Source organism: Phyllobates terribilis, unplaced genomic scaffold (genome assembly GCF_046119375.1).
Source record: "Phyllobates terribilis strain yellow unplaced genomic scaffold, ASM4611937v1 Scaffold_11__3_contigs__length_659146591, whole genome shotgun sequence".
NCBI classification, from domain to species: domain Eukaryota; kingdom Metazoa; phylum Chordata; class Amphibia; order Anura; family Dendrobatidae; genus Phyllobates; species Phyllobates terribilis.
Genome location: NW_027362771.1, coordinates 349,368,406 through 349,440,494, shown reverse-complemented (window position 1 = coordinate 349,440,494; position 72,089 = coordinate 349,368,406). Strand labels below are relative to the sequence as shown.

The 72,089-nt window shown below is 41.8% G+C and overlaps 1 protein-coding gene across 1 annotated transcript; it reads left to right on the top strand.

Annotated features, from left to right (window-relative positions):
- The first annotated feature begins 21,415 nt into the window (after positions 1–21,415).
- Positions 21,416–66,882, top strand: LOC141166313 (proto-oncogene Mas-like). Its single transcript, XM_073652879.1, has 2 exons — positions 21,416–21,632; positions 59,918–66,882. Exon 2 carries the CDS (start codon positions 59,984–59,986, stop codon positions 60,935–60,937), a length of 954 nt encoding a protein of 317 aa, XP_073508980.1. The 5' UTR covers positions 21,416–21,632; positions 59,918–59,983; the 3' UTR covers positions 60,938–66,882.
- The last annotated feature ends 5,207 nt before the right edge of the window (positions 66,883–72,089 follow it).

The window sequence follows — 72,089 nt, the reverse complement described above, 5'->3', positions numbered from 1 at the left end:
AGCTGTCAGCATTTTCAGTTGACAGGTGGATGCGCTTATCAATTAGAATTCCACCAGCGGCACTAAAAACCCGCTCTGATAAAACGCTAGCGGCAGGGCAGGCCAGGAACTCCAAGGCGTAGAGAGCCAGTTCATTCCACATGTCCAGCTTGGATACCCAATAATTATAAGGCACAGAGGAATCAAGGAGGACATTGGTACAGTCGGCAAAGTACTCCCTCAGCATCTTCCCAAACTTTGCACTCCTTGTGAGAGTACTCCGCAACTCAGGGCCTGTGTGATGGGAGGGGCTGAGAAAACTCTCCCAGAACTTTGACAGTGTTCCCCTGCCTCTGCTGGATTGGAGTTGTGTTTCTCCTTGGTTGTACAACGAACTGTGACCTCTGCCGCCAGCGTTTTTAGATGGGAATTTTTTTAATAGTTCCACAACAAGGGCCTTCTGGTACTGCCCCATTTTGTAGACCTGTCCGCATCTGGAATAAGAGATAGAAAGTTCTCCTTGTAGCGTGGGTCTAGAAGTGTCCACCAACCAGTAATGACTGTCACCCAAAATTTTGAGAACGCGAGGGTCATGGGAAAGGCAGCGTAACATAAACTCAGCCTTGCGTGCCAGACTGCTAACAGGCAAGACTTCCGTGTCCTCACCAACAGGACGACTGACCATGGTCTCCTCTTCCTCCTTCTCCTCCTCTCTTTCCTCTGGCCATCCACGCTGATCAGACGGTATGACAGTTGTGCAGGTAGTACTGTCTATAGCACATGAAACTAGCTCCTGTTCTTACTCCTCCTCCTCCACCTCCTCTTCCTCATTGTGACCCAATCCACGTTGAGATGAGATGAGGCTGGGCTGTGTGTAATCACCCTGTATGCTTCCTTGCTCCATCTCATCATGCTCCGCCTGCAATCCATCTTCTCTGATTGTGAGCAGAGAGCATTTCAGAAGACAGAGAAGCGGGATGGTGACGCTAATTATGGCATCATCACCGCTCACCATCTTGGTGGAGTCCTCAAAGTTTTGGAGGATGGTACATATGTCTGACATTCATGTCCACTCCTGAGGTCTTATGTGTGGAGTCTAAACTGAATACCGACGGCCATGTTGATGCTGGTAGTCAACAACTGACCTCTTCTGCTCACAAATCCTTCCCAACATCTGCAGTGTAGAGTTCCAACGCGTGGGGACATCACACACCGGTCGATGAGCCGGAAGCTGCAAATGCTGCTGAAGCACGGCAAGGGCGGCAGAAGCTGAAGCTGACTTTCTAAAATGGGCACACAGGCAGCGTACTTTGACAAGCAAATCGGGCAGGTCCGGGTAGGTTTTGAGAAACTGCTGAACTACAAGGTTAAGCACATGGGCCAGGCATGGTACATGTGTGAGCTCGCCTCAGAGCCGCCACCAGGTTCCAACGACCATGCCTGGCTGTAGGTTCAGCGGTGTCAGCCACAGATCTGCCTGCTCTTTCAGAGCTGTCCACAACTCTTCAGCATTGTGTGGTGTGTCACCTAAATGACATGGGAACAGCATGGGGAAGACCCCTGGAAGCATTTCAGACTCCCAGGTCACTGCTGTCAACAACATTGTCAGCGGTATTATGCCACTTTTACAGACTCACAATAAAACATACAAAAACGAATCCAAAATGGATTTTCCTCGGAAATATGTTAAGGAACATCTTTTCCAGGGTAATAACTTGTATACAAGGCAAAATAACCAACTAAAAATACTCCTCCACACCTTGGGCTATGTTCACATGTAACGTTTTTGATGCGTTTTTGCACTTTTGCATTGCTTTCAACCAAGACAAATGCATTCACTGGGAAATGTCATTTTAACATTTTACAACCTTATCTGGCCATGTGGTGTGTGAAACATCATCAGACACATGCATACAATGCTGAAAAGACATGGGGACAGCATGGGGAAGACCCCTGGAAGCATCTCTGACTCCCAGGACACTGCCTAAAAGTGTGTCCATCATAAGTGATCCTTGGCGCATGCGAAGATGCCTCCCGCCATGCACCTCTCGTTGCAGACTTGCAACATTCACCGTCCACGTCCTTGTCCCAGTGCAGCGTTCAGTTGTCCCTACCCTATTCCTTGGAATGCAAGCGCAAGTATGTAGCCAACCACCCACCCACCCACAGGCTGCAATACTATACTGCCAAATTTTTGACAGCTGCTTGCACTTGAAATGTGACCTTTTAGGTTCGTGGAGGCGGAAACTGTCCACAATCTTATGGCGGTGGCAACCGGGTATCCATACTCGGTCCCCAGCCGCCACTATTTGTCCCGGTGTCGTCTCCGCCTTCCACAAGCACGGGTCCCACAACATTACCCGTGCCCTCCCCAATAAACTTACTGGGAAGGACCGCCTACCCACAAACACATGGTCAAGTGAATGTGGCCAGGGACAGTACAGAGCCAGTCCACAGCTTTTTTTGTTGAGTTGTATTTCACCACAGCCATATTCTTTAGCTTGGTGAAAGGACTTGGGAAACCATATCTACTCCAGCTTTCATTTCTCCCGGGAAGTCCTCTAAAGCTGCTTTCACTTGAAATGTGGCCTTTTAGGCTCGTGGAGGCGGAAGCTTTTCACACCCTCATGCTGGAGGCGGCCGGGTGTCCATACTCGGTCCCCTGCCGCCACAATTTCTTCCGGCATTGTCTCTGCCTTCCAGAAGCACGGGTCCCACAACATTACCCGTGCCCTCTCCAGTGCACTTACTGGGAAGGACCGCCTAACCACAAACACGTGGTCAAGAGAATGTGGCCAGGGACGGTGCGAAGCCAGTCCACAGCTTTTTTTGCTGAGTTGTATTTCACCACAGCGATATTCTTTAGCTTGGTGAAAGGACTTGGGAAACCATATCTACTCCAGCTGTCTTTTCTCCCAGGAAGTCCTCTAAAGCAGTTTCCACTTGAAATGTGGCCTTTTAGGCTCGTGGAGGCGGAAGTTTTTCACAACCTCATGCCGGCGGCGGCCGGGTGTCGATACTCGGTCCCCAGCCACCACTATTTCTCCCTGTATTGTCTCTGCCTTCCAGAAGCACGGGTCCCACAACATTACCCGTGCCCTCCCCAGTGCACTTACTGGGAAGGACCACCTAACCACAAACAAGTGGTCAAGTGAATGTGGCCAGGGACGTTACGGAGCCAGTCCACAGCTTTTTTTGCTGAGTTGTATTTCACTACAGCCATATTCTTTAGGTTGGTGAAAGGACCGGCATAGAGGGAAACCGTATCTACTCTGGGTGTCATTTCTCCCAGGAAGTCCTCTAATGCAGCTTGTTGCAGATGCAATGGCAGCCAGTCCAACATCAGCTCGCATTTGTCGGTGGTGCTTTGACACACAAACATCTTTCTTTGTGCATTTAATTTCATGACTACAGAGTTGGGCAATGGCCTGATCTGTAATGCGGTTTGAGAAATAACATGCATAAGCAAGTCCAATCCACATTAAAAGAGCAGCCATAGAGTGTCCGGGAACCTTCCCCCACACTTTTCTTAGCCAGGGATGCTTCTCGGCAGAGTTGGACGGGCCCACCAGAGAACCGGACACTCCTCCGGTGGTCCCTGGCTTCTCCAGGAGAGTTCATAGTGCCGAGGTGAGGCCATGATGATAATAGAGGCCACCATCTGCTTAGTTTTCTGTTACTTGGAATGCAAGCGCAAGTATGAAGCCACCACCCACCCAACTCCAGGCCGCAATACTAAACTGCCAGATTTCTGGGCAGCTGCTTGCACTTGAAATGTGGCCTTTTAGGCTCATGGAGGCGGAAGCTTTTCACAGCCTCATTTCGGCGGCGGCCGGGTGTCCATACTCGGTCCCCAGCTGCCACTATTTCTCCCGATATCGTCTCCGCCTTCCTCATGCACGGGTCCCACATTACCCATGCCCTGCCCAGTGCACTTACTGGGAAGGACCGCCTAACCACAAACACATGGTCAAGTGAATGTGGCCAGGGACTGTGCGAAGCCAGTCCACAGCTTTTTTTGTTGAGTTGTATTTCACCACAGACATATTCTTTAGCTTGGTGAAAGGACTTGGGAAACCATATCTACTCCAGCTGTCATTTCTCCCAGGAAGTCCTCTAAAGCTTCTTTCACTTGAAATGTGGCATTATAGGCTCGTGGAGGCGGAAGCTTTTCACATCCTCATGCCGGCGGCAGCCGGGTGTCCATACTCGGTCCCCAGCCGCCTCTATTTCTCCCGGTGTTGTCTCCACCTTCTACAAGCGCGGGTCCCTGAACATTACTGCTGGTACTTTTCTGTGGGAATCTGCTTGCCTCCTACCAGCCTGGAATATTTCCAGTAAACTATGGTACGACGCCATGGTATTAGCACTGCCCCCAGTACCAGTAGCAAAGCCATCCCCAATTTCCTTTTCAGGAATTTTATTTGGTAGACTGAGTGGCTGCCCAAATACTTTAGTTTCTCACAAAGGAGCTGAAGATAGAGTGGCAGTAGGTGCAAGTTTCTCCAGCCTGTTAGATATCAGAGGGTGAATGGCAGCACATTGGATCAGTGGTTAGCACTGAAGCCTTGCAGCGCTGGGATCCTGGGCTCAAATCCCAGCAAGGATAACATCTGCAAGGATTTTGTATGTTCTCCCCATGTTTGCGTGGGTTTCCACCTCAGTAAAAAGGCAGCCATAGAATGTCTGGGAACCTTCCCACACACTTTCCTTAGCCAGGACTGCTTCTCGGCAGGGTTGGACGGTCCCACCAGAGAATCCTCTAGTGTGCCCTGGCTTCTACATCAGGAGAGTTCATGATAGTGCTAACTTTGCAGTGACCCGCTCCGTGACCCAGGGCAGGGCAGTCCCACGTCGTGCTGCGTTCACCAGGCAGGGGTTCAGCAATCCCTCAGGTATTTCAAGAGTGCCTGACAGGACCCCGTTCTATATGCCCTTCTCAGCCGTCTTCCTGCGCTGGCTCTCACCCTTCTTGCCCTGTGCCTCGCAAACAGTGTCCCAAGCCGGTATCCTCGTATCTTTCTGGGCAACCTGGAGTTCCCTGGATCCCATGTGGTTACCTTTTTGGCGGTTTGAGTGTGGATGTGGCAACTGCACCCTGAAAGTACAGAAGCCTCCGGTTTCTAGTTGAACTTTGTAATTCTCACTAGTTAGGGGTCGGTCCCCTCTGCGGCTCGATCCCTCCACCGCCTGGTAGATTCGGGCATACGGGTGGCCTCCAGCACTGCCCATATCCCTGGGATCCCTTCTTCACTCCTGGAGCCTTCCCTCTGCTCCCGTTCCTTCCTCTTCTCCTTCTCCTGGGCCTCCTCACTCAGGCTCATGCTTCCCTGAGCAGTGCTCCTGCAGAACTCCTGCTCCCAACTCTTCCTCTGACTCAATCTCCTCAGAGACTCAGACTCTAGAATGTTCCACCCTCTCTTTTATATCGCTTCTTACTGAGCTCCCCTGAACTACTTCCTCCACCCACACCCACTACATGGTTTCCCCTACTTTGGTTCATCTTGCCCCTCCCGCCGGTCTGGAGTAGTGTAATGTTTAATGCAGGTGTTAGGGTCCCGGGCAGCACTCTATCCTTACCTGAGAGTGAGATACCACACCTCTGGGTGAGATGCAGCACCTCTGTGGAGACTGAACCAGCAGGGGCATCACACAATGACAGGTGCAGGGCAGGAGGCATCTTCGTATGCACCATGGACAGGGGATTGGCTTGCATGCACAACAGCAGAAAAAGCATTTTTACCACCCGCAGACACTGTTCCTGGACCCTGGGGTTCGGCCCACAAAGTCGGGTGCTTTGTTGCCATGTGTCTGATCATGCTGGTGGTGGTCAGGATGGTCATTTTGCCACCCCTGGTGATGCTGGCCTGGCAGGTGGTGCAAATGGGATTTTTGGGGTTATCGGCAGAGTCTTTAAAAAACAACCAGACTCGGGAAGACCTAACAGTTGTACTGGCAACTTCCTTCGTGTTGGTGTTATGGGGAACGGTTGCCTGCCTTCTTTCTGCGGCCACCACACTGCTTCTTCCTGCCTGTTGGGGTGCTCTGCCCCCCCCCCCTGCATGCTGCTCTCCTCGCTCTGCGTGTACTCCTGCCAGGTTGGGTCAGTTACTATATCATTCACCACCTCGTCTTACACTTCTGCACTCTGGTCCTCCTCCTGACTTTCTGGCAATTGTGTCTCATCATCGTCCACCTATTGTGACACTTTCCTACCGTCGCCTTCATGTGACTGTGGCTGCTCAAATATTTGGGCATCGCTACATGCGATCTCCTCTTGCCCCGCTTCAAGTGGACTGGGTGAGAGGCCGAATCTATATATGGAAAAGTGAACAGCTCTTCGGAGTGTCCAAGTGTGGGATCAATTGTCTCCGGGCACTTGGCATGGTGGGAGGAAGGAGGTTCAGGGTGAGGAATATGCGGTCCAGACTCACAGCTACTGTGACTTGACCGTGTGGAAGAAAGGGTGGTGGTGGTGGCTAAGTGACTGGAAGCATTATCTGCTATCCAACCAATAACCTTTTCACACTGCTCTGTGTTCAATAGTGGTGTTCTGCGGTCCTCTATTAATTGGGACAGGAAGGTCGAGCGAGAAGATGAGGGTGTTTGTTGTGGCACAATTTCAGCTTGCCCACGGCCTCGGCATCCACCATCATCATCAAAATCACGTCCAGTTCCCCGTCCCTTGCCACCCTCCTTGCCCACTTTAATTGGAGGACAATATCTTCCACGCTCACTACAAATGGCTGAATTTGGAGCGAACTTATATGTGATCAGTGTGACGGACAAACCACAGTTTTAAATAGCTGGCCTGTAGGTAACTATTTTTAACAGCAAACTGGTGTCAATAACTTTGCTGACACACTGAAACAAAATTTCAATGGAGGCCAGAAGTGGCAATATTTTCAGCGCAATTATATGTGATCCATATGACGGACAATCCACAGTTTTAAATAGTTGGATTTTTAGCGCTGTAATATGGAAAGGATCTGGCTGTATTCTGCAGTGCCAACAAGCAAATAGCACAGGAAAAACGGTGTTCTCTGGATTGCTTTTTAAGCAAATAATCAGGATTATTTCTACAAATATATGTAAAAGCACCAGTAGACACACCTAGAATGGACCCTCTTGCTATGTGCACTGCAGTCTGCTATATACCCTGCCTGCCTAGCACTGATATATCTGCAGCTGGATTAGTCCTCAGAAGGACTGTTAGTTGAGATGGATATGTAGAGAATCTTGTAGAATACCTACACTAACTAATAAACAACCAACTCTCTCCCTAGCTCAGCAGCACCTCTCCCTACACTGCCTGATTCCGGAGTAGACTGTGATGAGCATGGCGGCGCCAGGTCTGATATAGACCTGATGACGCTGTGCGGCCAACCAATCACTGTAATGCCACAACCAACAAGGCTGCGGCATTACAGTGTGTGGCAGACAATCCCTGCATGTTGATTGGCACTCTAAAGAGCGCCAAACATGCAAGGAGGGGGCCCAAGCTCCCGCCGAGCAACCCGGAAATACTCGCCGAGCATCTCGAGCAGTGAGATGCTCGGGCGAGCACCGAGCAGTAGCGAGCATGCTCGCTCCTCACTAGTGGTAGAGTGATGGTGTCTCTTCCATCAATGGTTAGGGCCGAAGATCCTGGATATGATTATTGTTTGGTATAGACCGACTTGATACAGAGAGACATAAAGAACGAGATGCAAGTAAATGCTCTTAAAAAGTTTTTACTGGAAAAAAATTTGTTGAAATACACTACATAAAAGGAGATACAAGGTTTAGTCCTCCCATTTTGATACATTGAATGGTACTGTGAAGAAAGCAAGGGGGTCTTTGGGTATGTTTATGCTGGAGACCTAAACAGGACTATGAAAAAGGAATGTCATTTACGATCCCTGGTGGAAGGCAAAAAAGGGGAAAATTGTCCTTGAAATGTGTCACAAATTACTGTTGCTGAAAACCATTCCACACATCTGAATAAGCTGTCTTTGCAATATAAAAATGGGATTTTCACAAACCATATTTTGGTGTATAAAGCCGCTTTTTGCAAAAGATAGGTATCTTCTATGTGTGAGAATACTGTATATCTGTATATGTAATTTGTTTCTCTATTTTTAAAAAGATTTCTATTAAACTTTTCCTCAGATTGTTCCATAAATACTGATGTAAAATACTGACCCAATACTGAACATGTGAACATGGCCTTAGGATAAGTTCCCACGATGAGTATTTGGCGAGTTATTGATGTTGCAGATTTCTGCAGCTATAAGGTAAATTACATTATTTTGTTTCCTTGTAAATTACATTACTTACATTTTTTCCATTACATTTGTGGCTGTTGTTTTTTTGAGTTTTTATTGAGTTTTTACGCTGCGATTTTTGTCCCTTTTTACGATGTCATTAAATAAAGCTGCTTTGATTAAATGCGTTTTTAGTGCTTTTCCCCTGCAGAAACGAACTAAAAACCCATATAATTTTTTTTACCTGCAGATTCCCATCATCTCATTATAGGAAAAATTTGCAAATAAAACTCATATCTTGCAGATTTCAAAAACTCACCACAGGTCAGTTTACACAGCGTAAAAATGCACCAAATTCTCTTTATGGATCTTGGGAGCTTAACTTTACAGTACATCCACAAACACACATCATATCTGCTGCAGATCTAGCCGTTCTCTGACTGCTGAGCGCTGTATAACCACATCCACACCACTGATTGGCAGCTTTTTGTGTACACTGTACATAGGCAGAAAGCTGCCAATCAGTGGTGGAGGTGGAGTTATACAAAGTTCATAAATATGTTAAAACTGGAGAAAACATGAGTGTAAAGGCATGAAAAACAATTTTATTAATAGAAAAAGAATACATGTAAATACATAAGTAGTTAATTACAATACATAGAAAAGGTCGTAAAGTGCAAGGTGCAGGGTTCTGTGATACCACACAGGGAGAAGGCTGAGCATATACATGTTAGCAGATAAAGATGGTAAGTATGTAAAATATATGCATTAGGTTTACCATTTCAAATGGACTAGACTAGTACAGAAGCCATAATAGACTATAACATTGTGAAATCCCTATAATTCTAGCCACAGAAAACTCTCCAAAAGCAAAGGGCCTTCCAATAGCTGTGGGCATCACAGAGGTAGAGCAGTGGTTCGAGCGCACCTCGACGCGTGTTTCGCCAGTCTTTTTCAAGAGGCCCGTTTCTATTATACGTTTCCTCTCATTGTTTCACTTCTGGTTTTGGCTTACAAATACTGAGGTCAAATACTGACCAAATACTGACAGTAGCCTATCAGTGGTTTTCATCTGAGTTTCAGAAGAATTTCAGAGTTTAATCTGTTTTTCACTGATGAGAGGGAAAAAAGTTTCTTCACTCTTTCTCTATTATAAGCGATAACTTGTTTTCACTGAACCATCCCTTTTAAGTCCAATACTAATTTTCTAAGCGCAGCCTGCCCATACATAGAGTGTTGAATTTATGTCTGACTTTTTTTTCTATAATACAAGAAAATTTTGAAAAAAATGGGCATGTAAAATATGTACAAAACAAAATCCACAAAAACAATTGTAAAATAAACCACAATGAAAAATGTGTAAAAATCATGACATTTTTAGAAATAAAAAAAAAGTGTATGTGAAGGTAGTGCACTTATTTTATTTTGATTGAATAGTAATCACTCAACAACATGGACATCAGGAGCATCTGACCCCTCATGAAGTTTATTGCTGGTGTGCTGGAAATGTCAGTGTGCTTCCCTGTACAAATTGAGCAATGGGGGAATTTTGAGTCAGAGAAACATGAGCTGTTCATCATGTTCTTTAGGGTGAATCAGCAGTAAATCATCGAACCCGACAAGACAGGAGGATTTTTAGAAAAAATGCTTTTGCAAGATATCAATGGATCATTATTTTTTTACTGAACCTTTGAGAATCTGCAAGAATAAAATGAAGGCATGCTCTATTAAATATTGTAGAGATATTCTTTTTTAGAAGCAATTTTCCTAGGCGATGACACATTGCCTTATTGAGACACCATATGGCTGTACAATTTTATGGGTAGAACTGCGGTATTATTGGCAAAATTGTGCAACCATTAAATACTTTATTTGAAAATGTATGTCACGGCATAGCTTATGAGGCATATGGCTCCTGCCCATTAAAGTGAACCTGACAGCTGATATATTCCGCCCGATCTACAGGCAGCATGTATCGGGCACTTCCTATATGATCTCAGGCAGGTATGTTTAAATATGAAACACTGTGGCATTTCAGAGAAAAACATACTTTAAAAGCCGCCAGGGACTGAACCGCGTGGGAGACTAGTCGGTCAGATGGGTCCCCAGTGGTTTCTCCCCTCCCGCTGCCCTGGGTTGACAGGTCTCTCCTACATGCGCGTATGGGCAGAGACCTGACAACCCAGGACAGCAGGCATGGAAAAGCTGCCGGAACCTGCCTCTCCGACTAGTCTACAGTGTGGCTCAGTCCTCAGCGGCATTTTAGGTATGTTTTTCTCTGAAACACCGCAGAATCAAACATACCTCTTTGAGTTCATACAGTCAGTGCCTGATACATGCTGCAGCATGTATCAGCTGTCAGGTTATCTTTAAAAACCCTGTCTAAGGGCCTGTTCCAAAGTCAGTTTTTTGCATACAAGTGCTATCTGTATTTTTCACTGGTAATACTCATACCTATTATAGTTAATACTGCCATTCACATGTCTGTGATTTTTCACAGACTGAATGGTCAGCGCAAAATTCCGAAGAAATGTCCGATATTGATATGAATGTCATATCAAAATTGGTAATGCAAGTCTATGGGTTCGTGAAAAAATCAGAAAAGCACTCAGATGCCTGCTAGATAAGAAAAGATACACTTTTTTTGTGTTTATCATCCAAAAAAAACTGATGAAAGGTTGATCTAACTTGGATGGTAAAAACTGAAAAACTGACTCAAGCACCAAACTGATGACACTCTGATTAAAAAAACACTGATAAGATAAGATAAGATATACTTTATTTATCCCGGAGGAAATTGCGGTATCACAGCAGCAGAAAGTCATACGAGAAAATCACTGTTGTCAGAATGACGCCTGTAGGCAGATAGGATTCTGCTACTCAGGGAGAGCAGTCACAGCGACATCATATTCCTCATGCTTGTTCTCCCTGGCACTGATCACTGGAATATTCTTGCTGTTTGCAGCACCTGTGTTCTGTCAATAGGGAGAGGGAGTGTCACCCTGGCGGTCAGCGCATTACCGCAGCCTCTCTGTTTTGCTACTGGCATGATACGGATGTAATAAACATCCTTTATCATTTCCCTAGTTTTTAAATTGACCAAACCACTTCCACTTATAACCAGAGGAATTCAGAACCTTCACTATAAACATAATCATAAAAGCCCTAATAGAAGAGGTAAAGTACAAGAGAAAAACACAAACAACGAAGAAGTGACAAGACAATACAAACATTCTCAGAAATTATAAAAAGAGTGGAAAGCCTTTCATATAGTAGCATCTGCTATAGGAGCTGTTTTATAATACAGGTTAAATTAAAAACATGACTTACAAAGGCAAGTATATGTTATTGATATCTGACAGTATCGATCTGTTATAATGCAGGTAAACAGTATGCAACAGCGGAGACTCAGGCGGAACAACAGTATATTTCTTTTATTTAACAACTAATATTAATTGTAAAGCATGTATTATATGGTAACAATTTCTTTGCTACAGTACAGACCAAAAGTTTGGACACACCTTCTCATTTAAAGATTTTTCTGTATTTTCATGACTATGAAAATTGTACATTCACACTGAAGGCATCAAAACTATGAATTAACACGTGTGGAATTATATACTTAACAAAAAAGTGTGAAACAACTGAAAATATGTCTTATATTCTAGGTTCTTCAAAGTAGCCACCTTTTGCTTTGATGACTGCTTTGCACATTCTTGGCATTCTCTTGATGAGCTTCAAGAGGTAGTCACCAGAAATGGTATTCCAACAATCTTGAAGGAGTTCCCAGAGATGCTTAGCACTTGTTGGCCCTTTTGCCTTCATTCTGCGGTCCAGCTCACCCCAAACCATCTCGATTGGGTTCAGGTCTGGTGACTGTGGAGGCCAGGTCATCTGGCGTAGCACCCCATCACTCTCCTTCTTTGTCAAATAGCCTTTACACAGCCTGGAGGTGTGTTTGGGGTCATTGTCCTGTTGAAAAATAAATGATGGTCCAACTAAACGCAAACCGGATGGAATAGCATGCCGCTGCAAGATGCTGTGGTAGCCATGCTGGTTCAGTATGCCTTCAATTTTGAATAAATCCCCAACAGTGTCACCAGCAAAGCACCCCCACACCATCACACCTCCTCCTCCATGCTTCACGGTGGGAACCAGGCATGTAGAGTTCATCCGTTCACCTTTTCTGCGTCACACAAAGACACGGTGGTTGGAACCAAAGATCTCAAATTTGGACTCATCAGACCAAAGCACAGATTTCCACTGGTCTAGTGTCCATTCCTTGTGTTCTTTAGCCCAAAGAAGTCTCTTTTGCTTGTTGCCTGTCCTTAGCAGTGGTTTCCTATCAGCTATTTCACCATGAAGGCCTGCTGCACAAAGTCTCCTCTTAGCAGTTGTTGTAGAGATGTGTCTGCTTCTAGAACTCTGTGTGGCATTGACCTGGTCTCTAATCTGAGCTGCTGTTAACCTGCGATTTCTGAGGCTGGTGACTCGGATAAACTTATCCTCAGAAGCAGAGGTGACTCTTGGTCTTCCTTTCCTGGGGCGGTCCTAATGTGAGCCAGTTTCTTTGCAGCGCTTGATGGTTTTTGCAACAGCACTTGAGGACACTTGCAAAGTTTGCCCAATTTTTCCCACTGACTGACCTTCATTTCTTAAAGTAATGATGGCCACTCATTTTTCTTTATTTAGCTGCTTTTTTCTTGCCATAATACAAATTCTAACAGTCTATTCAGTAGGACTATCAGCTGTGTATCCACCAGACTTCTGCACAACACAACTGATGATCCCAACCCCATTTATAAGGCAAGAAATCCCACTTATTAAACCTGACAGGGCACACCTGTGAAGTGAAAACCATTTCCGGTGACTACCTCTTGAAGCTCATCAAGAGAATGCCAAGAGTGTGCAAAGCAGTCATCAAAGAACCTAGAATATAAGACATATTTTCTGTTGTTTCACACTTTTTTGTTAAGTATATAATTCCACATGTGTTAATTCATAGTTTTGATGCCTTCAGTGTGAATGTACAATTTTCATAGTCATGAAAATACAGAAAATCTTTAAATGAGAAGGTGTGTCCAAACTTTTGGTCTGTACTGTATGTTTGGCAGTAAAATAAACAAGAAATCACATAACAGAATAAAATATAAGAACACCAGAATTCAGGGGCTGGTAGTTTAAAATGATCTACTGGAGGGAAGGGGAACTAGATTGTCATTAACTATACAGGGCAAAGGGCAGTCTTTTAAAGCCTTGGAAATACTCGGTTCCTATCACAATTCGCTGCCCGTTGCCCCCGTCACTCTCTATCCACTTCCGCAATGTCGCTCTGGCAACTGCTGGTCCCCGTCTGACTACTGTCTTTCCCTCTATCCGTGCCCGGTACCATATGTCTCTGTAAGAGGTAACGGCCAGTCTCGTGCGTCCTTCCTGGTCGCTGACCAGATCTCTGATCTGACACCTCCAGAGCTTCTGCAACGTCCTGTCACTGGCGCAGACATCTGAGAACTGTGTCTCTGCAACCTGTTCCCGTTCTGTCGACCGACGTCACCTGGGTGAGGAACTTTGACTGGCGCCGCTCGGATCTTTGGGGCTTGACCATCGACGTCTGGGCTGGGAACCTTGACTGTCATCACTCGGGTCTTCGGCGCTTGACGGTCGATGCCTGGGTTAGAAACTTGGACTGGCGTCACTTGGGTCTTCGGGTCTTGACCATCAAAGTCTGGGCTGGGCGGATACACAGCACCTTTCTTCCTGACCGGAGCTCCGGACGCTGCTGTTGCTCCTCCTGTCTCTCTTCGGTGCCAGAATCACCTCAGAACTTGCACACGTGCTGTTTTTCTCCTCAGTTGGTTTTCCTGACAATGCTGTACCCAGAGTCCTGATCAAACTCCTCCCTTCTGCCATGCCTCCTCGCTATTCTAGTTCCACAGTGTCTTGTCTCCTTACACTGTCGCCTTTTCCACATGCTTAAAACTATTTTCTTCAGTTCTTTTATATGTTTCCAGTATTATACAATGTATCTGGTATCTATAAAATCCAAAATGTGACATGAATAAAAATAGTGTTTAGGAGACAAAAACAGAGGTCTCCGCACTTTACCTAGTCGTGTGACCTTTTCACACACATCAAAATCTCAGTATAGTGATGATGCAGAATAAAATGATGGTGATACCTGATGAAGGCTCTGGTCTGGAAAACCAGTTTGTGATTTGAAAACTCCTCAATAAAAGGTACTTATTTTATTATGTATCATTAGCACTCCTAGAGGCAGCTCACCTACATTACTGTTCACTACAAGTCTCTCCACGGTTTAATGAATTAGCCCTCGGATTTGTTTGGTGCTGTGCCTTACTACCTTATCACAGCATGCATAAGTGCACATTAAAGGACTTACTGGCCACATTAGCACTACTTAAATAACTTCATAACCTCAGAATAGCACACATCCTATACACTGTGTGAAAAAAACTCTTTAATGGATGTTTCATCATTTTTAGCATTTTATAGTGTGCTGCTTCGGTTCGAAAGCCTTCATATAGTGGCATACAAACATTTGGGCATCCCTGGTCAAAATTGCTGTTATTGTGAACAGTTATGCAAGCTGAAGATGAAATGATCTCTAAAAGGCCTAAAGTTAAAGATGACACATTTAAAAAAAACACATATATATTATCATCGTTTACATTTTAAAAATTACAAAAAGGAGAATGGTCCGATGAAAAAGTTTGGGCACCCTGCAAGATTAGCACCTAGTAGCACCTCCTTTTGAAAGTACTACAGCATGTAAACACTTTTTGTAGCCAGCCAAGAGTCTTTCAATTTTTGTTTGAGGGATTTTCATCCATTCTTCCTTGGAAAATTCTTCCAGTTCTGTGAGATTCCTGGGTCATCTTGCATGCACTGCTATTTTAAGTTCTAGCCACAGATTTTCAATGATGTTCGGATCAGGGGACTGTAAGGGCCATTGTAAAACCTTCAGCTTGCGCCTTTTGAGGTAGTCTATTGTGAATTTGACGTGTGTTTAGGATCATTATCCATTTGTAGAAGCCATCCTCTTTTCATCTTCAGCTTTTTTACAGATGGTCTTATGTTTGTATCAAGAATTTGTTGAAATTTCATTGAATCCATTCTTCCCTCTACCTGTGAAATGTTCCCTGTGCCATTGACTGTAACACAACCCCAAAGTATGATTGATCCACCCACATGCTTAATAGTTGGTCAGATGTTCTTTTCCTGAAATTATGCGCCTTTTTTTCTCCCCACATACCTTTGATCATTGTGGCTAAAGAGTTTTATTTTAACCTCATTGGTCCACAGGACTTGTTTCCAAAATGCATCAGGTAACAATATTGTCACATCTCATCAGACATTTATACACACTAGTGTACACCAGCATAAACAGTTAGAATGTACGAGAAGGGGGTAAGAAGGGGAAAAGAGTGTGTATAAAATAAACCTTTATTATGAAAATTACTAAAATCCTATAAAAAACATATCATAATCACATACGTGCTTTGCGGACGTATATAAGATCAAGGCTGTTGAGACTGATGTGTAATACAAACACACCTGTGATCCAAAATTTGGATGAATTCTAGTATAAATTATAAATCAAATAATAACCCTGACCTTTGTCCCTTTTAAATTACATGTCAAGTATTTAATTTCCATATGATATATAAGAAAAAGGAAGTCATAACAATAATCGCCAAGGGGTCATTCTTATATGACTCTCCAAAAAATTTTTTTAAAAGTCAGTTACTTTGCTGACTGATATATTATCACAGTACATTTGCAAAAATGGAGTGCTGGCAGCTTTAACATTCAAATGAATACCAAATAGCCTCATTGGTTAAGCTCTATCCAGAAATAATTAACTCAGTCAGAGTGTATTATTCTGATTATCATCCAGCGAGATCATTTACATGATCATAATGATCTTAGTTTAAATTGTGTGGCTCTGCCTAATGCAGTTATAACAGAGGCTTACACACTCACGCTAGGTTATATGCATGGTATAAATTATTTCTTCAATAGATTTGCGGCACATACAGTACAGACCAAAAGTTTGGACACACCTTCTCATTTAAAGATTTTTCTGTATTTTCTTGACTATGGAAATTGTACATTCACACTGAAGGCATCAAAACTATGAATTAACACATGTGGAATTATATACTTAACAAAAAAGTGTGAAACAACTGAAAATATGTCTTATATTCTAGGTTCTTCAAAGTAGCAAACTTTTGCTTTGATGACTGCTTTGCACACTCTTGGCATTCTCTTGATGAGCTTCAAGAGGTAGTCACCGGAAATGGTTTTCACTTCACAGGTGTGCCCTGTCTGGATTAATAAGTGGGATTTCTTGCCTTATAAATGGGGTTGGGACCATCAGTTGTGTTGTGCAGAAGTCTGGTGGATACACAGCTGATAGTCCTACTGAATAGACTGTTAGAATTTGTATTATGGCAAGAAAAAAGCAGCTAAGTAAAGAAAAATGAGTGGCCATCATTACTTTAAGAAATTAAGGTCAGTCAGTCCAAAAAATTGGGAAAACTTTGAAAGTGTCCTCAAGTGCAGTTGCAAAAACCATCAAGCGCTACAAAGAAACTGGCTCACATGAGGACCGCCCCAGGAAAGGAAGACCAAGAGTCACCTCTGCTTCTGAGGATAAGTTTATCCGAGTCACCAGCCTCAGAAATCGCAGGTTAACAGCAGCTCAGATTAGAGACCAGGTCAATTCCACACAGAGTTTTATCAGCAGACACATCTCTACAACAACTGTTAAGAGGAGACTTTGTGCAGCAGGCCTTCATGGGAAAATAGCTGCTAGGAAACCACTGCTAAGGACAGGCAACAAGCAGAAGAGACTTGTTTGGGCTAAAGAACACAAGGAATGGACATTAGACCAGTGGAAATCTGTGCTTTGGTCTGATGAGTCCAAATTTGAGATCTTTGGTTCCAACCACCGTGTCTTTGTGCGACGCAGAAAAGGTGAACGGATGGACTCTACATGCCTGGTTCCCACCGTGAAGCATGGAGGAGGTGTGATGGTGTGGGGGTGCTTTGCTGGTGACACTGTTGGGGATTTATTCAAAATTGAAGGCATACTGAACCAGCATGGCTGCCACAGTATCTTGCAGCGGCATGCTATTCCATCCGGTTTGCGTTTAGTTGGACCATCATTTATTTTTCAACAGGACAATGACCCCAAACACACCTCCAGGCTGTGTAAGGGCTATTTGACTAAGAAGGAGAGTGACGGGGTGCTACGCCAGATGACCTGGCCTCCACAGTCACCAGACCTGAACCCAATAGCGATGGTTTGGGGTGAGCTGGACCGCAGAGTGAAGGCAAAAGGGCCAACAAGTGCTAAGCATCTCTGGGAACTCCTTCAAGATTGTTGGAAGACCATTTCCGGTGACTATCTCTTGAAGCTCATCAAGAGAATGCCAAGAGTATGCAAAGCAGTCATCAAAGCAAAAGGTGGCTACTTTGAAGAACCTAGAATTTAAGACATATTTTCAGCTGTTTCACACTTTTTTGTTAAGTATATAATTCCACATGTGTTAATTCATAGTTTTGATGCCTTCAGTGTGAATGTACAATTTCCATAGTCAAGAAAATACAGAAAAATCTTTAAATGAGAAGGTGTGTCCAAACTTTTGGTCTGTACTGTATAAATCCTAGGGATGCTCCTATCAGATGTGCCCCACAAGCCGCAGAGGCAATTGCCACTGATGCACCTTTCTGTGTTTTCAGAATCACAAGTGAGGGTTAAGATAAACCCGACCAGTATTTATCGTGCAAGCTGCTCATGGAGATGCGGTCAGCACGGCCGTCACTGGTTCAGTCCCTCATAGAGGTATCAGGCCAGCTATCAAGGTGGGAGTAGGGTATGCCGCAATTGCCCAGCATATATCACTACCGACTGAGAAATACCCGCCACACAGATCTCAGTGTGCGGCTCACAATACACCTGCGAGCGGGCTGTGATTAACCAATGCCACCAGCTGATCAAGCCTGTGATTCAAAGGCAGCCAGCAGGTCAGCATGTAATTGTATCTAGGACAGAATTGGTATGCCTGCCACACCGTTCTGCAATTTAACTGGTTGGATGTGTTACATGGGCTGAGAATGACTCTTATATTATTAAATTATACTTTGACTTTCATCTAACATGTGTCCCTGACGTGCGTTTTGCCAGGATACCGGCTTTTTCTAAGGGCCTTGACTTTCATCTAACATGTGTCCCTGATGCGCGTTTCACCGGGATACTGACTTTTTCTAAGGGCTTTTTCAAAATGCATTAGGCTTGTTTAGATGTTCTTTTGCATACTTCTGAGGCTGAATTTTATAGTGATCATGCAGGAGAGGTTTTCTTCTGATGACTCTTCCATGAAGGCCATATTTATACAGGTGTCTCTGAACAGTAAAACAATGTACCACAACTCCAGAGTCTGCTAAATCCCAATCTGAAGGTCTTTTGCAGTCAAGCGGGGGTTCTGATTTGCCTCTCTAGCTATCCTACGAGCAGCTCTTAGGCTATGTGCCCACGATGCAGAAATGCTCAGGATTTTTTCCTGAGCGTTTCTGCATCTCCCTGGCAGAAAAAAATGCATGGGGATTGTACATGCGTTTTCCTGCCAGGGACATGTGGAAATGAAGCGTTCTTCACTTGCATTTCCGCATGCGGGTGTCAAGCGCTTTCCAAGCGATTTTAGCATCACTTGGAAAGTGCTTGACAACTCGGTCACACTATATAAATCCATGCAAACAGCATGGATTTATATAGTGTGACCAGAGAGAATGTCAAAAAATAAAAAATAAACCTATACTTACCTTCCGATGGCCCCTGCAGTCTTGCTGCGCTCCTGTGCTGGCTGCCGGCAGATCGCAGTACGCTGTACTGAAGGACCTCCCATCACATGACTGTGACGTCACCGCAGGTCCTTCAGTCCTGCGCGATCTGTAGGCAAGCACAGGGAAGGAGTCCGGGGGCCGTCGGAAGGTGAATATAATCTTTATTTTTTATTTTATTCTTTTTTTTACAGCTTTTAATGGTACCCGGGTCAGGAGGAGAGTGTCACGCTGTCTCTGTATACTGGAGGTAGGGGGCCTAAGCTGACCCTAAGCTGGGGCCCTGACTAATCCCTCAACCTGGAGGTACTGTTAAAGGTACAGAGGTCCAGGCCGCCAGCGTAACCCCTACCTCCTGAGGATCCCTGCACCTAAGTAATCTAGTCCTGAAAAGGACCCCGATCACAACAAAAGAGGACAAGTAATAATATGCCCACACACAGTACTTAGACGAACGAGACAGTACAAGGGAAAAACCAAAACCACCTTGCATACAAAAACTACACAACTACAACAGAGGGAACACCAACGGGAAAGGAGATAAATGATAAAGCGAGGAAGGGAAAAAACACTCCAAATACACTTATCTCAGAAACTCCAAATACCACGATCCGCTCTGTAAGTCTGTATGAAATGCTTTCACCGACACTTCCCAAACAGACCAGCAGGCATTTGAAGGAGACTCACTACAGCAGCATTGATTGCAGCTGGGCGAGGCTGGACCTCGTCTAGCACAGAGAGAGAGAGAATTAACTCCCTCACTGCCAAAAACACAAAGCACCAAAAAGTCAGCTGCGAGAAGTCAGGCTGTGTAATCGTGACGATCTTCGTGGCGACACACCCGTGACAGAGAGTCTCCTGTCCTCCACACCCGGGTACCATCCGCACATTAGAACGCGCCAATTACGCAAGTACAGATGCAGTCTTGCGGAATTGGCGCGTTCTAATGCAAGTCAATGGCGGCGAAAATGCAGCACTTCCGCAAAATAATTGGTAGTGCTGCGTTTTTTTCCGCAATGATAATCCGCAGCAAAAATTTCCGCAGCATGTGCACAGCACATGCGGATTATCATTGGGGGACATGGCAGGCCTTCTACCATGCATTTTTTAAGCGTTTCTGCAGCGTTTTGGCCGCTGCAGAAACGCTTAAAAAACGCATCGTGGGCACACAGCCTAACTGAAATTTTGCTTGGTCTTCCATACCTTATCTTGACCTCCACTGTTCCTATTAACTGCCATTTCTTAATTACACTTCGAACTGGGGAAAGGGCAACTTGAAAACGCTTTGCTATCTTCTTGTAGCCTTCTCCTGCTTTGTGGGCCTCCACCATTTGTATTTTCAGAGTGCCATACAGCTGCTTAGAAGAACCCATGGCTGCATTTTTTTGGCTCAAGGTTAGAGGAGGCTGAGTTTTTATAAAACTGGGAAATTTGCATCACCTGGCCTTTCCTAACGACGATAGTGAACAAGCTATAACCCTAACAGGCTAATTAAGGTTTGAATATCTTGGTCAAAGTTATCTGAGCACACAAATCACCAAGATGCCCAAACTTTTGCATCGGCGCATTTTCCTTTTTGTAATTTTTAAAATGTAAAGAATGACAATATTTTTTTTTTGCCTAAAATACAAAGAAAATGTGTCATCTTTAATTTTAGGCCTTTTGGAAATCATTACATCTTCAACTAGCTTAACTGTTCACAATAACAGTAATTTTGACAAGGGGTGCCCAAACTTTTACATGCCACTGTATGTACTAATTGTTGCACTCTACAAAGGATATGAATAGACAGTTAAAGGGAACCTGTCATGTTATACATGCAGTCTGATCTGTGGATGGTATAGAGAAGGAGAAGCTGAGCAGAGTGATATATAAATTTGTGAGAAAAAAAATTCAGAATGACTTGTAATTTATTCATTAAGATCCCTGGTGTTTGTATATATACAAGTCCAGTGGGTGATCTAACTCAGTGATTGACAGTTATATCTACACGCACAGTCATATAAGGACCGCCCATTGGACTCCTATGCATATAAACACCAGGGATTTCAATTAATAAAATGAAAGTTTTACTGAAACTTTTCCCACAAAAATGTATGAGTTTGACCAGCTCATTCTGCTCTATAACATCCTGCCTGCATATCAGATACTATTTTCAACATGACAGGGTTCTTTTAACTTAATGTTCCAGAATTAGATTGAAATGAAATCAAGTTGAAACATGACGCTCTAGTCCTCCTCTGTATACACAGGAAGGAGTTTTTCATACGTGTGATGTCATTATAGTTGCGGGTTGTGCAATACCTGAATTGTATTAACTGTATTAATTTAGTTTTTGTAAGAGTGGGTGTGAGATAACCTTCCCGACCGGCTGCTGTGTACACACTAGTAACTAAAAGCCCTGATTTAGACAGCAGGTAGCAGTAAGGAGAGAATATTTATGGCTTGACTGTGCCTCCTTTCACCTGGAGACTTAAGCAATAAATTCCAGATTTACTGTATAAACCATAAGACGTCTACAACTGGATTAACATCAATACGGTAAGTATTTCATATAGCAAAATTCCCTATATATTCTAAATTATAGTGAAGATTTATGTTTTCTATACAAAAATAGCTGATATTGTTAAGTACAAGTTTACAGTTCTTTAATATAAGAAATCCCATAAAGAGTGTGAATATATCTACTAGCTTTTACACCACGCATTACATTATTTCTGCCTACAATTTTATATTCCCTAAATTATTCCAACATTCTGTATGTTATTAGATCTTACGAAGACAAGTAAGAGAATGTAGACAGGAGATGTAGAAAGAAGCGGAAAGTAAAAATATTAGGATGTTGTGAGAGTTTATGACTTTTTTTTCTACTTTTTGTATATAACAAAGTTTAGAATTTTTTTTCTGGTCTCTAAATTGTTGCCAAAGAGAATTCATGGGTATCACAGTGGCATGCATCAGTTTTTCTTAATAAATGTTTTGCTTTATAACTGATCTTTATGGATTGGAAATAAGTTTTCAGGTTTTTCTTTAAATCAAAGTGATAAATTGATTTCATGTGAGCTTTGAATCGTGATAATGAGTTTATTTTTCCCATTACAGTCACTTGTAATTTGTTTGTTCTGTCCTTACTGATGTTCTTGTATCTTGTTAAGCATTTGATAATCATGTGTTAAGAGAAAAATAGATCAGTCAGCAGATTCCATTCATTTTTATGGAACTTAAATTAATGCATCATTCAGTAAGGAGGAAATAAGATGATAGTGTGGACAGAGCCCAACCTGTGATTTGGGGTCCTGTAAATAGAGTCTAGGAGGGAATTTTTCTTTTTATGGAGAATGTAAACCTGCCGTAAGAAAACTTATAGTCCATGCAATGCTTCTTTTGGAATTTAAATGTAAATAGCCACTTAAGACATGAAGACTAGAACACTAACATTTTTTGTCATGATCGTTTTTATCATCGACTTGTGATGCAAAAAATGAAATCAGTTTTTCATTTGCTGTTATCCCCTTCACGAAATAGGACGTAAACTTATGTCATCTGTCGGGTCCCCGAATTTGATGCGGAATACAATGCTAAACTCACACCTTTTCCGCACATGGCAGTTGATTTAATCAGCTGTCATGTGCCGTTACAAATCCCATCATGTGCCTATGCAAATCCCACCCATTGACGCCACCCAGTCACGTGACAGGGGTTGTCAGGACAGCTGGAAGTATGCAGAAGACCCCCGTGCCTGTAATTGTAACTCTCCTGTGAATGCCGGCTTGTGGCTGGCGTTCATTGGAGATTGTGATTTTTTTCTATACATAGTAGTGCTGAAGGCCTGCTAGGTATAGCACAGGAGATCAGATGATTGCAGCTTCAAGTCTCCTAAGGGGACTATTAAATATAGTAAAACAAAACGTTTTTAAAAATATTAAAAAACATTAAAAAAAAAAAATCACACCCCTTATGCACCTTTGAAAATACAACAAATAAAAAAATACACATATTTCGTATCTCTGCATTCAGAAATGTCCGATCTACCGAAATATAAAGCAAACGGCATAACGAAAAAAAAATTGAAACATCACAATTTTTTTTTTTGGGCCATCTCAACATTGCAATAAAATTCAATAAGAGGCAATAAAAACATCACACTTGCCCCAAAATGGCATCAATAAAAATGTCTGCTCAGGATGCAAAAAATAAGCCATCACATAGCCCAAGATCTCAAAAAATGAAAACGCTACGGGTCTCGGAATTTGGCGACAAACACAAAAAGTGTTTTTCATACAAATTTTGGTTTTTTTCAACCACTTAAATAAAAAAGAAACTATACATGTTTGGTATTTTCGTACTCGTACTGACCTGGGGAATCATATTACCAGGTCAGTTTTTTCATATAGTGAGCTTGGTAAATAAAAAAAACGAAAAACAATTGTGGAATTGCACTTTCTTTGCATCTTCATCGCACTTGAAATTTTTTCCCATTTTCCAGTACACTATATGGTAAAATCAATGGTGTCTTTCAACAGTACAACTCATCCAGCAAAAAACAAGCCCTCATATGGCTATATTGATGGAAAAATAAAAAAGTTATGGCTCTGGGAAGAAGGGGAGGGAAAAAACGAAAACGAAAAAATGGAAAATGACCATGGCGTGAAGGGGTTAACCTAATGAAACACCCTAAGACCTCATGTGTTTATGGAGACTGTATGGTTTTTCATTGCATTCTATTTCTCAGTTAAAAACTGAAGACACTGTATGTGCAGTCATTTGATGTATCTTTATGGCACCATATAACAGACTCATTTTGTTCTATTAGAAAAGCTTCTAGGGGACAATATTTTTGCGATACAATAGAGAATGCCCAATTTATTTGTTTGGAGGCTTACAGAGGCAAAAAACAAACAGTAATCTATTGGTGCCATATTATATCTCTGTGCTATTCAGGGGTTAAATGGACCTGTAATATGGTTGTGTGCATGAGCCCCTAAGGGCTTATACTCATATGCGAGAAAAACGGACGAGTGCAATCCAATAAAAAATCTAATTGCACTCTGACCAATGTCCTATGAGTTCCTGCTCATCTGCGACTAATCATAAGGCATGAGACATATATTATATGATTCATCCATCCTAGAAAGTCACATTTTAGGAAACTTATGCGGTCTTTCAAAGTATTCTTGTAGTTTTGCAGCTTTGAAAAGACACAAGTCCATAGAGTTCAACTTATATCGATCTACTCTCTTAGATACTTACTACAAGAGATGGTTTATAGTAATGATGTGTCAATTATTACCTTTTCTTGAATTTGGTTAAAGGGAACCTGTCACCAGAATTAAAGCTATTAATCTGCAGATATAGGGGGCAACCACATCCACGGAACTAACTGACACTCGCTCTGCTTTGGGGCCGGCTGTCAGTCAGTGCCGGGGACGCGGTTACTGCCTCCGGTGACTGAACCTGCGCCGGTGCCGCCCCCTTTACTGAAACCGAACTCTGCCAGGGGAAATAAATCTCCCCTGCAGCATTCGAGTAAGTACACGTGTCGGGCAGGTTAGTAACGCTATTAACCTGCTGATTAATCCCATAACTGCAGGTTAATAGTGTTTTTTTCTGGTAACAGGTTTCATTTAAGTACTTCAGTATCTCACAAGACAAATTGAATACAACATTGAAACATGCTAGAAAATAATAACAGCAGGCTGCATTTCACATCATAAGCACTCGATGGTAACAAAGACTCATGTAGCATTGACATCTCTTGACAGAGTATTTCAAAATCATGTTGCTTTTTTTTTTTTTTTTTTACAATAAAACACATCATACGATATGTTGAGCCAAGAGGAAAGATAAGAAAGCGAACATCTGTATATTGCCTACTCTTGTTTTATTAATGCATTATGAATATTATCAGACCATTCATTTTAACAGTGGGCTAGTTGTTTAGCTTAAAAGAAACTTCAATTATATTGTAGGATTGACTTCCTGTTTAAAGAAAAGCAGTTTAAGGAAAAGGATTCCTGTTTATGCTTTTTTTTATGGCAGTAATGACTGAGATGAGCTACTTACCATGCAGTAATGAAAGGATCATTTGCAACATTCCCTGTTAGAAATGATCAAATCTTTTGAAATTCAAAATGTTTGGTAATTTTTTCTAAAAGAGTTGATTTGCAAATTTACATAATCTGCCACAAATCGCAGGAGCTACCATTGTCCTGAAAAGCTGAACATACTATAATATTATTAGGTGTCCTTGGACTGTATCCAACTCCTTTAACACATAGCCTTAGAAGAAAAAAAATGATAATCTGGTAGTAACTAGCAGCCCATTTAATAATAATGCGCTTTGATAACCTTTTGATGTTAAAATTAAGTAAACTGTCCAAAAATTATTCATAGTTATATAGGTTTAAAAAAGACCCAGGTTCTTCAAGTTTGACCTTCCTCCACCAATTATACATTTTGCCACTAAATTATCTATAACCCTCAATGTTATGCGTACAGTGGGAATCATCCCTTATAGTTATTTGTGACTTAATCATTTGGAAGACCATTTTGTACAGAGCACTGACAGTCTGATGGTGTCTATGCCAGAGGTAACATCATCCTGCTCTGATGGAGACAAGTGATGTGCCATATATTCTGTAATGTCTTCTGATTCTGCAATATGTAAAGTGGTGAATTTAATTGCAAATTGTCCGAATTGATGGGACCCTGCAAATTTCTTAAAATTCAACTCAAATTATTCAATCAACTGTATTCTTTATATTTAAATAAGAAAGCAAATAGTTTAAACAAATGAGATTACCCGGTAAACATGGTATTTAAAACATAGGTTTCGGTTTCTAAACATAAGGTTGAACCATTTCACCAATAAAACCATGGGAACCTACAAGTAAAAGTAGCTCTCTAAATATGTGGCCAAATCTCTCCTGAAGATCGGCATGGACAACCAACCACTTATCGAGGACATCAGTGGAGAAACCAGTTCCAAGGCCTTTCATTCTAAATGAAAAGAAATGTAATGGGTTGTCCATTTACAATAAAAAAGAGAATTGGTCAACAAAGCACTATGTATAGACTTCAGAATAGCACTTGTAAATTGTATAGAGCCCAGCTTACAAGCATGAGCTCCTTGCCAGGGAGAATGGCTACCTCTGATGTGACTGGTAACCTCCGGCTCTGACTCACTGCCGGCTATGCACTGTTGAGCCGGAGGTTAGTCAGTGCAGGGGGGTGGCTACAGCACCCATATCTGCAGATTAATGGTATTCTTTTGACATGACAGGTTCACTTTAAGTGTAAAGGAGTTTAGAAGTGGTGCTTATGCAGGCTGAAATTATGGCTAGCCAGGCACTGAGGCTCAGATAGATCGCTCTCTAATCATTACCTAATCATATTGTCTATTTGTATACTCCCACCGCAGGTATGTTTGATTCTGCTATCCAGCTTTTCCAAACTGATATTCCTTGCCTCTGCTGCTTATCACTGGTGTGTTTGATTCTGCTATCTTTTCCAAACTCTGAAATTCCTTACCTCTGCTGCTTATCACTGGTATGTTTGATTGATTCTGGTCACTCCACTACCAATCCCCACTTTTCTTTATGACCTGCTTGTTTACTCTTACAATATCCTACATCTGGCTCAGCTTTGATTAACTGATCATGATAAGTACAGGCCTCTTCCCTGTTTCACACCTGAATACACTTCTAAGCATTTATATTGAGAGTACTAAGTCTACATAGACTTAGTCTTCTCAGTGCATCATCTAAGTATACTGTAATGAATTAGACCAGAATTGAACCAGAAAGGAAATGAAGGTAATCCTCCCTATCCATCTTACCTCTTCCTCATACCTGTACCTCAACATAAAATCCTTTGTCTCCAAATACAGACAGCCAGCTCATGCCCCCTCCTGTTCCCACATACTAACACTCTATCTGCTCCTCCTCACCGCAGGTGACATCTCTCCAAATCCTGGCGCTCCTCACCACATCCCCACAGTCACTTTTACCTCCCACCCACGATATATCATGAATTTCTGCAACCTTTCTAACCCTATACCCATTCATCCAATGGAATGCTCGCTCTGTCTGCAACAAACTTTCCTACATCCACAATCTTTTCATCACTAACAAACTTTCCTTCCTCGGCATCACTGAAACATAGTCAGAACCCATTCCTTGTAGATTCTGAGCCCTTGTGGGCAGGGTCCTCTCTCCTCCTGTACCAGTCGGTGACTTGTATTGTTCATGATTACTGTACTTGTTTTTTATTATGTACACTCCTTTCACATGTAAAGCGCCATGGAATAAATGGGACTATAATAATAATAGTGGAAAAGAGACAGTGTTGTGAAACAGTCAAGTGGTTACATTTTTACCATAGGTATGATTTCATCAATCACAGTAATAATAAGGAAGAGGTCTTTGTACATTACTCAAGTCCATGTACAAAAAACAAGTTCATGCACAGTGTCGCTGATGGGGAGACAGTGGAATTTGATGTGGTGAAAAAATCGAAATGTGCTTCATTTGTGAATGTAACAGGAACTAGTGGCTAAAAGGAAAGCTGAAATGTATATGGTGGGAGGAGGGTGAGTGGACACTTCTACTCAGATGGAAATGGAATCTCCGCTCAGCGACTCACTCAAAGACATACCTCCCAACTTTTAAAGAACAGAAAGAGCGACAAATCATGCTGCGCACTATGCATGCGGCAGTAAATTTTGACCCGTGCCCCTAGTCACACCCAAATCCACACCCATTTACCATTTCTTTCTGCCCTTCTGGTAGTAGGAGAAATCAGAGGGGCGGTGACAGTGAGGGACGTTCAGCCTGAGACCGCAGGGCACAGACCCAAATCTGGGATGGTCTGCTGTGTCCGGGATGTTTGGGAGCAGAGATTAGAAATGAGTCCAGCTTCCAGGCCAGTGGTACTAGGTGGCTGGATGGGAGGTCGCAAATCTCTTACCTTCCAGCATCCCCGGCACATTTTTTGATTAGCCAGAGCTGACGCAATGTCATCTTTGCGTCATGCTCATCTCTAGCTGGGACCAATGAATTTATTTTTGGTTCATTCATTCACAGTCGTAGCACCCAGAACTTTATTAGGCTATGTGCCCACGATGCAGAAATGAAGCAGAAAATTTCTGCATCATTTCTGCATCTCCCTGGCAGAAAAAACGCATGCGGATTGTACATGCGTTTTTCCTGCGGAATACATGCGGATTCACATGCGTTTCCGTATGCGGATTGACAAGCGCATTCCAGGCGATTTTAGCATCACCTGGAAAGTGCTTGACAACTAGGTCACACTATATAAATCCATGCAACCGGCATGGATTTATATAGTGTGACCATAAAAGAATGTTTAAAAATAAAAAAATAAAACTATACTTACCCTCCGATGGCCCGGTGTGTGCTGCCGCGTTCGTTCCTGGCTCATTCCTGGCTGCCGGGATATCGCGAGACACTGCGCTGAAGGGCCTGCGGTCACATGACTGTGACGTCACCGAAGGTCCTTCAGTCTTGCACGCAAGCAGAGGGAAGGAGACCGGGGGCCGTTGGAAGGTGAATATAATCTTTATTTTTTACTTTATTCTTTTTTTTACAGGTACAATGGTACCCAGGTCTGGATGAGAGTCTCCTCTCCTCCAGACTTGGGTACCATCCGCACATTGAAACGCATATAATCCGTGAGTACAAATGCACTGACACGGATTATGTGCATCTCAATGCAAGTCAATGGCGGCGATTACGCCGCGCTTCCGCAAAATTAATGGACATGCTGCGGATTTTTGAGTGCAGCATAAACGCTGCGGAAAAATCCGCAGCATGGGCATTGAAAGTGCGGAATTGCATAGGGGACCAGGGCAGAAGTCTTACCATGCGTTTATCATGCGTTTACGCTGCGGAAATTTCCGCACCAAAAACGCATGAAATACGCATCGTGGGCACACAGCCTTATTGTTATTTAAGCTTCATTATATGCCATCTGGCTTTTTTTGTGTCTCCAAAGCCGTACTCACTCATTGCATGAATACTGTGTTTTTTGCTTTCTGCAGGTGTCCGCACTAAACTACGCACTAACAATCCTCTCTGATTATTGTATTTTTGCTGCATTTTTATGCCTTTTTCCTCTTATTTGATGCTTTTTTGGTGCAGATGTGAGGCCGCTTTAAGTGTTTTCAGAGTACAGAAAAGCTTTGATTATGCTCTTAAAAAAGTTACTTTTGTTTTTTACATGCATTTTTTAGGCTCCACATAGAAGTCTCTAGAGAAAAAAAAATCATCAAAATCACATATTTCAGCAGTGTCTTTAGCTGCACAGTGGGCGCAGTTTTCATGAAATCACATCCACTTTGCTTGCACAGTTAAACAAGGAGAAATTCTGTGCAAAAAAGTAGCAGAAAATATGCAGCATTTGCGCTACATGTGAATGTCAAAGGTAATTGGATGTGATTTCATGAAAACTCTGCTCTCAATGTGTCTAGAGACGCTGTTGTACTGTGCAATTTTGGTGCATTTTTTGTCTATAGGCAAAAAAACGCATGTAAAAAAAAGGGCAGTTTAATTTTTAAGCGCAGAATTAAAGCTTTTCGGTACAGTTAAAAAAGCGTTAAAAACTATGCTTCATATCTGCACCCAAAGTGCATCAAATACAGGAGAAAATGCATAAAAGAAATGCAGCAATAATCAGAGAAGATTTTTATTGCATCGAGTAGCACGGAAGCCTGCAGAAAACGTGCAGAAAAAGGGGAGTAGAAAAAAACGCAGCATTAACATTACATTTGAACATGACCTAAGCATTACAATTTTATTATATTTTTTATGGGTTTAATACAAAAAAAATCAATCACGCCATTTTTTTATGCCATTTATCGATCACCATAAATAATGTGATCACTGTGTTGGCAGGTTGTAACAAATCCCAGGACACCAAATATGTTATTTACTGATTTCTAATGTTTATTATTTTTTAAAAAAAAAGCTCATTAAAAATGACATTTTTGTAAGTTTACTATTTTTTAGTAATTTTAAAGGAAGAAAAAAAAATCTTTCTCTTATTTTCCCTCTAGACATAGGGACATAGAAATAAACTTCTATATACAGATGTATCTCTATGTACCAGTATAATCTGCGTGTGAGCTCAGAGCCTGCAATGCAGCTTCAACTATACTAAATTCTCCCAGTGATCTCAATGGAGAATCTGGCTCATTGCTTTAGTTGTTGTCTGAAATGATATAGGTTGTGGGCTCAATTCCCAGGAACACTCACAAAGGAGAACAAATGACATTTATGTACTGTAATTGTTTTTCATTATTTTTTAGAAGTTTTATAACACAAAAGACAGCAAATGACATTTATGTACTGTAATTGTTTTTCATTATTTTTTAGAAGTTTTATAGACAAAAAAAAGTCCAGTCTTTTATTTTCCCTCTAGAATACAGGTACATAGAAATACACTGCTATGTTCGGATGTATCTCTTTGTACCACTATAAGCTACTTCTGGGTTCAATGCCTCCAATGCAGCTTCAAATATACCAAATTCCTCTATGATTATCAGTGCAACCTATATCTCATAGCTTTAGCTACTTTCTGCAAAGATAGAGGCTGTGGGTTCAATTCCTGGGATTCCTGGGGAGACCAGATCCTTGGAGGTTATGGGGCTCTGACTATATGGTATTTATTCTTGTCTGTATGTTACATCTGTCTCTGTATGTGATTTATTTAGTATAGCACTTCTATTTATTATATATCCACTTGGAATTAATTGTTTATTTATATATACAGTGGGTACGGAAAGTATTCAGACCCCTTTAAATTTTTCTCTTTGCTTCATTGCAGCCATTTGGTAAATTCTAAAAAGTTCATTTTTTTCTTTAAAGTACACTCTGCACCCATCTTGACTGAAAAAAACAGTAACGTAGACATTTTTACAAATGTATTAAAAAAGAAAAACTGAAATTTCACATTGTCATAAGTATTCAGACCCTTTGCTCAGTATTGAGTAGAAGCACCCTTTTGAGCTAGTACAGCAATGTGTCTTCTTGGGAATGATGCAACAAGTTTTTCACACCTGGATTTGGGGATCCTCTGCCATTTTTCCTTGCAGATACTCTCCAGTTCCATCAGGTTGGATGGTGAACGTTGGTGGACAGCCATTTTCAGGTCTCTCCAGAGATGCTCAGTTGGGTTTAGGTCAGGGCTCTGGCTGGACCAGTCAAGAATGGTCACAGAGTTGTACTGAAGCAATTCCTTTGTTATTTTAGCTGTGTGCTTAGGGTCATTGTCTTGTTGGAAGGTCAACCTTCGACCAAATCTGAGGTCCAGAGCACTCTGGAAGAGGTTTTCATCCAGGATATCTCTGTACTTGGCCGCATTCATGTTTCCTTCCAATTGCAACCAGTCGTCCTGTCCCTGCAGCTGAAAAACACCCCCATAGCATGATGCTGCCACCACCATGTTTCACTGTTGGGATTGTATTGGGCAGGTGATGAGCAGTGCCTGGTTTTCTCCACACATACCACTTAGAATTATCACCAAAACGTTCTATCTTCGTCTCATCAGACCAGAGAATCTTATTTCTCATAGTCTGGGAGTCCTTCTTGTGTTTTTGAGCAAACTCTATGCGGGCTTTCATATGTCTTGCACTGAGGAGAGGCTTCTGTTGGGCCACTCTGCCATATAGTCCCGACTGCTGGAGGGCTGCAGTGATAGTTGACTTTGTCAAACTTTCTCCCATCTCCCTACTGCATCTCTGGAGCTCAGCCACAGAGATCTTGGGGTTCTTCTTTACCTCTCTCACCAAGGTTCTTCTCCTACGATTCCTCAGTTTGGCTGGAAGGCCAGGTCTAGGAAGACTTCTGGTGGTCCCAAACTTCTTCCATTTAAGGATTATAGAGGTCACTGTGCCCTTAGGAACCTTGAGTAATGCAGAAATTCTTTTATAACCTTGGCCAGATCTGTGCCTTGCCACAATTCTGTCTCTGAGCTCCTTGGGCAGTTCCTTTGAGCTCATGATTCTCATTTGGTCTGACATGCACTGTGAGCTGTGAGGTCTTATATAGACAGGTGTGTGCTTTTCCAAATCAAGTCCCATCAGTTTAAACACAGCTGGACTCAAATGAAGGAGTAGAACCATCTCAAGGAGGATCACAAGGAAATGGACAGCATGTAACTTAAGTATGAGTGTCTGATCAAAGGCTCTGAATACTTATGACCATGTGATATTTCAGTTTTTCTTTTTTAATAAATTTGCAAAAATTTCTACGTTTAGATTTTTTTCAGTCAAGATGGGATGCAGAGTGTACTTTAACCCCTTAATAACATCTGATGTACTAATACGCGTCTGTGCCCTGGGACTTAAGAGCCAGACCCGTATTAGTACGTCATGGCGATCGCGCGCGCACACAGGCTGTGCGGGCGCGATCGCCGCCGGGTGTCAGCTGATTGTCACAGCTGACACCCGGTACTATGTGCAGGGAGCGGTTCTGCACCGCTCCCAGCACATTAACCCCCGCGATGCTGCGATCGAAGTCGATCGCGGCATTGCGGGGGCAAGGGGAGGTGATCGGCGATACTCACCTCCTCTTCCGGCTTCCAGCGCAGTCTGCAAAGGCTTCCCGGGTGTTGCCATGACGACCCGATGTCGTCTTGACAACATCCGGGTCACCAGAGAGCAGGAAGATTGCTTGGGCATGCGCAGTGCATCTCCAAGCAATCTTCACACTGTGCACTTCTGACAGCCTTCATGGCATAGGGATGGTGCTTCATTCCTGTGCCATGCAGGCGATCAGAAAAAAAAAAGTGAAAGTCCCAGAGTGGGACAAAGTAATAAAGTGTATAAACTGTGTGAAAGTGGAAAAAAAAAAAAAATGTGCAAAAATATTATAATAAAAGAAAAAAAATAATACACCAAAAATAAAAATATAATGTACCCATCAATAAATATTATTATAAAAAAAAAAAAAAAAAAAAATAAAAGTACACATATTTGGTATCGCCGCGTCCGGAACAACCTGACCTATAAAACTGTCCCACTAGTTAACCCCTTCAGTGAACACGGTAAAAAAAAAACGAAGCAAAAAACAATGCTTTATCACCATACCGCCAAACAAAAAGTGGAATAACACGCGATCAAAAAGACGCATATAAATAAAAATGATACCGCTGAAAACGTCATCTTGTCCCACAAAAAACAAGCTGCCATACAGCTCCATCAGCCGAAAAATAAAAAAGTTATAGCTCTCAGAATAAAGCGATGCTAAAAAATATTTTTTTCTATAAAATAGCTTTTATTGTGTATAAGCGCCAAAACATAGAAAAATGATACAAATGTGGTACCGCTGTAAACGTACTGACCCGAAGAATAAAGCTACCTCATCAATTTTACCACACGCGAACAGAATAAAAAAAAATTAAAAAAACAATTCCTGAATTGTTGGTTTTTGTTTATTCTGCCTCCCAAAAATCGGAATAGAAAGCGATCAAAAAATGTCACGCGCCTGAAAATGGCACCAATAACAACGTCAAGTCATCCCGCAAAAAACGAGCCGTCACATGACTGTCTGACAAAATCTGGAAAAATTATAGCTCTCAAAATATGGCGATGCAAAAACTAGATTTTACAAAAAATGCATCTTTTAGTGTGTGACAGCTGTCAGTCATAAAAACCCCATATGATTCTGGCATTGCTGTAATCACACCGACCCGAAGAATAAAGTCGTCTAATCACTTATACCGCACAAGGAACGGCGTCAAAAATAAACTCTTGGGTTAGGATTGGGCTAGGGTTAGGGCTGGGTTTGGGGCTAGGGTTGTGCTGGGGCTAGGGTTGTGCTAGGGCTAGGGTTGTGCTAGGGCTAGGGTTGTGCTAGGGTTAGGGCTGGGGTTGGGATTTTTTTCAAAAGTAAGAAAAAAAGATGACGATATGGCGACTAGTGTTGAGAGCAAGTGCTCGCTACTTGAGTTTGCATCGGGTGCTCTGGTATGCATTGAGTATCGTGGGTATTTGAGTGACATGCTCGAGTCTCTGCCCCATATGCTTCGCGGCCAAAAAACTTTACGAGGATTGCCTGCCATGCACGAGCGATCCCCGCATGTTTTTTTTTGGGTGTCTAATAACCGTGAAACATGCGGAGCAGGGACTCGAGCATGTCACTCGAGCACACGCTGTACATGGTGCATACCTGAGTACCCGATGCAAACTCAAGTAGCAAGCACTTGCGCTCAAGAATAATGACAACTTATTCAATATGATGACCTAATGTAAACAAATTCTGTGCCGTACCTCTGGGTTCAAAATGTTCACTATACACCTTAATAAAATCCTTGAGGGGTATAGTTTCCAAAATGGGGTCACTTGTGGGGGAGCTCCACTGTTTAGGCACATCACGGGCTCTCCAAACGCGACATGGTGTCCGCTAACAAATTGAATGGAAAATCGGCTCAAATTGTTAGCGGACGCCATGTTGCGTTTGGAGAGCCCCTGTGTGCCCAAACATTGGAGCTCCCCCACAAGTGACCCCATTTTGGAAACTAGACCCCCCAAGGCACCTATCTAGATGCATAGTGAGCACTTGGAACCCCCAGGTGCTTCACAAATTGATTCGTAAAAATGAAAAAGTGAAAAAAAAACACTTTTTCATTTTTATGAATCAATTTGTGAAGCACCTGGGGTTCCAAGTGCTCACTATGAATGTCGGCTCAATTTGTTAGCGGATATCATGTTGCATTTGGAGAGCCCCTGTGTGCCCAAACATTAGAGCTCCCCCACAAGTGACCCCATTTTGGAAACTAGACCCCCCAAGGCACCTATCTAGATGCATAGTGAGCACTTGGAACCCCAGGTGTTTCACAAATTGATTCATAAAAATGAAAAAGTGTTTTTTTTTTCACTTTTTCATTTTTACGAATCAATTTGTGAAGCACCTGGGGGTTCCAAGTGCTCACTATGCATCTAGAAAGGTGCCTTGGGGGGTCTAGTTTCCAAAATGGGGTCACTTGTGGGGGAGCTCCAAAGTTTGGGCACAGAGGGGCTCTCCAAACGCAATGTCATGTCCACTAACAATTTGAGCCGATTTTCCATTCAATTTGTTAGCGGATACCATGTTGCATTTAGAGAGTCCCTGTGTGCCCAAACATTGGAGCTCCCCCACAAGTGACCCCAATTTGGAAACTAGACCCCCCAAGGCACCTATCTAGATGCATAGTGAGCACTTGGAACCCCTAGGTGCTTCACAAATTGATTCGTAAAAATGAAAAAGTGTTTTTTTTTTCACTTTTTCATTTTTACGAATCAATTTATAAAGCACCTGGGGGTTCCAAGTGCTCACTATGCATCTAGAAAGGTGCCTTGGGGGGTCTAGTTTCCAAAATGGGGTCACTTGTGGGGGAGCTCCAAAGTTTGGGCACAGAGGGGCTCTCCAAACGCAATGTGGTGTCCACTAACAATTTGAGCCGATTTTCCATTCAATTTGTTAGCGGATACCATGGTGTATTTAGAGAGTCCCTGTGTGTCCAAACATTGGAGCTCCCCCACAAGTGACCCTATTTTGGAAACTAGACCCCCCAAGGCACCTATCTAGATGCATAGTGAGCACTTGGAACCCCTAGGTGCTTCACAAATTGATTCGTAAAAATTAAAAAGTGTTTTTTTTTCACTTTTTCATTTTTACGAATCAATTTGTGAAGCACCTGGGGGTTCCAAGTGCTCACTATACATCTAGAAAGGTGCCTTGGGGGGTCTAGTTTCCAAAATGGGGTCACTTGTGGGGGAGCTCCAAAGTTTGGGCACAGAGGGACTCTCCAAACGCAATGTGGTGTCCGCTAACAATTTGAGCCGATTTTCCATTCAATTTGTTAGCGGATACCATGTTGTATTTAGAGAGTCCCTGTGTGTCCAAACATTGGAGCTCCCCCACAAGTGACCCCATTTTGGAAACTAGACCCCCCAAGGCACCTATCTAGATGCATAGTGAGCACTTGGAACCCCTAGGTGCTTCACAAATTGATTTGTAAAAATTAAAAAGTGTTTTTTTTTTCACTTTTTCATTTTTACGAATCAATTTGTGAAGCACCTGGGGGTTCCAAGTGCTCACTATGCATCTATAAAGGTGCCTTGGGGGGTCTAGTTTCCAAAATGGGGTCACTTGTGGGGGAGCTCCAAAGTTTGGGCACACAGGGACTCTCCAAACACAACATGGCGTCCGCTAATTATTCAAGCAAATTTTACAATCAAAAAGTCAAATGGCGCTCCTTCCCTTCCGAGCCCTGCCGTGCGCCCAAACAGTGTTTTTTCCCCAAATATTGGGTATCTGCGTGCCCAGGGGAAATTGCACAACAAATTTTGGGGTCCATTTTTTCTTGTTACCCCTGTGAAAATAAAAAAAATTGGGTCTAAAGTAACATTTTTGTGAAAAAAGTTAAATGTTCATTTTTTTCTTCCACATTCAAAAAATTCCTGTGAAGCACCTGAAGGGTTAATAAAGTTCTTGAATGTGGTTTTGAGTACCTTGAGGGGTGCAGTTTTTAGAATGGTGTCACTTTTGGGTATTTTCTGTCAAAAAGACCTCTCCAAGTGACTTCAAATGTGATGTGGTCCCTAAAAAAATGGTTTTGTAAATTTTGTTGGAAAAATGAGAAATCGCTGGTCAACTTTTAACCCTTATAGCTCCCTAACAAAAAAAAATTTTGGTTCCAAAATTGTGCTGATGTAAAGTAGACATGTGGGAAATGTTATTTATTAACTCTTTTGTGTGACATATCGCTCTGATTTCAGGGCTTAAAAATTCAAATTTTGAAAATTGCAAAATTTTCAAAATTTTCGCCAAATTTCCATTTTTTTCACAAATAAACGCAAGTGATATCGAAGAAATTTTTCCACAATCATGAAGTACAATATGTCACGAAAAAACCATCTCAGAATCAGGGGGATCCGTTGAAGCGTTCCAGAGTAATTACCTCATAAAGTGACAGTGGTCAGAATTGTAAAAATTGGCCCGGTCATTAACGTGCAAACCACCCGCGGGGCTTAAGGGGTTAATGAGAAAAAAAACTGAACTTTTTAAAATTTGCCAAATGGCTGCAATGAAACAAAGAGTGAAAAATGTAAAGGGGTCTGAATACTTTCCATACCTACTGTATATTATATAAATTGTTGTTGCTACACTCATTTTTTGATCTATGCATTATAATACATACCCAAGATATACCATTAATGTTATACGTATGTAACACCCCATATACAAACGTTCTGGGAAATTGTTTATCCCTCAGTAATCTCCTTTATAATTCCCCCCTCTGTTTTTAATCATGTATATTAATAAAAATGTAATTTTATATTTTATACTATCTCGATGTTTATTCATTGTTTATTTGAGTAGGTCTAATTGATTATTGATTATGTAATGAATATTCAGCCATATATGTGAATTTTTCATTTGGTGTTGTTTTCTATTGTATAAAAGTAGTAAACTATAAATAAAACTATATAAACTTGGCATAATTGTATTGTCCCATAAAGTGCATCTAACACTTTATTTGTGCAGCCCATGAATAATGGAAAATTTAAAACATCAGAAAATAACTACAGAAGTGCTGTTTTTTTCTATTTCTCCTCATAAAGAGCTAATAAAGTTGTGTGTACCCTAAAATGTTGTCACTGACAAATAAAACTCATCACAAAAAAAATAAGTCCTCATATAGCTAAGTCAACAAATGCTAAAAATATTATGGCTCCTGAAATGTGACAATGAAAAAATAAGACAGAAAATGCTTCATCCTAATGGGCAAATCCTTAAAGGTTAAGACAATATTTAGCTCTTGATCACTACATACACCAGGGCAATTGTATTATTATGTGAATAACTTTTAGACTTGCATTTCACATTATAATAGATCTGTCACAAGATTATATCGCCCTATATTAGTGCAGTAGCATGTCTAGCGCAGCGCACACAGGCACACGCCGCTTAGTTGATTCTTAAGGAATTTGGTGCTGTGTACTCTTCAAAGACGGAGCATGAATCAGCCCCAATATTTTCTTGTGCTATCTGGCCAAGTAGGAGAGAAGACTTATGGAATCTGACGTCTGATCCACTTTAATAATTTCTGATTATACAAATATATAAAAAATCAGAGCAGTTCTTTTATTTCACTATCAGTGATACGTGCAGTACAGTGTATCAGATAATACAAACCTGTTTTGAGAAATGCATAGAAATAAATATTTAATGTGAAAAATATAAAGACTTCTTTGTCAGACACATACCACAAAGCCTCTTTTGTAATGCTACAAAATTATTGCTGGGGAAGCAACTGTTTATATGGTTGTCTGTGCGTAGTTAGGAGGGAACCATTCATTGCCTGAGATAAAATAGACAAAACCTTCTCAGAGAGAATCAACTGAGAACTGTAGGTCCCACTGTTGTTATCTTAGGGGAAGCTGCAAGTAGAAACACATTTCTACTGATAGGCTCCTTGTATTACTACATTTTTCTATTTGTGTAAGGTCCTACAAAGTGAAGGTCCAAATACAGAAGAGTCTTGTTCAATGGACCCCACACCATGGGAGAGATTTATCAAACTAAATGCACCAGATTTCGGTCGCAGTTTGCACCAAAAACTGTCTATCATGATGCGCACCATATTTGTAATGTGTTTGTAACTAATGTGTGACACCATGAAGCAAAAAAATGCACTAAAATCCCACAACGTAAACCAACTAATAGGTGGTGTAAAGTTATACTAGACAATGTAAAAATTCACCTGATTTATCAAACCGTATGATCCACTGTGATAAATCCTGCACATTTTAAGACTATCTGGGCTAAGTTTGCGCTGTGTAAAATTAGACAGGATTCGTAAATCTGCCCCAATTACTTTTTACCTGGTTTTCATATGACCAGTAGTGGTAGGATTTGGATTGACTGGAGCTGGGGGTGCCACATGTTGGTCCCCCACCAATCTGAAATTGATGACTTGTCTTACGAGTAGCATATGAAAATTAAAAACTTGGAAAACCCCTTTAATACTACTGTCTAGCTTGGTGCGCCAACCTTCCAGTGGTAGGATATTTGACAGCCTGGTTCCCTGTTCTCTATGCTTTACATCTAGAGGATTTGCACCAGAAACTATTGGAAAATCAAATGTAATGGCAATAAATAACATCAATGACTGAAAAGAAAGGAAGCAAAAATCAGTCCTCTCTTTTTCTTACTAGAAATATAATTATGTGTGAGTTTGGCCTTACTTGTGAACATAAGGCAGATTTCACGTGATCCTGGGAGTGCTGCTTCTCTCTTGTCTATAGTGAAATACTAACTGCATTACATATGCCGACTTTATGTGGGCATGTTAGTGTGGGTGGGTTAAGTGACTTTTGTTTTTTTAAATAGAGCATGATCTGAGTATGGTCCTTTTTATTGATGGTACCATATAATTTTGCAAATGTAATAAATTAAGAACACTATCAAAAATGCTGAAATTTATGGTGTTTTTACAAGCATCAAAAATGCTGAAAAATGTGAAAAATGGAAGCCCATAGGTTTTGCACACCCAAGAAATTCCGATAATGTTTTAAGTCACACATTGAATTTTATTTTGGTGGTAAAAGTAAAATTACAATAGAATTTGCATGAGTACTAAAAAATAAAATGTCATGAAAATGTTTTACATTTTTTTCCTATTTAAATTGCAATACAGTATGTGAGATTAATTCATGCATAATACATATATGAGAAATATATACTGTATATGTATGGCTCTTCACCAATCGCTGCACGCGTGCCTTGTGAAATGCTGGAATATCGCAGGTGCATTGGTCAAACCAAAAGGCGTAACCAGACTCTTGAAATGTCCTTTCGGGGTATTGAACGCTGTTTTCCATTCGTCCCCTTCTCTGATTCTAACCAGGTGATAGGCTCCTCTTAAATCCAACTTGGAGAATAACTTAGCTCCTACAACCTGGCTGAACAAATCAGGAATCAGAGGAAGAGGGTATGGATCACGGATGGTAATTCAATTTCATTCCCAGAAATCTAAACAGGGACGTAGACCGCCATCTTTTTTCTTCACAAAGAAGAACCCTGCCACCACGGGCAAAGATGAGGGTCTGATATGTCCCTTCTTCAGACTTTCCGCAATGAAATCCTTCATGGCTTGTTTCTCAGGGCCAGAAAGATTAAACAGTCTGGATTTCGGTAGTTTAGCTCCGGGAGTCAGGTTAATTGGACAGTCATAAGCACGAGGAGGAGAAAAATCCTGACACCCCCTCTCAGAAAAACATCCTTAAAACCAGACAGAAAAGCAGGTAATATTTCCATAGAGACAGTAGCAAGAGAAATATCTAAAGTTCTTATGGCAGTAATCTCCCCATTCAATAATCTCCACGGCTTGCCAATCCACCAAAGGATTATGTTTAACAAGCCAAGGAATACCCCAAACAATCGGTGTGGGAAGATTGTCCAGGACATAGCAAGGGATTATTTCACAATGAACTGACCCCCACCCTCAGTTCTACATTATGTACAATCTGAGTAAATGCTTTCTGTGCAAGTGGCGCCGAGAAAAGCACAGCAAGCAAGACCAAGAGTTTTCACAAACTCAGCATCAAGCATGCTGACTCCAGCTCCACTGTCAACAAACACAGAAATTTTCTCAGTTTTGCTCTCTAGCACCACCTCTGCTGACAAGACAAAGCGGGAACTGTAGGTTGGTAACAAATGCACCCCTTGTTTATCCAACTGCAGACTACCAAGAGTTAATTGAGACTCCTTTTGTTTAGGAATTGCAGGACAGGTCCCAACAAAATGTCCCTTTTTCCCACAAAAAAAACATACGCCTTTTTTCTTTTGACTCTCCGGGGAGATGTATGATGCAGAAACACCCTCTAACTGAGTAGGTTTCTCCACCTTCCCCAGTACTGGTCCACTCCCAGACTGCTCCCCTGGCTCAGGTACTCAACCCCAACAAGAAGGCCCCAGAGAAGGTGGTCTCATCCGTCTATTCCGAAGGCGTCTATCAAGACATATGGCCAACGAAATGGCAGCCTCCAAGGACTGAGGGGTTTCATATGCTGCCAAGGCATCTTTCAACCTTTCAGTAAGCTCCTCACAAAATTGACTTCTAAGGGCTTAGTCATTCCATTTGGAATCCGTTGCCCATCTGCGGAATTCTGAACTGTATGTCTCCATTGACCAATTCCCCTGCTGAAGGCGATGTAGCCTAGACTCAGCCAAGGCGACTCGGTCAGGGTCATCATAAATGAGGGCCAGAGCCCCGAAAAAACCCACCACAGACTGGAGACAAACCGAGTCCTGTGGTAAAGAAAACGTCCACGACTGAGGATCTCCCTGCAGTAGAGAGATCACAATACCAAGCCGTTGCTCCTCATTTCTGGAGGAATAAGGACAAAGTTTGAAATACAATTTGCAGGCCTCCTTGAAAACCTCCTGAAAACCTGTCCGGGAGGGTTGGGTTCAGGCTGGCCTGGCCTACCTGCAGAGACCCCCACATTAGCGACCAGTAGCCGCTGATGTTGCTGCTGAACCTCACAGTGGAGGTCATTCACCTCCAGGGACAGGCAGCGGAACTGCTCTATGAGCTCTGCAACAGTACCCATACCAAGAGAGAAAGGGAAAAAAAAAGTCCACGCCCAAAAACACACAGAGGAAAAAAAAAACAAAGTGTCAGTCTTTTTTTTTTTTCCCTTTTCAAAATGTGCTCAGAATGCGATAATGTCACACAAGATGTGGGAAAGACTTAGTACAACACAAAGGGAAGAGGGAAAGAGAGCCCAGACTCTAGGGAAAGGGGAGAATTGGAGACCTCCTAGGTTGATCTAACGTCACCCTGTCTCCCCTAATATACCTGTATTGGCTCTTCACCAATCGCTGCACGCGTGCCTCGCCTTGTCTTTCCCTGATGTATGGCTAAGACTAGGGAAGGGAGGAGATGAACACTAGTTGATCTTCACTAAACACTATAGACAACACGGGTGGACAAACAGGGGGAAATTGCTTAGCTTTAGATGAACTCCAGACAATTGCGCACACGTCCTCAAGCTCCAGAGAGGACGAAGTACTTCTCTTGCTAAAGCCTTCACAAGTAGGAATGAATATCGCCGGCACCTCCCTCTGAAACACAGCAGGTATTTATACACCCAGACAGGGTGTTAATTAGCCAGAGGAAGGTAGCCGCTGGGTCCTAGAGACAGTCTCTAAGAAGATGTCTGTAATGCCAAACGTAGAGATCTCCTGCAACCAACTGCAGGGCGACTGTCTGTCACTTCTGACACACCCGTGACACTATAAGGCTGTAAGTTCAGGTTGGAAGAACCATCGTCTGTCCTGGTACACGCTCATGTGAACACAACCTTAGCTATATTTATGATTTTTTACTTTTTTAAATTGTCACACAAAAACTCACAAACTCACTGCAGTAAGGAAGTGGTATAGAAATTGGAGAAATAATTGTAGAGAGAAGGTTAAGGTTTTAAGAATATATCAAACCTCATGCGACACTTTGATAAATTTGACACATCAATGTAGCGACAAGCAAAACTGACATAAAAATATTACCCTCAATATAAATTCCCCCATTTATATTTTGAGCACATCAGATTTACTAATTGGCCATAGCATTTTATTCACTTTGAAATGTATTTTTCTGCAGCAAATCAAGTTTACAGAGATATTAGGCTGCCTGAATGATTGATTGCAACCTCAAAGAAATTACAGCATTTTGAAAAATATTCTCATAATGCCTAAAGGAATTTATTAAGGTGTATAATGAGCATGCTGACCGTATCATAAGTGGAAAGAAGGAATGTTATCTCAGAGAAAATGGATATATATTGTTTTCTTCAGAGGAGATATGCCTCGTTCCTATATTTAGAGGACATACAGAGAAGAAATGAAGCTGTGTACTTACAAGGAAGGCATGCCCTTAAAAACACATTTGCCTGTACATATGACTACGCCATTCTACATTTGAGTTATTTAATAGGAGTCTGTCAGTCTGATATCCCAATTAACCTGTAGATAATAGGGTTAATCTGCAGGTTATGAAGGGCCTACAGATTAACAGCTCTTTCACACGTCCGTGTTTCCAGTATGTGTGGTGGCAGTTTCCACACGTACCAGAGACACTGACACACGCAGACCCATTCAAATTAATGGGTCTGTGCACATGTCAGCTTCCACGGACCCTGTGTCCATGTGCTCCACACGTAGACATGTCTGTTTTTGGATGACAGCACGGATCACACAGACCCATTCAAGTCAATGGGTCCGTGTAAACACATACAGCACACGGATGCCATCTGTGTGACAAGTACCGGCGTTTGGGGATCAGTGTACAGTTAGCGCTGTTCCCAAGCGAAAGGTGCTGAACACTGCTCTCATTATTGTTCCTTGCCGATGCTGCGATCAGCACCAGCAGGGACAATGATGAGAGTAGCGGTGTCTACTCCCGCAGTGTCCGACTGTAAAAATAAGAATAAAATAAAAGTTCCTTATACTCACCTTTCCTAAGTCTCCCGTGCTGTAATCCATGCGACCAATCACGCCGATGAGCCGGGGAGAATGAGCCGCTGCAGCGAGCAGGCCCCGGAGCTGTGCTGAGCTCAGGAGTGGTGTCATGATTAGAGTAGCGTTCAACACCTGCCACTTGGGAACAGAGCTAACTGTATACTGATTCCCAAGGGTCGGGAGGTGTGCTCCTGATGCGGCACATGGGTAGCACACGGATACGGATATCTCCGGTATGGGTTTTCCTGGTACCGGAAATATCAGGACATGTGAAACTGCCCTAACCCTAGATGCCCGGCCGCTTTACTGAAAGTGCAGCACCTGGGGGAAAATTACTTTTATTCCTCATGGCAGCCTCTGCCTTTCTGTCATCTAGGCATGGCAGCGCTGTTACAGTCAATGCTCACAGGACTGCCAGTGGTGCTTGCAAGCACACCCCAGCACTTTGCACTGATGTCCTGCTCAGCCAGCTGTCAGTCAGAGTCAGCTATGAGTCAAAGTGCTGGCGAATTCCTACAGCTACCACTGGCAGTGCTGTAAGCAGTGTCTACAGCATTGGCGGTATGCCTACATAATTGTTGGGCTGCCGATGTCTGTGCCCTATGATTGCGTAGCCATTTAAAAGATAAGACAGTCAATCCCTTTTTGACTCCAAAGTGCTACTCCAGGAGCAAGAAATTGTTTTGCAGTTCAGACTGGAAGTGCATTCGGGGAAATGATGCACTTACAACTCTTGAGCTTCACACTATTGCCAAACTAGCAAAACCCTGCCCTGGCTGATTGACAGGCCATTTGTTCTGGTACACTGGCCATTGACCTGTCAATCAGCCAGGGGAAGGTGCTGCTAGTCCAAGGATATTGTGGAAGATAAGGAGGTGTAAGTGCATAGACACGCCACAATGCACTTCCAGACTGAACTTCAAAATGAAATTTCTCGCTGCAAAAGCAGCACTTTGTAGTCATAGAGATCAACTGGCATTTTAATGGTTTAAGTGGGGTTAAGGTTTCTAACAGGTTCCCTTGAAGTTCAGGCTGATGTTTTTTTGATTATGCGCATATTTAAAGCTAATCTGTTCACAGGTTTTTGCAATGTATATACATCCCTGGAATCAGGCTCTCTGCCCCTATATAACACTGCTCTCAGATTAAATAGCAAAAGCCTGCTGACAGATTTCTTTTATTTACCCATATTTGTTCAACTTCAACGTTGTGAACAAAAAGATGGAGACTTCTGCACAATCAGATTTCTAGCATAAAGATAAGTCTGTTGGACAGGACCTCTCACAAAGAAATTTAAAAAAAAACTAACTGGAAAAATTTCACTCCCAGAAAATGCAAAAGCCGAATAGAGATCTAAATCCATTCTAACTCAACCAAAACCCTAACCCTAATCTAGCCCTAATGTAATTTGTATAGGAGGCTCTGACAGGTGATTGTCAGTGACAATAAGGATCCAGCATGTTCGGTTTCATACTGCTTATCATTTTTTTTCTCTAAGAGATAAGTCGGTGATCAACAGCTTTCTCATAGAGAACACAGGAGTGCTCTGCAGAACGCAAGCTCCTGTGTATGGGAAGGTTGCCGGCAGAATGAGCCATCATTCAGCTGACAGATATGTAGGGTGTATGGGGGAGCTTTAGGCTTACACACATAGATTCTTACCAATCAGACCGATTTTACAGTTGATCACATTGGTCTAAATTGGCTATTACGTTTGCCCTAAAATAATACCTTTCTATGTCCTATCATAGAATGTAGTCTTTCCGATAACTTTCAGATGTGGTTTTAAACCCTTTAATCATTGTCACCGACTCACATCAGATCATTTTTTTAGCAGAAGAAATCAAGCAAATAAACTGGCAATTTACACACGTACTTAGATTAATATTCGTCCGATTATATATGAATTTATCAGATACCTTCATGACTAAAGGTACCCCAACCATAATAAACCTCTACTAAAATTAAAGTCTTAATCTAAGTTAACAATATATTGTTAAATGCATTATGTACTAAAGGGTTAGAAACAGATCAGGGGATTGGAGGAGATGAGGTAAGTTTGGGGGGCTTTTTCTTTACTGGCACAGGAGTTTGGTTGGCTTTGGCATGAGATTGTTCCTGTATACTAGATGTACAGCTATGAATTAGAATGGCTATATACCTTCAATAGCTTCAACAGCCCCCATCCACCAGCTTCCCATTTTCCTATACACATTTATGCTCGCTTTTACCAAGCCCCAATGTGTTCTTTAGTATCAGGAAAGGGTAGAAAGTTGTTGTCAGGCACTTCAATTGGTAGCTTATCTTCTATAAAAAAAAAATTGAATGTTAAAATGTAATAAGCCCAATGCTCCTCTTTCCTGACATCATATGTTAGGGTATTTGGAAACCCACGGACACATAAGATATTGGGCAAATCCCGGTAAAATCTGTAGCTTAAGCTCTCTTTTCTCTATGACACCAGAACGCCTTTCGCTATATACCAGTGAATAGATAGCATTCATGGGTAGTTCTCAGTGATCAATAAACTTTTCAGTGCAATGTAAGGTCAGATCATTGTAAATTATCAAAGACCTTGGCTGATCCCCGCACATAAACCTATCTACAAGGACAAGTTCTTACTTGATTAAAAGTAAATACAAGAGAATTGTGGCTTATGGGCTCATTGTGCTGGGATGACGGGATATAGATAAATGACAGAAGTGGTGACAGTTTATAGAAAACTTTCCTGAAACAAAGCCGACTCGCAGAGCCCAGCATTTTTTATGAAGGATTTCAAAGAGAGATCACAACAACCTAAGATTCTATACATAGAATTATAGACACTGATACTGGTGTGTAGTACAGGCAATTTGCCAGTATCATTGCCACGTGCCAGATTTAGTCACAGGACACACACCCTAATGACTATTCTGAGTAGTCTGAACACAAAGGCAGGCAGGACCTGGTAGTTAAAGCGACACTCAATATTTTTTTTTATTGCACCACTGGAGTGGTGCTTTAATCCCTTAAGCCCCGGAGCATTTTCCGTTTTTGCATTTTCGTTTTTGCTCCCCTTGTTCCCAGAGCCATAGCGTTTTTATTTTTTGGTCAATATGGCCATGTGAGGGCTTATTTTTTGCGGGACGAGTTGTACTTTTCAACGCCATTACTAGTTTTACCATATCGTGTACCGGAAAACGGGATAAAAATTCCAAGTGCGGTAAAATTGCAAAAAAAGTGCAATACCACAGTTGTTTTTTATTGATTTTTTTTACCACGTTCACTGAATGCTAAAACTGACCTGCCCTTCTTATTCTACAGGTCATTATGAGTTCATAGACACCAAACATGTATAGGTTCTTTTATATTTAAGTGGTGAAAAAAAATTCCAAAATTTGGTAAAAAAATAAAAAATAGCGCCATTTTCAGAGACCTGTAGCGTCTCCATTTTTCGTGATCTGGGGCTGGGTGAGGGCTTATTTTTTGCACGCCGGGCTGACATTTTTATTGACAACATTTTGGAGTAGATCCAATGTTTTGATCGCCCGTTATTGCATTTTATTGCAATTTTGCGGCGACCAAAAAACGTAATTCTGGCGTTTAGAATTTTTTTCTCATTACGCCGTTTACCGATCAGGTTAATTCTTTCTTTATATTGATAGATCGGGCGATTCTGAACGCGGCAATACCAAATATGTCTATGTAGGGGTTTGTTTTTTATATTTTATTTTGAATGGGGCAAAAGGGGGGTGATTTAAACTTTTATATTTTTTATTTTTTTTTATATTTTTAAAAACTTTTTTTTTTAACTTTTTGCATGCTTCAATAGTCTCCATAGGAGACTAGAAGCAGCAACTGTCCGATCGGCTCTGCTACATACAGGGGACCAGCAGATCCCCTAAAATGCAGCAGAAATGGTCCTGTGCTATGAGCGCCGACCACTAGGTGGCGCTCATAGCGGCCAGATCATGACAACCAAAGGCTTCTGCTGCAGACCCTGGGTTGTCATGCCCACCCATCGATGACCCGCGATCACGTGACGGGGTTGCCGATGGGCGGGGCTTATTACGTGCTACCCGGAAGCGAGCGTTAAATGCCGCTGTCGGAGATTGATAGCGCCATTTAACATGTTAACAGCCACGGGTGGATAGCGATTCCACCCAGGGCTGTTGCGGGCACATGTCAGCTGTAAGAATCAGCTGACATGTGCTCGGTTCAGTGAGGGCTCAGCGCAGCAGCCCTTACTGAACGGGGGGTACGCAAATGTGCGTACTAATACGGCAAGGGTTGTTGAGGGGTTAAATGTAAGTCCCCTGCCCCCTGATACTCACCTTCTGGCGTATTCATCTGTTTTCGACGCCGCTCCTGTTGGCCTCTGGGAAAAAGTGACCTGTTGGCTGCTCTAGTGTTTCATGGAGCGGCGCGGAGGTCACTTTTCAATACAAGTCTATGAGAGCCTTGTTCTGGCTCTCATCGACTTACATTATTATTATTTATTATTATTATCGTGACATTTATTCCATGGCATTTTATATGTGAAAAAGGGGTATATATAGCAAAAACAATTACAATAATCTTGAACAAAATGTGATGGCGGCTGGTACAGAAGGAGAGAGGACCCTGCCCGCGAGGGATCACAGTCTACAAGGGATGGGTGAGGATACAGTAGGTGAGGGTAGAGCTGGTCGTGCAGCGGTATGGTGGAGCGGTGGTTACTGCAGGTTGAAGGCTTGTCTGAAGAGGTGGGTCTTCAGGTTTCCACGATAGGCAAGAACCTGATATTTTGGGGTAAAGAGTTCCAGAGTAGGGGGGATGCACGGTAGAAATCTTGTTTACGATTGTGGGAAGAGGAGATAGGAGGGGAGTAGAGCAGGAGATCTTGTGAGGATCGGAGGTTGCATGCAGGTAAGTACCGGGAGACTAGGTCACAAATATATGGTGGAGACAGGTTGTGGATGGCTTTGTATGCCAAGGTTAGGGTTTTGAACTGGAATCTCTGGGTAATGGGGAGCCAGTGAAAGGATTGACATAGAGGAGAGGCCAGGGAATAGTGGGGGAAGAGGTGGATTAGTCAGGCAGCAGAGTTTAGGATAGATTGGAGGGGTGCGAAAGTGTTAGATGAGAGGCCACAGAGCAAGACATTGCAGTAGTCAAGGCGGGAGATGATGAGGGCGTGCACTAGTGTTTTTGCAGATTCGGGGTTGAGGAATGTGCGGATCTGGGTGATATTTTTGAGTTGGAGTCAGGAGGAAGTGGAAAGGGCTTGGATATGTGGTTTGAAGGAGAGATTAGAGCCCAGGGTTACCCAAAAGGCAGCGAGCTTGTTGGACTGGGGAGAGTGGGCACCATTGACGTTGATAGATAGGTCAGATGGGGGGGTTGAATGAGATGGTGAAAAGATGCTGAATTCTGTTTTATCCATGTTAAGTTTTAGAAATCTAGCAGAGAAGAAGGATGAAATAACAGACAGACATTGTGGGATTTTGGTTAGTAGGGAGGAGATATCGGATCCAGAGAGATAGATCTGTGTGTCCTTAGCATAGAGATGAAAGCCATGGGACTCTGAGCTGTCCAAGGCCGAAGGTGTAGATGGAGAAGAGCAGGGGCCCTAGAACTAAACCTTGGGGGACACCAACAGATAGGGGGCGAGATGAGGAGGTGGTGTGTGAGTGGGAGACACTGAATGTCCTGTCTGTTAGGTATGAGGAGATCCAAGATAGGGCCAAGTCTGTGATGGCAAGAGATGAGAGAGCCTGTAATAAGAGGGAATGATCCACTCTGTCAAAGGCAGATGACAGGTCCAGGAGGAGGAGGACAGAGTGGTGCCGCTTTGATTTGGCGGTTAGTAGGTCATTGTTGACTTTAGTCAGGGTAGTTTCAGTAGAATGGTGCGGTCAGAAGCCAGATTGTAAGCGGCCAAAGAGGGAGGACAAGGTGAGGAGGGAGGACAGTTCAAAATGGACATGTTGTTCCAGTAGTTTTGAGGCATAGGGGAGAAGTGATATGGGGCGATAGCTAGTCAGAGACGATGGGTCAAAGAAGGGATTTTTGAGGATGGGTGTGATTGAGGCATGTTTGAAGCATTAGGGGAAGACACCAGTTGTTAGTGACAGGTTGAAAAGGTGGGTTATTGAGATATTGAGAACTTGTGATGTAGCTTCTGACCTCCGACTTCCGATGGCACCGAGGGACCGGAGCGGTGCCAAAAAACTTTGAAGACACTGGAGGATGAGTATATGACTGGGGGTAGGTGACTTACATGTAAAGCACCACTTCAATAGTAAAAAAAAATGCTGGTGTGGTGCTTTAAGGGATTTTTTTCAATATCGACAAATAATTTAGTTGGAGCTGTCCAAGCCTGGCTATAATTAAGTTTCATGCATGAGACGGCAACAAAGCTAAAAAGGGCCAGATTAAAAAGGGCTGTCCTAGCTTGCACGGTTATGGCATATCCACAAGGTGTGCCATAAGTGTATGAGATGAACCACGATCGGTGGAGAGGTGGCAGCACATGCACAGCTTTCTCCATTCATTTTATAGGTGTTCTGAAAATCACCAATAACTCTTGTTCAATTTTTGAAACTTCCATAGAAGTGAATAGAGAGCAGTGTTGAACAGCAATTTTTGCAATCCAATTACACTTGATAACATCTAGTTTAGGTTAAAGGAAGGATAGTAAGTAAGGAATGGTCTTCATATCTAAATAAGAAACATAAAAATTATTTTTCGAACGATAATATAATAATAATAATAATAGTTTATTTTTTATAGCGCCAACATATTCCGCAGCACTTTACAAATTTTAGGGGGGACTTAGACAGACAATACAGAATAAGCATATCTCATATCGAACGGAGTGAGGGCCCTGCTCGCGAGCTTACAGTCTATGAGGAAGTGGGGGAGACACAAAAGGTAAAAAGTACATATATTGTATAATGCAGCCTTGATATACTGAATAGGATAAATAATAATACATGGACTGGTCGCCAGCCAGTATGTGTGCAGTCCTGACAGAGGCTTTTATGTGCATGGTTGGTTTGAACCCGAAGTTGAAGAAGATTTTAATATGGGGGAAAGCTGGGATGGACAGAGTGTGTTTAGGTGATACGCCAGTCTAAAGAAATGTGTTTTTAGGGTTCGCTTGAAACTGTGGGTATTGGGAATTAATCGAACTGTCCTGGGTAGTGCATTCCAGAGAATTGGCGCAGCACGCGAGAAATCTTGGAGACGGGAGTGGGAAGTTCGGATTATGGAGGATTTTAGCTTCAAGTCATTTGCAGAACGGAGGGCACGTGTAGGGTGGTAGACTGAGACAAGGGAGGAGATGTAGGGGGGTACTGAAGCATGGAGCGCTTTGTGGGTAAGCGTGATAAGTTTAAAACGAACTCTATATTGGATGGGCAACCAATGCAATGACTGGCACAGGGAAGAGGCATCTGAGTAGCGGTTGGCGAGGAATATGATCCTGGCTGCTGCGTTCAGGACGGATTGGAGAGGGGAGAGTTTAGTAAGAGGGAGACCGATTAGTAGAGCGTTGCAATAGTCAAGACGAGAATGAATAAGAGCGACAGTAAGAGTTTTTGCCGAGTCAAAGGTGAGAAAAGTCCTGATTCTTGAGATGTTTTTGAGGTGTAGATGACATGAACGAGCGAGTGATTTGATGTGAGGAGTGAAAGAAAGATCTGAATCAAAAATGACCCCAAGACAGAGGGCTTGTAGCTGGGGAGTAATGGTTGAGCCACAAACGGAGATGGCAATATCGGGCACAGGTAGATTAATGGAGGGAGGAAAGACGAGAACGATGAAAAGCAGTTGATGAAATTATATAATTCACTCACAAAAAATTTCCAAAACGTTTGTCAGTTTGATGTCAGTTGGAGATCTGTTAAGATAAAAGCTGATTGCATCGCTGTCAATCACAAGAGGAACAGACAAATCAGTTTCATTACACATAAACCTCCTAATAGTGAAATCACAGATTAGTACAGCAATTATGGACACCAAAAATTAAGTATTTTCGAACATTTTTCCTTATTTTTAAGCTTCTTTTATTGAACAATGCAGCCTTAATAGCCTTACTTCCAAGCTTAAAGAGGTTTTCAACTATCAGCTTTTATCTTCCCAAACCCTAGTAAAGATGGTACTGAAGCTGGCCATACACATTAGATGGCTATCAGCCAAACGATGTTTCGGTTGATCATTCGGCCGACTGCCATCTCAGCCAACTCTCCCATACACACTAGTGCTCGTTCAGCAAATGCCCTTGTGTTGTCTATGGGAAAGTTGCCAGCTGGTACTCCGGCCAGCAGATTATTTCTGGGAGAACAATGTGATTGAAAACTTACATTTGCGATCGCCAATTCTCCCAACTATCAGTTGACTGGGGACCCCATACACATTAGACCGTCAACATTAATTCAGGCATTGGTTTGAATCCACAAAAATAAATGGGAATTTCTTTTCAAGCTACATCAGAATATATGTCAGTGGAATAATCGGTGCATATGTCAGTGTAAAAATCAGAATACATACAGTTATATGAAAAAGTTTGGGCACCCCTATTAATCTTAAGCTTAATGTTTTATAAAAATTGGTGTTTTTGCAACAGCTATTTCAGTTTGATATATGTAATAACTGTTGGACACAGTAATGTTTCTGCCTTGAAATGAGGTTTATTGTACTAACAGAAAATGTGCAATCTGCATTCAAACAAAATTTGACAGGTGCATAAGTATGGGCACCTCACCAGAAAAGTGACATTAATATTTAGTAGATCCTCCTTTTGCGATAATAACAGCCTCTAGTCGCTTCCTGTAGCTTTTAATGAGTTCCTGGATCCTGGATGAAGGTATTTTTGACCATTCCTCTTTACAAAACAACTCCAGTTCAGTTAAGTTTGATGGTCGCCGAGCATGGACAGCCCTATTCAAATGATCCCACAGATGTTCAATGATATTCAGGTCTGGGGACTGGGATGGCCATTCCAGAACATTGTAATTGTTCCTCTGCATGAATGCCTGAGTAGATTTGGAGCGGTGTTTTGGATTATTGTCTTGCTGAAAGATCCATCCCCTGCGTAACTTCAACTTTATCACTGATTCTTGAACATTATTGTCAAGAATCTGCTGATACTGAGTGGAATCCATGCGTCCCTCAACTTTAACAAGATTTCCGGTGCCGGCATTGGCCACACAGCCCCAAAGCATGATGGAACCTCCACCAAATTTTACTGTGGGTAGCAAGTGTTTTTCTTGGAATGCTGTGTTTTTTTGCCACCATGCATAATGCCTTTTTGTATGACCAAACAACTCAATCTTGGTTTCATCAGTCCACAGGACCTTCTTCCAAAAAGAAATTGGCTTATCCAAATGTGCTTTTGCATACCTCAGCCGACTCTGTTTGTGGCGTGCTTGCAGAAACGGATTCTTTCGCATCACTCTCCCATACAGCTTCTCCTTGTGCAAAGTGCGTTGTATAGTTGACCGATGCACAGTGACACCATCTGCAGCAAGTTGATGCTGCAGCTCTCTGGAGGTGGTCTGAGGATTGTCCTTGACTGATCTCACCATTCTTCTTTTCTGCCTTTCTGATGTTTTTCTTGGCCTGCCACTTCTGGCCTTAACAAGAACTGTCCCTGTATTCTTCCATTTCCTTACTATGTTCCTCACAGTGGAAACTGACAGGTTAAATCTCTGAGACAGCTTTTTGTATCATTCCCCTGAACAACTATTTTGAATAATCTTTGTTTTCAGATCATTTGACAGTTGTTTTGAGGAGCCCATGATGCCACTCTTCAGAGGAGATTCAAACAGGAGGACAACTTGCAGGTGGCCATTTTAAGTAGCTTTTCTCATGATTGCATACACCTGGCTACGAAGTTCAAAGCTCAATGAGGTTACAAAACCAAAAAAAGTGCTTTAGTAAGTCAGTAAAAAGTAGGTAGGAGTATTTAAAACAAGAAAATGATAAGGGTGCCCATACTTATGCACCTGTCAAATTTTGTTTGAATGCAGATTGCACATTTTCTGTTAGTACAATAAACCTCATTTCAAGGCAGAAACATTACTATGTCCAACAGTTATTACATATATCAAACTGAAATAGCTGTTGCAAAAACACCAATTTTTATAAAACAATAAGCTTAAGATTAATAGGGGTGCCCAAACTTTTTCATATAACTGTACGTTACTGTAAAACAGATGTTGCTATAATGCAGCCAAACAAGGACAATCTGCACTTGTTGCGCAGTCATGTTTTATTGACAAGTCAGAAGAGAATTGTGGTACATGGTATGTGGTTTCGATTGCTAACATATACAGTTATATGAAAAAGTTTGGGCACCCCTATTAATCTTAAGCTTAATGTTTTTTAAAAATTGGTGTTTTTGCAACAGCTGTTTCAGTTTGATATATGTAATAACTGTTGGACACAGTAATGTTTCTGCCTTGAAATGAGGTTTATTGTACTAACAGAAAATGTGCAATCTGCATTCAAACTAAATTTGACAGATGCATAAGTATGGGCACCCTTATAATTTTCTTGCTTTAAATACTCCTACCTACTTTTTACTGACGTACTAAAGCACTTTTTTTGGTTTTGTAACCTCATTGAGCTTTGAACTTCATAGCCAGGTGTATGCAATCATGAGAAAAGCTACTTAAAGTGGCCACTTGCAAGTTGTTCTCCTGTTTGAATCTCCTCTGAAGAGTGGCATCATGGGCTCCTCAAAACAACTGTCAAATGATCTGAAAACAAAGATTATTCAACATAGTTATTCAGGGGAAGGATACAAAAAGCTGTCTCAGAGATTTAACCTGTCAGTTTCCACTGTGAGGAACATAGTAAGGAAATGGAAGAACACAGGGGCAGTTCTTGTTAAGGCCAGAAGTGGCAGGCCAAGAAAAACATCAGAAAAGCAGAGGAGAAGAATGGTGAGATCAGTCAAGGACAATCCTCAGACCACCTCCAGAGAGCTGCAGCATCAACTTGCTGCAGATGGTGTCACTGTGCATCGGTCAACTATACAACGCACTTTGCACAAGGAGAAGCTGTATGGGAGAGTGATGCGAAAGAAGCCGTTTCTACAAGCACGCCACAAACAGAGTCGGCTGAGGTATGCAAAAGCACATTAGGAGAAGCCAATTTCTTTTTGGAAGAAGGTCCTGTGGACTGATGAAACTAAGATTGAGTTGTTTGGTCATACAAAAAGGCGTTATGCATGGCGGCAAAAAACCACAGCATTCCAAGAAAAACACTTGCTACCCACAGTAAAATTTGGTGGAGGTTCCATCATGCTTTGGGGCTGTGTGGCCAATGCCGGCACCGGAAATCTTGTTAAAGTTGAGGGACGCATGGATTCCACTCAGTATCAGCAGATTCTTGACAATAATGTTCAAGAATCAGTGATAAAGTTGAAGTTACGCAGGGGATGGATCTTTCAGCAAGACAATGATCCAAAGCACCGCTCCAAATCTACTCAGGCATTCATGCAGAGGAACAATTACAATGTTCTGGAATGGCCATCCCAGTCCCCAGACCTGAATATCATTGAACATCTGTGGGATCATTTGAAGAAGGCTGTCCATGCTCGGCGACCATCAAACTTAACTGAACTGGAATTGTTTTGTAAAGAGGAATGGTCAAAAATACCTTCATCCAGGATCCAGGAACTCATTAAAAGCTACAGGAAGCGACTAGAGGCTGTTATTTTTGCAAAAGGAGGATCTACTAAATATTAATGTCACTTTTCTGGTGAGGTGCCCATACTTATGCACCTGTCAAATTTTGTTTGAATGCAGATTGCACATTTTCTGTTAGTACAATAAACCTCATTTCAAGGCAGAAACATTACTGTGTCCAACAGTTATTACATATATCAAACTGAAATAGCTGTTGCAAAAACACCAATTTTTATAAAACATTAAGCTTAAGATTAATAGGGGTGCCCAAACTTTTTCATATGACTGTATAATGTACTATAATAAAATATACAACGATCAGTGACATCTAGGGTTATTTCATTTATGTTTTTTTGGATTTTTAGTTTCATTTTGTTATGAGTCTTTCTAAAGTCTAATAATTCCGGAGTGATTCGGGACATCCCCACAAAATAGGTGAGAATTTTTTATTTATATGAACTTTTTAAAACAGTAGTACTGCAAAAGCTTACAAGGAATATCCACTGCTATATTTAAGTCCAAAATTCTGTGAATTTATACCAATTGGAGCACTGTTACTGTTTTTATCATACACAGCTCCAAATCCTATTCATAGACCCAGTTAAAATATGACATGCTGGCTTCCACTAGAAGGCGCATGAGAGCATATTGTTGATTTTAATATACAGGGTGGTCCCAAAGTAGGTGGCAAGAAAATATTTATTTTGATTTATATTTAAAATTATATTTACTAACACAAGCATAACATTGACAATTAAATTTTATTCTGAACAATAATACAAAAGCCCTTAAATTTTATCAACGCAGGTGCTCAAACTGTTTTCCATTACAATTTGCACAGCTTTGAAGTCTGCCTTTTACGTTCTGACAACTTTTTTGCACAAGTCTCTTTGGGTATTAATTTCTTGAAATGCATCTCTTATGTAATTTTTCAGATCACTGACAGTTTTTGGTTTTCGACTATAAACTTTGTCCTTGAGTACTCCCCAAAAGAAAAAATCCATTGGGGTCAAGTCTGGTGAACGTGCTGGCCAATCAAGTGGGCCTCTTCGGCCAATCCATTTATTAGGAAATGTTTCATCAAGATACTTGCGGACTACTCTTGAATAATGTGGAGGGGCCCCATCTTGTTGGAAATAAAGGTCATTTGAATTAGGCTGTTGCTGTAACTGAGGAACAACTTGATTCATTAGAATTTCGAGATACTTATCTCCTGTGACTGTTCCATCAAAAAATATTGGTCCTAAAACACCAAAACTTGAAATATCACCCCAAACATTGACACCAGGCTCATTTAGTTGTTGCTCTAAAGTTAAATGCATGTTCTCATTATACCAGTAAATACAATTATGTCTGTTAATATGGCCAGATAATTTGAAAGAAGCTTCATCACTCCACATAATGTTATCTAAAACTACTGGATTTTCTTCAATCTCGTTAGCCATAATCTCACTAAATTGCAGCCGCCTGTCTGGATAATCCTCCAATAAACCATGTATTAGACGTGGACGATAATCTTTCCACCCAATAGATTTCAGGATTCACATGATAGAAGGCCGTGAAATTCCCAATTCCAAAGAGGCTCTTCTGGTGGACTTGTAAGGAATGAAAAGTGGAATCTGATTGGTTGCTAAGGGCAACTGAGCCAGTTTCACTTTACACCATGTTTGATAAATCTCCCCCTCCATAACCTTATTACACTTTCTGTCCACCTACTTTTGGACCACCCTGTATAACAGTATGCAGCAAGCTCTCACGCCCCCCCCCCCCCCCCCCTTTGGTGGCTTCTTGCAGCAAAAAGTTAGGTTTTGCATATATGTTTAGCCATGCTTGTTTATAAATTAATCAAGACAAGATTATGGATATATTTAGATTGATAGAAATAAAATGGTATTCACGTTAATGGTCTTACTGTTTTAAAATAGTATATGGAAAGCCTTAGTATTGCAAATACAGTGGCATGTGAATGTTTGGACACCCCTGGTCAAAATTACTGTTATTGTGAACAGTTAGGCAAGTTGAGGAAGAAATGATCTCTAAAGGGGGTAGAAGGAAGAATGGATTCAATGAAAATTCAACAAATTCTTGATGCAAACATACGTAACACCATCTGTAAAAAAGCCGAAGTTGAAAAGAGGATGGCTTCTATAAATGGATAATGATCTTAAACACACATCAAAATCCACAATAGACTACTTCAAAATGCTCAAGCTGAAGGTTTTACAATGGCCCTCACAGTCCCCTGATCTGAAAATCATTGAAAATCTGTGTCTAGACCTCAAAAAGCAGTGCATGCAAGATGACCCAGGAATCTCACAGAACTCGAAGAATTGATGAAAATCCCTCAAACAAGAATTGAAAGAACCTTGGCTGGCAACAAAAAGCATTTACAAGCTGTGATACTTTCAAAAGGGGGTGCTACTAGGTATTAACCATGCAGGGTGTCCAAACTTTTGCATTAACCCATTTTCCTTTTTGTAATTTTTAAAATGTAAAAGATGAAATATATATTTTTTTTTCATAAGATACAAAGGAATGAGTCATCGTTAACTTTAGGCCTTTTAGAGATCACTTCATCTTCAACTTGCTTAACTGTTCACAATAACAGTAATTTTGACCAGAGGTGCCAAAACTTGTACATTCCACTGTAACGCCCACCCTGCTGATACCTCTAACACTAAGAGAAGTGTAGGGGGAAGATGCAACAAGAGCCATCAAGACCGGTAGCAGAAGCTGTGATGTATATGTAACATTTTTGCATAAAAAATGCATTCACTTCACATTTACTATGCAAATGAACAATAAAAATTGTAGTGGTGTACATATCCTTTAAAGGGGTATTTCAATCTAAAAAGAACAAAACCTGCATAGGTGGTAATTCTTAGATCAATGGGTGTTCCACCACTGGGATCCTCAATCAATTAGATGGTGAACTTCTGACCATGCTCTTCATCAACACCACCACCAGGAGTAGTGGAATAGAAGGTCCAGTTGCGCATGTGCCTTGCCACTCCATTCATTGTACATGGGAGTGATGTTGGTAGCCAATTTGTCAATTTTTGACCGTGGCATAGACTTTGAATTGAGTCAATATTACAGTATACTGTATAGGGCTGGAAGTAACTGAAATTACAATCAATACAGTCGCAGAAACAAAACTATGGCCATTGGGTATCAAAAAATCTATGATGATGATGGTGGAACTATGTTCTTCATTTGATGATAAGACCACAGATAAATCCTTACAGATCAGTTTGGAATATTGAACATGCAGCAGATTTTAAAATCTGCATCACATACATTATTTGGCCAGATTCTATGCTGAGAAAGCACAGATTGGTCCCATAGAATGACAGTGGGGCTATTCCATGTGTGGATCCACTGGTTTATCTGTGGCAGAAGTGAGGTTTTAGCCTCAGATTTCTACCACAGATTCCATAGTGGTTTTACCATACGCAAATCTTGATTTGACCTTAGTGTATTTTAAGAAATAAAGAGAGGAAAAAAAAAATTTTTTTGTGTCACATAATTTAGTGCAAAATTATAATGAACTGCATTATTAAGGGTAATAATGTGCTGAAGGGTGTAATTGCCCAGAGTAACTTGCACAGCAGTAGGCACGAAGCCCATCATGTGACATGAATATTTGCACAATTTTTGCAACATGTGAAGCAAGAGCAGCAGGCTATGCTTCCATACAGATGTTATGTGCCCACTCTGAAGGACACTTATTGAGAAAGTGAACCACATCTGTAAATCCATGGGACTGACTCATCATTGCATTTGTATTTTGTTGTCTAGTTTTTGGTATTTTTGGCTTGCGTTTCATTTACTCCTAATTCTTCTATTGATATTAATATGTGCCTTTTTAAACTCTTTATATGTGTTCACCTGTTTTTTATGTTCATTATTATAGGTGAGGATTGGAGTTTCTGGATGTTTTTTACTGATTCATCCTTTGCTACTTTTCAAAAAGTCACACATTTATTGCATAATCGTAATACTGTCCCTCAAAGAGAGAAATTTTTGCAACATTTTACATAATGCATCTAGTAGTGCGGGGCAAGGTAAAAAAGGAGGCAGGTCAGTGAAGGATCAGTGAGCTGTCATAAGAGCATACAGATAAATATGTAAGCAGAGCACCAGATAGAGTGCCTCCCACAGGCTGCCCCAGAGCACGGGCATATCATTATCTCCAAACTGAAAGTAAAGATTACACAAGAACCACAGGACGGATTTCATCAACAAAGGTATCATTTTAATCAGTCTAATGTCACCCACCTGACAGTATTTGTAGTTTACTGAGCACAATCCTGCTGACATGTGCGCTTTAAAGACAAAAATAAGGACCAATATTAAGTTTATACAAAATTCATGAACAGTGTGCACCGTTTTGAAGAATTTATCTAAAAAAAACGGAAACAAATATAAGTCAAAAAATAAAAGTGACTTAAACAAAAATGCAAATGATGAATCAAGGCCTATCTGTCTTTCAAAGTAATAATGAATGTGACAGGAGATGTATCAGTTACGAAAAACAGATAGACAGCAAGGCAAAACTAGAGTGCTATTCCCTAACTGCAAATGTGAACATGTGCCAATGTCATATTAAGGTTGTGCTTCTCATTTTTTACAGGAATAAGAACATTCCAAAACTTTTGGCATCTTTGGAAAGTCTAAGCGTCTGTTTTGTAAACTCATCATGACTGAATCAGGAAACCTTTCAACCAATGGTACTCATCTTCCATCCACATCTGATAACGTCACTTACGCCATTGTGGCTTGTTTTGCCGTCATACTCTGCCTACTGGGAATGATCGGAAATGCTATAGTGGCCTGGATTCTTGCATTTAACATAAAAAGGACCAAATACACAGTGTATATCCTTAACCTTGCTGTTGCTGACTTTACCTACCTTCTCTTTGTCACTGTTGTCTTGCTATTGTTGGTTGATAAAATATTAAATGGCAAAAGTCCAACAAATATGGCATTGCTTGCATTAGAAATAATGTATGATTTTGGATACAATGCCGGTATGCTCTTCCTTACAGCAATAAGTATAGAAAGATGCCTTTCTGTTCTCTTCCCAATATGGTATAAATGTTACCGGCCAAAACACTTATCATCCATAACTTGTGGGTTCATCTGGCTGTTGGGTGCTCTCCTGTCACTTCTGGATAACTTTGTCTGCCCTCCACAGTCCTTCATGGCCTCGACTAAGGAGTGCACAGGAATCCAGATATTCTCAACAGTCCTGACTTTCGTCATTATCATACCTTTGATGCTTTTGTCCAGTTTTATTTTAATCTATATAATTAAAACAACATCTAGTAAATCCAGGCCACCCAAGATCTATATTGCCATAATAATCACAGTTCTGATTTTCCTCATTTCGGTGGCACCTATCAGATTATTATGGTCTTTGCTCTTTTTCAAGGCATTCACAAACCAAATGTCTGCCGTGGCATTCTTTTTTGCAACCACCTATTGTACTGCTTTCAACAGCAGTGCCAACCCTTTCATTTACTTCTTTGTGGGAAGACAGAGGAAGAAGAGGTTTGGAGGTTCCATCAGTGGAGCGTTAAGTCGGGTGTTTAAAGATGATGAAACTGATCAGACATCTGATGGAAACACGACCAGCGTTAGCATGAACTAAAGGTGCTGGCCATTCATTTTTCTTGAAGTTGAGGTTTTCTGCAGAACCCTAAGAAAAAAAATGGATAACCTGTAAAAATGGTTATTTATCTTGCATACCGTAAACAGGTTACTTGTTATATGGGTTGAGCTGTTAATACAACACTGTGAATTCTACGGAATTTTAGATTTAGAATGGGACACAAACACCAGAATATCACTGCACTTTATGACTTTGCCTTGATTTTACGATAACAGGCTTGATTTTTGCATGCCAGAATTATAAGGACCTAATTGCGTAAGATCACAATATGGAGATTGATAATACCTGCAACTAAAACCTGGATATCACATGATAAGACATAAAAGGTTTTATATCACATTTCAAGAAAACATTCCATCATATCATAAATTAATCCGTTATCACATGGGCTTAAGATTTTGTGAAATGCTTTTGAATCAATGTGTCATGATATATTCTATTACTTTCACAAATAGGAAAACAGTCTGTGTCATATGTGTCCAAATAGTGCTCACTTTATTGTTTCATAAATCCTTCATCCCAAAGAGAGACCATTTCAGTGGAACCACAATATTTATTGTTGTACTTTGTGAATATGGACTCCCCTTACTTTAGGTGAGCTAGTATAGAATTGTGTTCATTGTCTTAAAATTGTATTTTCATCTGCACCAACACATTGTGAAAATGGTACTAAGGGTGCAATCAGACGGCTGTATAACATGGATGACGATCGCATCGCAATGCTCAGACTGGCCAGCAGCTCTCCTGATCCGAGCATGACAGCTTCATGTATTTCTATGCAGCTGTCACTCTCAGCTAAGGAGAGCCGCCGACCAGTCCGTGCACTGTGATGCAGTCGTCGTCCTTGTTATACGGACATCTTAGCATGTCCTAAAGAAGAGGTACAATGCTGCAGGAAACTGGATGAAATCGAGGCACAAGGGCACAGAGGAGGAATGAAAAGAGTCTATGTGACAAATAAGGTGTCGGATTTGAGTAATTTGAGCAAAAAGATTTGCAGGACCTTGCAGTCACGCCAGTAGTTCAGGACCGCCGAATCAAAGATCTGTGACCCTACTACACCCTGTGACATCTCCAACACCTGTTATTATTAGTTGTCTGCTGCGTCGTCATTACATTGTGGAGCTACACACGCATGTTGCCATGGCAGCCAACTAATCAGAGGTGGTGCCAGGATTGTTGCAGGTATCAGAATGTTCGCAGTGCTCTGTTTCGGCAGCCATGGACTGCCAACATGATTACTGAACCAGGGTACTGCAAATCATTTTGCTCAACTTTTGATTTAAGTACTAAATAAAGGAACGATGGGTAATTAAGATGTTGCCAAAACCCAACATTTGCGATTGACTAACTGAATTGATGGGAGCTTGTTCACAGTTAGCTTTCCTATTTATAGAAGCACTTGAGGCAAAGATGATTGTCTGGGTGAGGGCTTGCTCACAAGAGTGCATGCATCGGACAAATGCTGTCCAATGTTTTATCGGACAGCACTCGGACCAATGTAGTTCTATGGGGCAGTGCTGATCTGTTGTTTTTCACATGCCAGAACGTTATGAGAAAAAAAAATGCAGCATGCTGCTAGTTGCTGGGCAAATCGGATTACACTCACCCATTCATGTCTATGGGTGCGTGAAAAACATCGGACTGTATGTTATCCGAGTGCCATCCGATTTCCGCAGACTCACACAATGGAGAAGATGGATGAAATTTTGTTTTCCATCCTCTCTTCACCTATGCTACGATTCTCTCTTCCGAGAGAATCGGATCACACTAAGTTGACACTCGGCTGATCAGGGTTTGATCCAAGTGTCATTTACGTAACCGATCTGATTTTCTCGGTTGATAGAATCTACGCTTGTGTGACCCCCACATTGGCCACTAGGGTTTACTAGACTCTAACTTTTGGTTGTTTCAGGAAACAACACATGTACATAGCTACATTGAAAAGGCCCCAACCCTATCCTTTGTATTAAAGCATCTAATGAGCTTCTGCAAAGGACATTGTGAAGGGAGAGGAATAGGTTCAGTTGAGACAAGGCCTGTTATGAATGGTTGATCCTGTCTTTTCATCTGTGTAAAGAGGTGTTACCTGTCAATCTCATCATGCCTCTGATGACCAAAAGAACTGCTGAAAACGCTGTCTGAAAAACATGAAGTTTGAATCAAAAAAGCCTCTGCGGCTATCGTGAAAATTGCAAAATTACATTTTTTTAAATAAAGACTGTGATATGAAAAAAAACATTGCCATAAATGCAACACAAAAGCCTAATTCAAACAATAGGTATTTTTTATGACAGATTTAAAAGAGAAAAACTCTCAAGTCCTATGAATTCAGTTACTAGCATAAATAGGGCTTTGATAATATCTCCTTTATCTTTAATACTATTAACCTACCAATCAATGTCCTAGAACACAGATGTAAGTGAAATTCACTCTTTTCTATACCTTTTGAACTCCAAATAATGAGATTTGTGTTCCAAGGGCACAGGAAATTAATACAGCACAGCCTTGTATAGTGTACGCAGGATTTCCGGTTTATTAATGCACAGCTCAAGTTTAAGTAGTGTCACTGACAAAGGAAACTTCCCACAGAAAGATGTAGACAATAAGAATTTAGGAGTGTGATCTGAAATGTGAAACTACTCTGCCCAGCAGGGTTAATTATTTAATTACCATGACAAAGGAGTTATAAGACAAGAGGGCTACACACAGGCAATATGGAGTCTGTTCTCTCACTCAGAGTCTACTACTCAGTATATTAGAAATGTAAAATGTAACAATATGTTGACAACTTATAACTCATGACATCTTTTGAACGTAATTTACCTTTCATGAGCTGGAAAATGCTGTCCCTAATCAATGCAAAAGAACATGCAGTAAATTCTGAGGTTTACAACTAAATTCCTAGAGTCCATTACTTTTTATGCAATTGTTCTAATGTTTCTATTAGGCATTTTTACTGAAACTATACTTATGCTTTACAAACATGAATGTATTGATGGTTTTCACTGCTATGCAAGCCAATTATTATCTTAATGCCTTGCAGGCCATATATATTTTGTCTGAGAATGTAGCAGATTTATATAGTAGCTTACACTTTGCCACATGAATGTATTTATTACAAGTAGTTTATATGTATATATTATAGTGAAATATATTGATCTATCTTTGTCTTTTTCACACTAGTATTTCTATGCAAGTAGTTTATGGCACTAATCTAGCCATTACAAATATAATTATCCCTACAAAAACTTGATGGATCCTATTAAAGTTCATGGGATCGGTGATTATTTATTTGTATCCGTTCAAAAACAAATTTGGCTTTCCAACAAATCAAAATAAATATATAAGTGGGAAGAGAGCTAAATACATTTAATATATTACTTGCGTGTTTGTTTAAAAAAATTGATTAAAATGATGTTTGTCTTGTGTGAGGTTAATGTTAATTCAAATTACTACAATATAGCTAAATTATTACATAACTTTGTGGAATACTACAAATGTTATCCATGCTCACTTATTGCCAAAGGCACAGAAACAACTACCAGTAATTTTTATATCTTTCATTAACCCCTTCACTACCTTTAATATACATGTATGTCAAAGGTAGTGTACCTGACTTTGATGTGGGCTTGCACGCTGAAGCCCTGCTATCTGTAGCACAAGTGATCAGATGATCGCAGCTTCAAGTCTCCTAAGGAGACTATTAAAGCAAGTAAAAAGAAAAAAAATGTTTTAAAAAATATTAAAAAATAAAAAATATATAAAAGTTCAAATCATCTCCCCTTTGCCCCATTCAAAATAAAACAATAAAAAAAATACACGTTTGGTATCGCTGCGTTCAGAAATGTCTGATCTATCAAAATATAAAGTAAATTAATCCTATCGGTAAAAAGCGTAACGAGAAAAAAATACAAATGCCAGATTTACGTTTTTTTGGCCTCCGCAACAGTGCAATAAAATGCAATAAGAGGCAATCAAAACATTTTATCTACCCCAAAATGATATCAATAAAAATGTCAGCTCAGGGCACCAAAAAAAAAAAGCCATCTCACAGCCCCTGATCTCGAAAAATGAAAACGTTACAGGTCTCGGAAAATAGTGACAAATACTATTTTTTTCTTTTACCACCTAAATAAAAAAATCATATTGCCAGGTCAATTATACCATATAGTGAACATGGAAAAAGACAATTGTGGAATTACAATTCAACGGACTTGGAATTTTTTTCCCATTTTCCAGTGCACTATATGGTAAAATGAATGGTGTTGTTCAAAAGTACAACTTGTCCAACAAAAAGCAAGCCCTCAAATGGCTAAATGGCCAGAAAAATACAAAAGTTATGGCTCTTGGAGCAAGGGGAGGAAAAAAAATCTAAAATGAAAAAAATGGAAAATCTCCGGATGGTGAAAGGGTTAAAAGAGTAATTAAAAAAAACATTATTGTACTTTTTTCTATATGCAAAACCAATGAGATCAATTAAATAAAAAGAAAAAAGTTTACACTGTCCAAAAATTAGACACAATTAATAGATATGATAATATGTTGCACTAATTTTACTATTATTTTATCTACAAAATTCTTCTGTTTTCATGCACAGCAGCACAAATAAACATAGATGTGAAAGTTTATAGTTAAAAAAACAACACAAAACTGACATATTATGTATTTTGGAAATATAATATTTATTTAAGGGGAATGTACACCTTCATATATATTTATTGTATTGTTCATTTGCTTCCTAAATGAAGGAAAGCAAATGAAGGGGAAATAAGTGCAGGATAGAAGCTGTGCTGATATATGATCCAATGAAGACAGCAGAACCCTGGACACACTCAGAGTTGAAATCAAACATGTATTACAGGGACAGACACTCCAACAAGAGAAACAAATTAAACTTGGATCTGGCTGCAGACTGCATCTCAGGGGTCTGAAAATTAATGATAAAATTAAGATTGCAGACAGAAACTTGACGTAATTTTATTGACTAATGGTAACTACTGATTTATAAAACTTATTTTTTCTAAGTCAAAGGTGAGTATAACCTTCAAGCCTTAACTTGTTTGACTTATTATATAATATGGAAAACTAATACTGAGGGCACGGTTCCCGTCATTATTACTTGCAATAAATCCTTTTAAAGATACCCTCATATTGCTAAACAAGTCAGTGCAACAGTTTTCAAAGTCTTAATGGAGGTAGTAAAGAAAATTGCCCCAACTAAACCCCATTTAATGGGTAGTTATTTAATTACAACCTTAAGTTCAGCAATAAAAAATTACACCTATAAAAAATTCTTAATCTCTTAATAGATTATAGGGGTGACAGCAGTTTATTCATTAAGGATGTATATTCATAGAAAAGGTACAGTTAAATTTAACAAAGCACTCCCACTTTGTCAGAGCTGGCCGAAATTAGTGTGAGAACGTCAAGAGCCGCATAATCTTTGCGCAGCCTGCAGTTGCACCTAAATTTTGCGACTTCTCAAAGTTTTTTGTAAAAACTTTTATTAATAGGCCCAAACTGTTAACTAGTGAAAAAAAGTACAGGACATGAGGCGAGTTTTCTTCAGCAATTATCTGTTTCAAAGCATAATGTTTTTTTATTTATAAGCCACTGGAAAAAGGACCTTGTGTAATGTGTAAGGTTACTTGCTTCTTAATACTTTTAATAATGTTATTTACTATGTGTTTTATTTCATATTCACCAAGACACACTACATGCCCTAATTCCGTCTCCCAATTTGCACCTGAGACTGTTTAGAATATTACTTCTCACGGTATAATAGTCCTTCCAATGATACAGTTTATCTTATTTGTTATACTTTGTTTTCAGTAATTGTTCACATGTGAATCAGCACTTGTGTAAGATTGTTTATTTTGTACTTTTTGTACTGTAATAAAGTTTATACATAAATGGACAAAGGTGTTTCATGATTATTTGGCAAATGGATGGAGCATGAATGTGTTCTTAGTCATATGCATGTCAACTTATTATTTCAGATGGATCAGGTCGCTCAGGTAACTAATGAGTCATATATTGACAGAGATTATGTGTGAACGAGGTGTTTACAATTGATCTCAAAAGAAGGATTACCCGAACTAGCATAATCATAACAGCACAAGGGATCATGTTGGATAACGAAGGTATGAACTTCCACGGGTAGTAAAACGGCCTCCTACTTGATTATTTTCCTGGATGTGAATTTTATGGCAGAATGATGAAATATAACATCCAGGAGATGATGGTTCAATTTTTAATTATTTTATTTAGGGGTAATTGCCTAACTGTTTATAGGGGACTTAACAAGCATGCTTGGCAAACCATCTGATTTAGATTCCTGTTAAAGACAGCAGGGGCAAAGCTAAAGTCTGGAGAGTTATTGGGAGTTATTCACTGACCCCCACATATAAAGGAGCCCCCTCACTATCCTAAATCACCAAAAATATTATTATTAATCACATTGCCACCAGGAATAAAAAATTTATTGAAGTATAGAATTAGACATGGCTGCTGTCCACAAGTGGTATGTGGGATTTATGTTCCGTTTAATTTACTTTGTCCCCTGCACCAGTCACTGTGCATGCTTAGAACAGTCTCTAAAGTGCTGATTTAAGCTTTGACATTTCCAGTGAGATTCTGAGAAATAAGAGAAGGAAACTGTCATTGATTCGTAAAAATGAAAAAGTGGAAAAAAAATACTTTTTCATTTTTACGGATTAATTTGTGAAGCACCTGGGGGTTCCAAGTGCTCACTATGCATCTAGATAGGTGCCTTGGGGGGTCTAGTTTCCAAAATGGGGTCACTTGTGGGGGAGCTCCAATGTTTCGGCACACAGGGGCTGTCCAAACACGACATGGTGTCCGCTAACAAATTGGAACCATGTTGCGTTTGGAGAGCCCCTGTGTGTGTAAACATTGGAGCTCCCCCATAAGTGACCCCATTTTGGAAACTAGACCCCCCAAGGCACCTATCTAGATGTATAGTGAGCAGTTGGAACCCCCAGGTGCTTCACAAATTGATTTGTAAAAATGAAAAAGTGGAAAAAAAATACTTTTTCATTTTTACGAATCAATTTGTGAAGCACTTGGGGGTTCCAAGAGCTCACTATGCATCTAGATAGGTGCCTTGGGGGGTCTAGTTTCCAAAATGGGGTCACTTGTGGGGGAGCTCCAATGTTTCGGCACACAGGGGCTGTCCAAACACGACATGGTGTCCGCTAACAAATTGGAACCATGTTGCGTTTGGAGAGCCCCTGTGTGTAAACATTGAAGCTCCCCCACAAGTGACCCTATTTTGGAAACTAGACCCCCCAGGGAACTTATCTAGATGTAGTGTATGTGAGCTTGGTGTGTGGTGTGGTGTATACACCACACACACACACAAACAACCTCACATACACTACAACACACACACCAACCTGACATAGGTTGGTGTGTGTTGTAGTGTACGTGAGGTTGTTGTGTGTGTGCGTGATGTTTTGTATGTCATGCTAGTGTGGGTGAGTTCTGTAGGGAAGGTCAGGATGTGTTTAGTCCGGGGACATGTGATGAATTTTGAAACATTCATTCAAACACAGTCCCGGTTTATCAGGACACGTTTCACATTGGAAACGGGTGACCTTTCTTATCCCCCTTTTATGGCAGACCAGGCACCTTTTTCTTACCGTGACCTCACCAGGAAAATGTTGCCCTGGTACCACACGGGAGACTCGAGTTCCAGGGGTGCTGGGGCCCGCTTCTTCTTCGCTTCTAAAAATCAGGGCCTTTATCACCGCCTCCTGGAAGTTGAGGAAGGTGTTGGTGGTCTGGCCTGCACATCGTGACAGCACGTATGCGTTATACAGTGCCATTTGAACGATGTGCACGGCCAGTTTTTTATACCAGACTTTCGCCTTCCTCATCGCACTGTAGGGCTGGAGGACTTGATCAGAAAGATCAACTCCCCCCATGTGCTTGTTGTACCCCAGGGCACAGTCCGGTTTGCGGACCGGTGCTGGGGTACCTCTAACGTTGGTGGCCGTGGTGCCGGGACCATGGATTGTGGTCAAGAAAAAGACGTCCCTTTTGTCTTTGTACTTCACCACAACCATGTTGCCGCTACATTGAGCTCGGCTCTCACCCTTTGGGAAAACCTGCTCAATTAGCGTCAAAGGGAGACCCCTCTGGGTTCTGCGCACAGTACCGCAAGCGGCTGTAGCTCTGGCAGAGAGGGACTGAAATAGGGGAATGCTTGTATAAAAGTTATCAACGTATAGATGGTAACCTTTATCAAGCAGTGGGCGGATCAAATCCCACACTATTTTCCCACTTACCTTCAGAGCAGGTGGACATTCTGGGGGCTGAATCCTCGAATCCTTTCCTTCGTAAACTCTAAAGCTGTGAGTGTACCCTGAGGCACTCTCGCACAGCTTGTAGAGCTTTATTCCGTACCTGGCCCTCTTACTGGGCAGGTATTGTCGGAATTGAAGCCTCCCTTTGAAGTGGATGAGGGATTCATCCACAGAAATTTCCCTTTGGGGAACGTACACTTCAGCAAACTTCTTGCTGAAGTGTTCTATGACCGGACGAATTTTGAACAGTCTGTCAAAATTCGGGTCATCGCGGGGAAGGCTGTCCGTGTTATCCCTGAAATGTAAAAATTTGTGAATGACCTCAAATCTTTTGCGGGTCATCACCATTCCGAACACTGGAGTTTGATATAAAATATCGGTACTCCAGTATTGACGGATTTCTGGTTTCTTCACAATCCCCATGTGAAGTACCAGTCCCCAATATTTTAACATTTCTACTGAGTCAACGGGACTCCAAGTAGAAAACATTGAATTTGGGTTTGCAGACAAAAACTGTTGGGCGTAAATGTTAGTGACGCGCCCCTGGGCCTGTGTCGCGCTGCGTTGCGCACGCGGGAGCTTACCCGGAGCCGGATCTGTTGAGGGTTGTAGTCTCGTGGCGGTGACCCGGTCCGTGCCCAGGGAGTCAAACTGAGCGGCGATGTATTAGCGGTAGATTTTGGACGACTACGCCACCCGTTGAATGCAGCGAAGGAGCTGCCGCTGCAGGGCAGACCGCTGAGGCCGGTGGTAGGATTGTGCAGCGTGATAGTATCACCCCCAACGGGAGGGGTATGGCCTCAGGGCAGCCGACGTGGATGATGGGGGTAGCAGGAACCACTCGGAGACGGTACGGTGTAGTTCAGGGTCTTTACTGGTGACAAAGATAGACCCTCCCGGAGTACTGGCTAGCGATTGGGGCCTGGTCAGTCCTTGAGCAGATGGGATCTCCCCTGGCCAGGCGGAGTTGTAGGCCTCCCAAACTAACTGTACTCTTCTGGCTACCTTGCTAGAGGCGGGTATAAGTAGCCCACGTCCCTGAGTGTACCGTGTGGTGCTCACCCGTATGGCCGGTGACTCGGGGCCTTCTAGTAGCTTCCGCTCCACGACGGCGGTGCTGGTCCCATGCGTGTGACCGTGCCTTCGGGTTTCTTGGCCAGAGGACCTGGAATCCCCTGCCTGACGGATTCTGCTGCTGGGTAGGAGTTAGTCCCCACAGCCTCGGACTCCGGGTCCGGTAAGAAATCTTCTCAGTCAGGGCGAGCTCTGCAGCTGCCAGCCCCTGACTCCTTGTAACACTGCTCCCACAGAGCTCCTGTTGTTTCTTCCCATAGCTGCTTCTCTTCTCTGTCTCTACTTCTGGCATGGCCCAGGAGCTGGGCCCAGCTGGAGCCACAGCTCCCTGTCAGCCCTCCTGGCTGAACTCTCCCTCTGAACTCTCTAACCCTGCCTCAGCCCCAGGTTTATATAGGGGAAGTTCTTCCCCTCCCAGGACTGGGCAGGAGGTGTGGCATGCATAGGATTCCTGACCAAGAGACCTCCCACCTGCTCTCAGACATAACATTGCTGTTACTGTGGAAACCAGACCCCTGGGGTGCCACATTCCCCCCTAGTGAAATTTAGTACTCCGGGACTAAACATATTTTTAAACATAACAAGGTATAAACAATAATAGTACAATAAGAAAAACACATAAAGATGGTTACGGCGTGTCCGCAACCGGGTGCAGTTTTGAAGAAAAGCAAGGTGTCCATTTCACCAAAACAGGGAGACGTAACCAGGTAGGGGTCTGTCCTGCCCCGAGTCCTTAACAGTCTTTAGTCCATTCCTGGGTTACGCTCCAACCATGTACAAAGGATTCCCGGTAAATCCACCAAAGACTCCCATAAATTACTAGAAACACATAATTATTTACAGGATATGGCCGCTCTCAGTCCTCGGCCAGTGGGGATAAGGAATGGCTGCTCACAGTCCTCAGCCTGGTTTAAGATAGGGGCACATGGGGAACAATTCACTAATCCCAACGGGGACCATATTTTAATTAGCAGCAGTCCTTGTACCCTTACGGGTAACTATTTACAGCTCTTTATTCACGCTACTTCCCTTCAGTAGCTATGTTCTCTTTGTGCTCCCTCCTGAGGGTAGTCCTCAGACCCGTCCGGGTCCTCTTGGCTTTCCTCGTATTGGTAGTACTGCAGCTCCTCCTCGGTTAGCTGGGTTAGTATCTCTGCGACAGTCCTCCTCCCAGGTGGCCAGGACTTTACCCCCCTTTGGGCTGCCCCGGTTAATTGGGCCACCAGGATGCTCACTTTTTGCTCCTCTGTGAGGGGGTACACCTGGAAGAGGCTATCCAGCTTTTCTCTAAAGTCATGCAGGGTATGTGACTCCCCTGAGTACTGGGGTAGCCAGGCTGCCCCCGGGATATAGGGCATGGTGAAAGGCATGACCGCAACAGCGGTGGCGCTGGCGGGGGTTGAAGCGGTGAAGCTCTCCTCCGTATCCGGCATCCTTCTCCCCCCTAGTGGACCGTGGCCTACCTTGCGATGATCCTCTTCCGTAGGCCGCGGCTCCGCAGTGGATCGTCAGGGTTGAGGACCTTCCGTCGCGCTCCTGTGACGTCGGCGTCTGCTGGGCTCCTTCCAGGACCTTACGCAACGTCCGGACGTGAGGCGGGGCTTCAGTTCTCGCGCGCTTTCGGAGTCCACGCCCCTCTTCTTCCCGCGCGGCGTCCTCAAGATGGCGTCCAATGGCGGGAAAACTCCACGTATGGCGGGAAGAAGGCTGAAGATGGCGCCGGA

What these genes read in the sequence shown, in the direction of transcription:
- LOC141166313 (XM_073652879.1), top strand. Translation starts at nt 59,984, where the DNA reads ATGACTGAATCAGGAAACCTTTCAACCAATGGTACTCATCTTCCATCC.